This window comes from Oxyura jamaicensis, chromosome 1 (assembly GCF_011077185.1).
Source record: "Oxyura jamaicensis isolate SHBP4307 breed ruddy duck chromosome 1, BPBGC_Ojam_1.0, whole genome shotgun sequence".
Lineage (NCBI taxonomy): Eukaryota > Metazoa > Chordata > Aves > Anseriformes > Anatidae > Oxyura > Oxyura jamaicensis.
Window position 1 is genome coordinate 70,075,503 of NC_048893.1, and position 72,089 is coordinate 70,147,591.

At 41.5% G+C, this 72,089-nt stretch overlaps 2 protein-coding genes across 2 annotated transcripts in view; one reads left to right on the forward strand and one right to left on the reverse strand.

The window, feature by feature from the left end:
• Positions 1–26,403: 26,403 nt before the first annotated feature.
• LOC118155534 (zinc finger CCCH-type antiviral protein 1-like) lies at positions 26,404–55,516 on the forward strand. The gene is given in 15 exon segments (XM_035308859.1): positions 26,404–26,775; positions 29,054–29,186; positions 31,771–32,023; positions 32,103–32,246; positions 32,539–32,547; positions 32,590–32,658; positions 34,787–34,888; positions 37,215–37,338; positions 38,487–38,652; positions 42,310–42,430; positions 42,932–43,028; positions 43,442–43,523; positions 47,318–47,448; positions 52,660–52,811; positions 53,439–55,516. Coding segments are annotated over 15 exon segments (2,157 nt in total). The 5' UTR covers positions 26,404–26,485; the 3' UTR covers positions 53,723–55,516.
• A 3,586-nt stretch (positions 55,517–59,102) lies between these two features.
• The window catches only part of TTC38 (tetratricopeptide repeat domain 38), a 17,513-nt gene continuing 4,526 nt past the window's right edge, over positions 59,103–72,089 (reverse strand). The window contains exons 4-10 of the mRNA XM_035308871.1: positions 69,764–69,823; positions 68,596–68,634; positions 67,647–67,728; positions 65,913–66,078; positions 62,257–62,416; positions 61,888–61,961; positions 59,103–61,065 (exon numbers count right to left, since the gene is read on the reverse strand). Coding sequence (XP_035164762.1) covers positions 60,972–61,065; positions 61,888–61,961; positions 62,257–62,416; positions 65,913–66,078; positions 67,647–67,728; positions 68,596–68,634; positions 69,764–69,823 — 675 coding nt within the window. The 3' untranslated portion in view covers positions 59,103–60,971. The remainder of the gene's footprint in view (positions 61,066–61,887; positions 61,962–62,256; positions 62,417–65,912; positions 66,079–67,646; positions 67,729–68,595; positions 68,635–69,763; positions 69,824–72,089) is intronic.

Here is a 72,089-nt window from a genome sequence, read left to right on the forward strand (position 1 = left end):
ATTCAATGGACCTCTGTTAATAAATTTAATGCTATTAATCAGTCATTTAAATCACAGGCCTGTCTACCTACACTCCATACTCCCTCCCCCATGGATGAGATATTGTTTTTGCTGAGGCAAAGGCAAGGAGACAAATGGGAATAAATATGCAAGCAAGTCACAGGTATGCTGGCTCCAGAGGTGGACCATCCAATCTCTTGAGCCTATGGTTACCCAAGCCATGCTCCTAGCCACCTGACAGGACAAGAGCCAAATCCCTCCACAACAGGTCACTTTGGAGGGGAAGAGGTGTCAAGGAAGGCTTCTCATTTTCCTGTCCACATGTGGGGCTGCAACTGCCCCTTGCACAGCCTCCAGAGCCCACAGACCTTGCATGGCTGGTCAGCAGGTCTGCAGTCACTAGCTCACAACTGGGGAAAAAAAAATAAAAAATAATAATAAAAAAAAGTGGCAGCCCTTGGACCCCAAAGGCTGCAAGAGAGGCTGATAAAACAGGGGCATGATTTTCTCTCTCACCTTATGAGATTTGACAGGTCTCTGTCCTTGAACCTGGTCAGAGCTTTAGATTAATTGTTATTGTCGTTCCAGCAGTAACTTTGCTGTTTACTGAGGCCCTAACTGATTACAACATGATGGATGTACACATACCCTGATTTTGTAGATAATTAAGAGATTGATAAGGCATGTGTATATTTCATGTTCCAGCAATGTTTATGCTGAAACATTCCTATCTGTGGAGGACCTTGTTGGCCTCTTTGCACCATGTGGAAAGCACAAGTCTTTGATCTGAGCTCCAGGAGCTGAAACAATTTAGATGCCTGTGCAGAACATGCACTTATGTGGCACAGTGAGGGTTGACAGATCCCTGAGGTCTGAAAAATCGATTGATTTATTTATTAAAAAAAAAAAAAAAAAAAAAAAAAAAGTCATTATTATATGGATGCAGTGAACCCCAGTGGGTAAAATGCCCAGTTGGGCAATTGTCCTCCAAATGGTGCTGGTTGATTGATTACAAAAAGATGTTAATGGCTCCTCAGCATTTTTAACTAGATGTTTGGTTTCAAATCACAGCTGCCTTTTCTTCAATGTGCCTGGAGGTGTTGGTCAATGCTGGAGATGGTCAGACCATACAGCTGAGAACTACCACATTGTTATCAGAAGTGTGCTGAGAACTACTGTGTGAGAACTACTGCATTGTTACCAGCAGTGTGCCTTCCTTCCTTCCAGAGTCTCAGAGAACACAAAACCTTGGGGTATGGTACCTTGCTGGGGGTTTTTGTGCATGTGAGTTCACCTCTTTGCAACAGCTATTAGAGCTAAACATAAACGAGAATAACAGCAAGGCAGCTGAGCACACACTGTGAAAAAAAAAAAACAGCACGGGAACTGGGTATTATTGTTGCCTTGGAGAAAAGGTTTATATTGTCACTTAATTTGCCACCCTCAGAGACACAAATTCAGAACCTACATAAGCTATAATACAACCAGGTCATGTGATTTGAAAGGTGAATGTGTTTATATGGATCTGACAAGCGTTAATGATGGATTTCTTTAGAAAAAGAAATCCTGGAAGATAAATTGCTCGTTAAACAAGTCCAACAGCATTGTCTTCTAAGGGCATTGGTTTCTGGACCCAGGTGTTGCAAAACAAAGTGTCCTGCTACTTTTATTTAGGAGAAGATCCTTATGAATGTAATAATCTTTTAAGGTCCGATTGTATCAAGTAATGTGTTTCAATCCATGTTTCCTATGTAAGGTCCATAATGAGATTAGTGGAGTGTAAATCTTTATACAATTTAAATAAATAGTCTCTTGAGTGTCTGGCATTAGAAATATATTGTTCTGTATTTCCCTATGGGCACTGATGTTGCATCCTGTAATTGTGAAGTATTTATCTGTGTCATATTACAAGGTATTTGATTTAATTTTAAATGAGAGAGTTTCATCTCTTTTTTCTTTTGACCATCACATAATTTGGTTAATTAAAATTTGTTGGATATTTCTTTCCACTTGCCATAAAAAGGCCAATGTGTATCATTTGGTGTTTCCAAAGCAGCCATATGGACTGTTGTTGGGTCAGTGAGAGAAACAACCCAGTACAGATATCACTGCTGTAATATAAAATTTACCCCATTAACCTAATCCTTCTAGATTTTTATTTATATCATTTTTAATTCACACAATCTAAATGGTTAATTCTCTTATTAATATTCCTAAGTGTTTGTTTTGATACCTGGATGTTTCCTAAACCTATAGACACATTTAGTATTGGTCAGTTCTTAATTAGGGCCAAACAGAATTCAACACAGATAAAAAACATACCATATTCAGATGTCCCATCCTTCTTCAACCTGGGTTTAATTGTGCTGTCAACTTTACTGATGAACACACAGAAAATAAAAGAAAAAAAAAGATAGATAAATAAAAAATCATTGCAATCAATAGAGCTGGCAGGTGCAAATCTGTTGTTCCCCTATGATTTTGTGGCATTGAGGGGGAAGATCTTGCATTAGTAACTGGAAGTTCATCTCATCCTACTGCGGACAGCTGAAATAGGACAGAGGAATAGGTGAACTTCCTTTTTCTCTCCACTGACTACAGAAGGAGTTTAAACAGTTAGTCAATGTCATGCAAACTCATATTCCAAACTGTCCTATTTGTGTTCACAGTGTATTTGCCTTTGCTCTGCATTACTGTGGCAGATAAGATGGACCACACTCTTCCGAGATTAAAAATATATCCAGCAGGGGAAGCAGTGCTGTCTGGCTTCCCCTGAGGTGCAAACAGTTACAGGACCATGACATCTGTTGTAGTAAGGCCAATGGCTTAGCATAGAAGGATTTATATCAGCATAAAACTCCAGTAAATTCCAATGGCTTAATCATCTCCCACCTCTGTTGTGATCATCTCATCCAGCCCCATGCATTTCACAGGATATATGGGGTTCGTTTGTTAACTCCTGCACCAAGCTCCAACAGTTTGAGGCTTAAAAGGACCAAATTCTTCAGAAAATTAATATCCCTTCTAGGTTCAAACCTCACTCCACAACATGAGTTAGCTTATCTACATCGTCAGTGGGAGTTTCCTATAGCTCATTGCCCCTGCATTAGAAACCATAACAGTATAATATCAGTTCCCAGTAATATTCTGTTGGGAAAGAGTTTTTCTAGAATTTGTTGTTAATTTTGTAATTATTCCAATGAAACAAAAGCTGCAAGGAAGTTGTCTCACAATACAGGACATAGCTTTTGCTAAGGCACTGCCATGATGGGTTCAACAGTGTTAACAATCCCTGTGATCATCAATCACAATAATGGCTGATCAATGATAAAGGCTTTGTTCCTCATGTAGACACTTGCTTTAAAGTAGCCAGCTCTATAGCATCACCAGCAAGATTTACTTCATGGCATTGCTTTGCCAAATGAGGGATCTGCAATTAACCCACCATCCCCCGTCTCCCATTCACCCCTGCAAGTGTTCATAACTCACTGGTTCATAACTTACTACCTGTGCAGGAACCAGGAGAAGCAATGAACCAAAGCCTGTGGCCATGGGAGAGGGGAGGAGGAAAGGACATTCCTCCCTGTGTGGCCCAGCCTCCAGTGTATGGCCTGGTGGAGGGGACGGTTCTTCCCCTCCTCCTCACGTCACCAGGTCTGGCATGGGTCCTCACTGCATGGATCAGTACTGAGGTGTTCCTCCTCAGGTCACCTGGTGTAAGGACATGCCACCCAGGATGTGGCCCAGTTGTGCATTATTCATCCTTCTCCATACCCATTCAATGCATCTGCCTCCCCCCCCCCCCCCCCCCCCTTTTATTTTTTCCATTAATTTTTCTTGTTTTGCCTATTAGAATATTTCCAGGTCTCTGTTATTTTTCATTATTTTAATTTATTTTAAAATAAAAGCTGTGCTTCTCAAGTAATTACCAGGCTCCAGGACCCAAGGCTTTAAGAAAAATAAATAACCATGGCCACTGATTGACAACAGATCCACAGCTTCTTTTACATCATAAGAGAAATATAACTAAAGCCTTAGAGGATTTTTTTTGTTTGTTTTGTTTTCTGACTCCTCATCTAAACTTATTTCACGTTCTCTGGCTCAACGCTATGAAGGGGCTGAGCAAGCAAGCACAGTTCCCCTGTGAAAACCCATGGGGCTGTACACCTGGGAGGAGCAGTTGGGGCTGGCACAAGCGGCCATGGAGGCAGACAGTCTGGGCAGTGAACTTACGGGGATGTGCGCCCAAACACAAGCAGATAACCAGGGCTAGAAAGCTTGTCTGCAGGCAGCTCCTCCTCAGCTGGAAAAGGCAGATGCTAAGGAGACTGCTAATTTCCCCTGCCTGGAAACCTGTAATGAGCTCAGAGCAGGAGAACAGCAAAAGGGCACATCTGTTAGTTTCTCCTAAGCTGGAAAGGGCTAAAAGGCAAGAGAGATGTCTAGGGGCTAATTTGCTGACCTGTCTATGGCGCAGGAGAACGTTTCAGCCCAGGAGAAAGACTGGTGTGTTGTGCCTGGGAGCAGGGAAAGCTGGCAAGTGTCACAAGGAGCTCAGGGGTGGTACAGTTTATGGAATGGGAGAAAGGTTTGTCCTCTTCCTTTGTCAGGACTCCAGACATTAATATTATACACATTCAGTGGATTCTACCTGGTCTTTCCTAGTAAGGTTAATTAGCCAGTGCATCTAAATTGTATCTGGTACTCTCAGGTAACACGTATACCAGTAAATTTAGTGTCTCTGAGACAGCTCTTTTGTCCCGTTACAAATGACATGGGGCAGCCAACAGTCCCATGCCTGTCCAAATGATGACCAAATCTGAAGGAAAATTGTGGGAAAGCTAAAAAAAAAATAAAGATAATAAAAAAATTAACATTGATTCCTACTTCATGCCTCAGCCTTATCTGCCCTACACTACATTGGCTTGATGATTTCCCACATGCCTGAAAACCATCAATGCTTTTAAAATCCAGAGTGAATGTTACCATAATCTCATTTTTTTTTTCCTCCTTCCTTTCAGCATTTTGTCTGTTTTAATACACATTCCTACACAAGTTTGCCATCACCCTAATGCAGACACATCGTGGCTGACCAGCTGAGTTGCCCTCTGGGGTCCTGCAGCTATACCATCAAGAACTATACCTGCTATGGAGACCAGGGAGCGCGGGCACCCTGCACACTTCCTCTGACTCAGTCCTGTGTGCAGAGCTTTGTCACTGGACCTACTCTGGGCAGACAGAGCTTCACAATGTGTAAAAGGCCCGTGTCAGTTAAGTGTTGTGGATTTTGACTTATAATCACAACCAATGGCCGAACACAAAAAAAAAAAAAAAAAAAAAAAAAAAAAAAAAAAACACTTTTTGTTGTTGTTGGAATCACCAGAACTAAACCATCCCACTCCTGTTTCTTGCATCTTGCTTCTGATGCCAACACTCATCATCTTTTCACTTGGCAGGGGTTCAGAGCTAGAGCTAGTAGCATCTTGATGCTGGTGAGATCCCACAGTTGCAGTACGTAACCCCCATGAAATTTCCAATTCCTTCCCAAGCCTAAGAGGACAGATCACGTGGAGAAACACATGATAATACATTTCATTTTTAAACATGTTGTTCTTTATTAAACTATTATTTGGAAACACAATATCAGTTAGCTGCTCTTTCCTAAAGACAGAACAATTTCAGAATAATTGGGATGGGATTAAAGTAAATGTAAAGCCTTAATCACTTGTGAATGTTGCACAGCAGTAACAGGCTTTCTTAATAGGGACTTGTGTGCTCTGACAAACAGATGCCTGCAGATCACAGAAAATAATCAAGCCCAAAGTCTAGGAAAACTGGCTCCAGCAATGACCACAGGGATTTTATAATTAAGCACAAACTGTGAATGCATGTTAGTAGTCTCAGTCTGGAAGATAATGTTTCTGTGGTCATTGTAAAACACAGTTTTATGACTGTGAATACAGAGCTGAATGGGCATTTATTATTTACTCTCTTAGGAAGATCAGAAATTAAGTGATAAAATGTTACTTATTGTTTTAAAGTTATGTAACTTTATATCAGATTAATAAAATGTATCCTTACTCCTTACAGCCACAGTCTCTTTTAGATGTTGAGACTGTTACAACAACCCTACTATTCTTTTCACAATTCATTTGCTCTCTTCATTTCATTTATGTCCTTATTCCCAGCAATACTGCAGAAAGTCTCTGAGACAAACTGACAAACTGCCTTTTTTTCCAAAAGCTGGAGCATGGAGTTGTTCATTTGTTAACATTTGTGAAACGGGGAGAACAGCACAGACTAAAGCCAGAAAATTCAGAATTCATGTGCAGAACAAGCCTCCATACAACAAATAAATAAATATATACTAACACCACGCTCCTCTCCTCTCCTTCCTCCCCCCACCCCCCAATAAAATTGTTAAACCTATTCTCAATCTGAGCACCTCATTTGACTGTTTTCCTCTGCTATCATTGCAACACAGAAATTTTGTGTCTTGCTTTAAAAACATTGCACAGGTGGGAAGAAATGCCAACAATGCAATGGTCTTAGACTGGTCTGTTAATCAGGAGGATTGGCTTTCTGGTAGCATGGCACTCATCCTGTTTCTTTCTCCATACTTTTTTTTTTTTTTTTTTTTTTTTTTTTTTTTTGTATGTGAATGATACTAATTCAGCCTGGTAATGCTTTATGTCAAGTTTTACTGTCCCAGATGAACCCCTCCAAAGGAAATGTCACTGGCTTCAACTTAGGCACACAATCTGATTTTGGAAGTCTAAAAGACTAAACACTCTAAAAACTTTAAAGTTACAATTTTTGACTGTTCCATTATTAATACACATACTTCATTTAAGCTGTCTAATTTTGCTACTTTCCCTGCACACACTCTGCAGTTGGTTATATGTACTTGTTAAGAGGGCTGGCTTTTATTTCTCTAAAGGACAATATACCAGAGGGACCACCAATCTCCTACAGCAGACTTTCCTGCTCAGTGTTTTGATGAATTCCACCAATTTCTTGGCATGTCTTTTGTTTATATGTACTTTTTTTTTTAAATGTTCCACTCAATACCTCATAAACATTTCTCAGATTAGTCAGTGGTTATACCCATTTTTTTATTTGGAAGGTAAAGTGACTGTTGAACACTATTTTGGGACCATCCAGCCCCCATGTGTTTTGAGAAAACAAGTATCTCCATATTGCTCTGTGTTACATGGTTGCTATTAGTATAGTCACAATATCACCCTAATGCAGTTAAGGAAAAAATAGTCTTTAGTGTCTTAAGTAGGCTGCTAATTCATCTGGAGCTATACATTCAGTTCATACCTAACTCTGCTGATGAAAGAATAGACAGCAATATATCACACTGCATTCAGTGAGAAAACACAGCATTTAATGATCAAGCATTGCTTGGAATATGCATTTATTTTTAAAACTTGCTTGGTAATAGCAAGACTTCTACATTCCTTCCATCTTTCCTTTAAAACCACAACCTACAGCTTTTTGCTGAACTAGGCTTTCTTCCAGCTACATACGCCTATATGAAATCCCAGGTAGGTTCGTACAAGCCACACACAATGATGTTTCTGGCTGAGGCCTTGAGAACCACGCTCTGAGATGAGCAAGCTGCTCTTCCAGGAGCTGGCCAGTGGGAAAGCAAGTGCATGAAAAGATGTGAGAAACACTCTGTAGTCAATAACTTTGGCTCAGGCAAGGATCTTAGTGAAGCAGTAATTTATTTGCAACTGCAATGGTGGGCATCCCGCATGCAGGAGCTCACCTACTAGTCACACAGTACGGTTTATATACTTTTTTTTCCTCGATGACCAGGATCCTCCCCTGTTTCCCCATTGACTGGGTAATCCAGGTTCACAACCTATCCGATGCTTCACAGACAATACATGGCCTTCAGTTGCCAGCCTGTTAAATTTCAAATTTCTTTAGACTTTTTTACTGAAGTGGTAATGTTTCTTCACTTATCTGACTTGACACCATGGTCTTCACCTAATTGTTCTAAGGAGTCTGGTTGTCTGCATTTTACAAGGTCGCCTGCTAAGTTTTCTTATCACTGCAAGCATATCTCAGTACCACATTCCTTACCTTTAAACAATGTAATTCTGCAAAAACAACATTTTTATTCCCACAGTTTCCCCCTTCTTTATAAATTGTTGATTTTTGCAAAACTTTTCTCTAAGGTGTAATTTGGTAAATATCTTCCTCTTCTTCACTTTCTTTGCTTTCCATCTCCTCTAATATCATCATCTTATCTGAGTAAGGTGGTGGCTCCATGGTCATTTGTTTCAATAGTGCAGTTTCAATTAGCCACTGTACTAGTCCTCTTACACAGGGGATAGTGCAACAACCAATGGCTTTCAAAGCTCCTGCTACTATGATCAAGGATGTAAATATGGACATTACCATCCCTTTCCATTTACCAAACCAAGATTCCAAACATCTTGTGATGGAAAGTGTCTGTCCCTAAGTTTTCTGCCAATTCACTGGCAAGGGTGGTAAGCCCTTGCAATGCTCTAGTTACTATGCCATCCGGGGCAGTATTGTTGGGTATAAAAGTGCAACAATAGTTGCTCAGTATCACACACACACACACCTCCTTTCTCCTTGAGCATCATATCTAATGCTATTCTGCTTACCCAATCCATTTTGCTGGTGACATCTAGTTGTTCAGCAATTCCTCTTATCACATTCCTTGTATAATTTATGAATCTCTGCTGATTATAATAAATATAATTAATCCAATCCACATTCTTATTGTTTGTTACCCACCAGAACAGCGACTCAAACCTGGCAGCAATTTGATTTCTGGCTTTCTGTTCATTGGGAACTCCTCTAGGCACCCCAACAGAATCTATGTGCACTCTATCATCAAATGATACTCCTAAGCTTCTTTTATTCTGGGTATTTGTGTTGTTTCTCTTTCAGATGCCAAGGTGAAGGGTATAGCTTCACCCTGGTGAAGCTATAACAAGTGAACAAGTGCCTCCCCAGTTAGATGGTAGGGTGGACCATAAGATCTTCCCTCCACAGTACCAGAGATCTGCCCTGGGGATCTCAAGAAGTCTTGAGCAGTTTCCCATCAAGTCCTTGATAGCATTCAAGGTCCTCATGCACAAGGCAAATTCTCCCAGATGCCGGGTATCACTCACACCCTGCCATGAGAGGCAAGCTGTATGGTTACCTATAGCTGTAGAGAATTCAGGGGGAATCCTGATATTGCTATCACACAAAGAAGGGAACAGCAAAGAGAGAGACTTATAGGTCTCATTTCCCCAGGCAGTCTTTTCTTGGTACAATGCAATCATACATTGCATCCCCTGAGAATCCTTGGTCCACCCCAATGGGAAGGGCACTATCTGGGCAATCGGTTGTCCTGAGGCAAAAGCATAGCAATTGCTATGGTTGAGACTCTGGACAGTATATTTGATCCATTCTATCCAGTCATTCACATCCCCATACTCTGTTTCAATCTCAAATGTTTGAACTGCCACATTTCAAAGAGGGCCTTTTGTTTTCTCTCCTGTTTTCTCCTCGAGTTTCTCCCTTTCTCTGATGTCAATAGAGGATCGTTTCCATACAGCTATTCTCAATCTGGCTGTTGTTTCTCTCCTAGCTGTTTGTTCTCTCTGCTCAATTGTTATTGGGCATTTAAATCTCCACAAGCTAACACCTCACAAGCATCAAATATAACAGATTGTGGTACATAACCCTCTGTCACATTTACCCATATTTTGATGGAGTATCCCGTCTTACTATTATCTGGTCATGCCTTTTCCAAGTTGCCAATTGACCAAGGCCTTCTCTGAGGCCTACAATCACTAAAAACAAAATTAATAGTTGATTTTCTATTTTCCCCTGTCATTATTTTTAACCCTTAGGTTCCCAAATAATTATCAATACAAAGAATAAGGTATACGTACACTACTACTAGAACCAAAACCCCTTGAGAGCACTTCAATTCCCTATAGGCCAGTCCTTTCTCTCAATCACAAGTCACACTCATTAGTTACCTTTGAAAATAAAAGGTTAGTTTACAATTGTAGGCTTTTATCCTGTTCAGAGTCCATTATGAGGTTTTTCTTTTGATTTTAACTTTAAACAAGTCTTGTGTAAGAACAACTTCCCAGGTAATAGGGTCAATGGGTGCTTTCACTCAGGTATAGTGAGTCCAACCTTTTTCCACAGTTCTTACTGCTGTTTCAGTGGTTAGTAGCAGTTGGAATGGTCTTTCCCATTTAGGCCAGAGTTTTGATTCTTTCCACGTCTGAATCAGGACCCAATTTCCTGGTTGACGGTGGTGCATGGGGAATTCCAAAGGCAGGGTTTGAGCCAACAGCCCACAGGTCCTGAGATGACAAAGAAGAGGACAACCCCAGAATATAGTTCTTAGGAAAACTCATGTTTCAAATCGCGGTATCTCATCCCTTCTGCCCAGATAGGGTAATCTGAACAGCATCTCCTTTCTTGGTGCTGTTTGAACCTGTAGGAGTGCTAAAGGTAAGCATTTTACCCAAGGAAGTTAGGTTTCTAACACTAAATTAGTCAATTGCTTCTTTAATATCTGGTTCATTTTCTCTACCTTACCGGAAGAGAAGGGGTGCCAGGGGGTGTGAAAATCCCATTCAATCTCTAATGCCTGCATTAGCCCTTGCAGTACTTGTGAAGTGAAATGACTTCCTTGATCTGAATCAATGTTTTCAACTATCCCATATCTAGGGACTATTTGCTTCAGTGATACTTTAGGCACTGTGTTCACAGTGGCAGATACAGAAGGGAAAGCTTACACCCATCCAGTCACGAGTTCAGTTAGGACAAACAAGTAGTTAAGTCTCCCTACTTTAGGTAACTCAGTAAAGTCTACCTGTATACTTTGGAAAGGTCGAATCCCTGGCTCCCGTCCCCCTCTGGGTGGGTTAAGGATGACCTTTTTATTTACCTTTTGACATATGGTACATCCTCTGCATATTTGCTTCATTAACGCGTATATTCCTACACAGACATACTTTCTCAGCACAACATCAAACATTGTTTGCACCTCCCAATGACTCTCTTGATGTAAAACAGTTAATATTTGCCTCATTGGTGCTTTATTCAGCATTTCTCTCTCATCAGGGAGTGTCCATTTTCCTTCAGACTTTGTGGCTCCTAATTACTTAATAAAATCTTTCTCTTAAGACTTCTAAGTTCTTTCTTAGTTTTCAACAATTCCGTGAATCCTCTCTGGATTTATTCTTCATTTTCCCTAAGACATTAGATGCCTTATATACTTGATTTATTTTTCTACATGTTGTAATTTATTTTTCAATACTCCCAAGCCCTGTTTTCCCAGAAAGTGGAATAACTTGTCAGTAGCTTCCTTCACAACTGTTTTCTCTTGTCCTGATAAAAGATCATCCACATATTTGTAACAGTAATACCTGCTCGGGAGGTTGGAGTTGCTCCATAATCTGTACTAGAACTTGCCCAGATAAACTGGCGGCCCTGTAAAAACCTGAGGTAAAACTGTCCATCTGTATTGTTGCTTCTGCCTCCATTTCAGGGTCTTTCCAGTCAGAGATGAATACATATTTGCTCTCAGGGCCTGAGAGCACCCCATGAATAACACTTGTTATTCCAGTCTAATAATTTACTATTTGAATGCCCAATTTCATCATCAAATCCCTTCCTGACAAGTTAGTCCCTGCCTTTGGTACATACAATAATTGCCCAATTATCATTTTATCCCCTAGTCTCAGCTTGGTATCCCCCAAAAGTGGCACTGTTATCCCAGATCCTTCTATCCCCATCAGTTTTTAGGGCTTCATTAGTCAATTTACACCTTGATACTTTACAGGCCAGTAATGACCTAGCTGCCCCAGTGTATTGGGTTCAAAGACAAGGTTCCTGGGGGCGGGGAGGGGGGGGAGGGGGGTTGGGCGCTGCAGTGGCCCACTGCTGCCCAGAGCCAAGTGGCCCAAAGGGGCCCACTGCTGCCCAGAGCCAAGCCATGAGCAGCACAGTCCATGCCTCTGTGGGAGCAAGTCCAAGAAAACGAAAATAAAACAAACAAACAAACAAAAATGTGCTGCTCAACAGCAGCTGGGAGAGCGAGGATCAAGAAACCTCCCCGCAGACACCAAGGTCAGCACAGAAGGAGGGGGAGGAGGCGCTCCACGTGCAGGAGCCGAAGCCCCCCTGCAGCCTGTGGAGAGGCCCCTGGTGGAGCAGGCTGTCCTCCCCCCCCCCCTCCCGTCCCTCCCTGATACTTGGGAAACTGACCAAACACCACAGCAAATATACCAAAACTTCTAGACTGTTACTTAGATAATGCCTACATCCTCTTTCCTTGCTCATTCAACTTCAAACAGTTCTGTCAAACACTACATACCACACCTTTAATACCTTCAATAACCCTTTTTAACACTTATTTTTATCTTTCTCCAGCCTGTACTTTCACCAAAGTCTTAGTCAGGGGCCAACTTAATTCCATAACTTTTTCCCTCCAGGATGCTGAAATAGCATCAGTACAACATATTTCATCCCATTTTCCTTCTCTCTTCCTTCTTCCACTCCAGATATCCCTATTTGAAGTGGTCAGCCTGGCCACACTTAAAACATCCCATCAAAACCTGTCCCTGCTAGGATTCAGGCTGCAACACAGGTAGATTTCCTTGCTTGCCATTCCTTCATCTCTCTTCCTCTCCTTTCCATCCTGGCCCTGACTCCCCCTAAATATTTTCTTCCTCTTTCTCCAGCCCTCTGCCTTACTACCTGCTACACTGTCAATACCATTAGTTTTGTGCTCTGCTTTTCCTTCTCATCTCCCCTCCTGACATACACCTTCAGGGCCTCCCTCAGGAGGGCCCCCTGTGACTGTTCACTACATCCTCTCACCCTCTGGAGCCCCCTTCCCATGTATCTGACCAGGCTCCAACCATAAAATGAACTTTCAAGAGCCCCTGGGACACCAGGTCCCCGGGACTCAGCCCCAAGCACTCTTATCATTCTGACCCAAAGTCTCTCCTATGATTTCTGTGTTGCACACTATTATTATTCCAGCCAGGATCGGCAAGCGGGTATTTCTGCCCTGCTGGTATTACCCCTGATCCTGAAGGATGAGCTCTTTCCCATTCTTGTATAGGAGCTCTCCTCCTGAGAAATTCCCATTTCTTCCCCTACAAACAACATACTTAGTATAGACATCATTTCCCCTCAAGAGTATAAGTTAGGTCCTAGGAACTGTTCTAATTGTTCACCCAGCCTGATGGGGTCCTCAGTTAAAGACTTCATCTCCTTCTTAAAACCCTTAACACCTCTCTGCCAGTAAGGAGGGGGGGAGTTCACCTAAGAGGATAAACAGTTAGTGTTAGTACCTTTAGTATCAGGAAAGGCAAAATTCTCAATATCTCTTCTACCTTGTTCTAATTCTTACCAGAGCCTAGAGTACACTCTTCTATAGGGACAGGGTTAATTACAGTCCCTGTCTCCCTTCCTGGAGCAATTGCTGCTGCCACTGGTGCAATATTAGGATTATAGGGAACATAACTTGGCTCCTTCTCTGAAAAAAAAAGAAGAAGAAATCTTATTGTTTACTTATAAATTTAAAGCCTGAATTTTCATCAGACCCTTATTTTGGCCAAAATACTGCTGTTTCCTTAATTGGTTCTTTTGTCCAGACTGATACACAATATTTAACCATTTTCTTCTTTTATCATCTCCTCTAATTTTGGGATTATTTTTCCAATTTCTTATAATTCTTCAGGAAGAACCGTCGGTAGGCACTCCCCCAGGGATAACTCCCTGTCCCCATATTTTCCCATTTCTCCTAGACCTTGTCAGTGTGTTGCTACAGAAATTTCCCTCCTGCAGGGTACTACACACTAACGTTCCCGTTCTGGAAAATGGGGGTGTACTGCCAAGCACTTTACCGTTCAAGGGGTACCGTACACCAAAATTTCCCGAGCCTCTTCCTTTCTCCCTCTTATCTCACGCTTCCTCCGTCTCAGGCCGCGCCCCTCGCGGAGCTACGGAACCCCGGATCAGGACTCCACACTTACTTCGTACAAAAGTACGTCTCAATCACACGTCACACAGTCTCACCCGATCCCCATGGTAATACTTAATATTTCTTACCTTGTCTGTGCACAGAGTTACCGGATCAATTCTTAAACCCAGAGTGCCTACCTTACTCCCTTCCCCAATACTTCATGGATACTGCCTCCTTAATCAGTCTAGGGCCCTCTGTCAGCTCTCCGCAGAACCGCCACCGTCGATGCACAGGACCGCTGAAATCAGCGGGGCATGCCTTCCTGCTGCTGCGGCGGTGGGGGCCCCCAGCAGGTCACTGGATCCCGGACGAGCCCCCAGATTGTGAGAAACACTCTGTAGCCAATAACTTAGGCTCAGGCGAGGATCTCAGTGAAGTAGTAATTTATTCGCGATTGCAGTGGGGGGCATCCCACAAGCAGGAGCTCACCTACTATTTCCACAACATAGTTTATACACTTTTTTTTTTTTCTTTCTTTCTTTTTTTTTTTTTTTTTCCTCGAGGACCGGGACCCTCCCGTTTCCCCATTAACTGGGTAATCCAGGTTCACAACCTATCCGGTGCTTCACAGACAATACATGGCTTTCAGTTGCCGGCCAAAGTCAAATTTCTTTTGATTTTATACTCTTTGAGGTGGAAATGTTTCTTACACAGTGATTTCCGCCTAATTTCTCTAAGGATTCTGGTTGTCTGCAATTTACAAGGTCGTCTGTTAAGCTTTCTTATCACAGCAAGCATATCTCAATACCACATTCCTTCCCTCTAAACAATGTGACTCTGCAAAAACAACATTTTTATTCCCACACAGAGAAGCCCTGTGGTGAAGGTTCTGAGGATCTGGTTCAACTCCAGGCTAGACTTTGAATATGACATTAAGAAAGACACCTTGCCTACCTTAGGCATATCCTTGGCTACTATAAATTGCTGTCAGCTCACAATATCAATGGTGCTGTGTCAATTTACACTAGCTGCTGATCTACTTTTTTTCCCTTTGTGTTCCCTTATGTAAAATGATGGTTTGTTTTCTTTTAGGAGGGTATTGCTTACTTTCTTTGTCCCCAGGCACATTTTGTCTATGAAGACTGTAATCTGCTTAAGGGAAGGAATTCCTCTTACTCTGCATTTGTACAAGACATGGTACAACAGAAACCTGATCTTGCCTGGGGCCTCTAGTTGTTATTTAATAAAAGTTAAACTGTATCTGCCTTTAAAAAATGAGCAGTAATTCTTGTTTAGCTTGTTTATGTAGGGGGCTGTAAGGAAATAAGCCTGGAGTCGTTTCTTCCTCCTACCCAGAAACCTGGAGGATGGCAGAGCACAGGATTTATGGCTGAGCAGCAGTTTCTAGACAACCACATTTCTGTCTGCCACTGCAGATGAGCAGGATGTACCCTTCCTAAGGATATTAAATCATCTCAGAAATAACACACTTGACATCCAGCACACTTTGATGTAGAGGGTTTAAAAATTCACTTTATCAGTGGTGGATCCAAGCCACAGGCAGGTTAAATGACTTACCCCAAATAGTGCTGGTGTTCTCCCTAACGGAGGATGCATCCCAGAGCTCTTTGTCAAATCACTGGGGTTTTTAGTGTCATGCAGTAGGAACCAGTCACATTCCCATGGTTTGGACAAAGAATATTCAGCGTCCCTGTTCAGCTGCACAAATGAATTATTGACCCACGTTTGGGAGGTCTCTCTGTGTCTCTACGAGCCCTGTGCTACTGAGCACAGGTGTTGACATACAGCTAACGGAGCCACAGCGTTACCTAAAATTAGGACTAGCTGCCTGCTGCTGGTGAGCGAGCCAGTGAAAAGAGTTCGGGTCCCACCTAGTGGTCAAAGGCTCACCAGCAGACGTGCCTCTAGGACGGACTGCTTTTATTGCATGCCTCTCTCTCAGGAACAGCGAGGAAGGTGTGACACAACAAATTTTTTACTGTGTCACCACCACAGGGTTGGTCCCTAATTTAGTTTCTGACCAGTCTTTGATCCCCCTCCCTTTCTGGGGCATGACACCCTTCAGATTTTCTCCTACCAGCCACTGCTTTGGTTTTGTTCCTTTCTCAGGGCCAGGAAACACCTACTGAGGAGAGGTGCTCCAGCCTGGTACCGCAGCTATGTGAGATACCGGCCCTACAGCTGGAAGAAGAGATTAGGAAGACCTAAGTGACAAATCTGTATGTTTTGCACTGTCAGCATAAGATTTAGTGGTCTGTTATAAACAATCCAGCCTGTGAATTGCCTTCTTACTCCTAATAGTTTTTTTTCTTCACTCAGTTTTCACCCTTTGTGACTGGTATTTCTGTGGATTTTTTTTTTTTTAAATAATCTCAACGCTTGTTTTGGGTTGGAGCTTAGTTTCATTTTCATTAGCTTAGGTGTTTGTTTGTTTGCTTCTTCTCTTTAAATTCTTGTTGTTTTCATCTACTATTAGCTTACTCCACAGGCCCTAAATCATGATGATCTTTCATCTAGTCAAAAGCGCTGCAAGCAGCTCCTGCAAATTTTCAGCATCCTACTGTCTCGCAGCAAAGGGGATTGCTGAAGAGAGGCTGAGGTTCTCAGGAAGTTCTCTATGCTGCTGTTGCTCTATGATTAACTCCTGTGAATTCAGGCTTATGCTAACAACTGGTAACTATTAGCTTCTAGAGATAACTATTAGTTTGTAGAGATTGCGAGTACAGAAAGTGAACAACTGTGAAAAATAACTATAGCAGAGCATGCTGGACACCGTAATAAGCATCTTTAGCTGATGGCTAGAAGGTTTTGACCTGTGCAGAACCAGAGTGTTAGGAGGAAATTGTAGTCTAGGATAATGCAAACATATGGGACTTGGCTGATGAGAATATTGAAATACAAAGGCCAGTCTGTCTGTCCTTCAGAATCTCAAAGATAGATATATAGATAAGCACAGGTGACAACGTGAGTTGTCTTCTTTCAAGAAAGCAAGAGACCCTGGAAGCCCCCCCAAAAAAGGGTATCTGCAAAAAGGCAGGTCATAGAAAGCTACAAAAAGGCTGGAGGCAATGTAGCACAGTGGGGCCCAGATGTCAATGTGTCATTGGAGAAAGCAATAGTTGACACTAGAAGCATTAATCCTTCTCCCAAAGCACAGAACATGATACTACAGATGGGAACAGCATGTTCTTTCTCATTGTCCTCTTCTGTATGCACTTGTATTCCTGTGACTGAAAGGTCAGAGTCCTTAGTAGACTAGCTGAGGTTTCAAGCTGAAATTTCCAATACAGAGTGGCAGCTGTTAACATTTCTCCTCCCCTTCTTAAAAAATCACAGAATACTTCAGGTTGGGGGAGACCTCCAGAGGACTGTTCAGCCAATCTCCTGGTCACAGCAGAGCTATCTCTGAGGTTAGATGGATTTTGTTCAGGAACTTGCCTGATCAATCTCTAAATGACTACAAAATGGAGATTTGTGGCCAACAGCCACTCTGGGCATCTGTCCCAATGTGTGATCACCCTCACTGGATGAGGGTGTTTTTTCCCTCATATCTAATTAGAATCTCTCTTGTTTGTGGTCTGTTGCCTCTTGTCCTTTCCCTGTGCATTGTAGGAATCTCTTTCTTTCTGTGTAACCATTTTTCTCAACACTTCTGATAGAATACACAGTAAGGTCTCCCCTTGGCCTTTCTCCTCCAGGTTGGACAGACCCAGCTCTCTCAGCCTTTTCTAGTATGTCATGTACTAGAACCTCAGACAGCTTCTGGTGGTCTCCCATTACTTTCATGCCAATGTGTCAATATCCTTCTTGTACTGGCAAGCCTAAAATTGGACACAGAACTCCAAATGTGGTAACATATGTGCCAAGTAGAGGGGGAGGATCACTTCCTTGGCCTTGTGTCACTGAATAAGCCCCAAGGAGAGCAATGTGACTCACTCAATAAACCTCTACAGTGGAAGAAGGCTTGATGGAAATGAGCAAGGGCAATATGTGCATGAAAGTCAGAGAATGCAGGGTGTGACTGACCATGGCTGTTGCAAGGAACCTAACTTTATCTAAACACAAAGGGGACTGTAGCGTGGCCTGTGTTTTAGATAAAAATCAACCAACGGTTGAGTGGTTTGCCTTGTGACATAAATGTTTCTCCCTGAATTCATTAAAAAAGTGTGGTTGGCTCCCTGAGTTTGCTAGGAGAGTGAATATGTGGCTCAGACTAACATGGAGTATAAAAACTAAACAACCAGCAACTGCCTGTCTGGGACCCTCTGAGTGGCAGGCCTACTTTTCAGCATTGCAAGTGCTCCTCTCAGTGTCTGTGAGTTGGTAAGGGCATACTTTTTCCCATCAACCAGGTAATTAACAAAGATGTTAACCATCATGTTAAATGAATTTCCAGGAGTGTTTGTGCTATACTCTTCTTGGAGACTGGAGGTTATTTCCACGTGCATGGTCTTTTCACATTGCTTCATTTAAAGGCTTTCACTATTTCCCTATCACCTCTTTGCTCAGAAGGGTTGAGAAAAATGCCATCCAGAGCTGAAAAATTTCCCTCCCTTTTCTCACTACCACCAACCATGAGAATCCTACCTGAACTGGAAAAAATGCTTTTTGTTTTAACTCTACTAGCACAAAGTCTCCTTTGGCTGACATAAATTTACCTGGAGGATTTGCAGTTGTAAAGTTCACATCAAGATTCTTTTGGGGTGCTCATGGCCCAGCCTTTCAAATAACCTGAAGAAGCTCACCTGTAAGAATAAAAGTATGAATTCATATCATGTGTTTGAATCAAATACAAAAATGATCTAGAGAGCAGGTGCCCAGAATAATTATGCTGAAGAGGAACGTGACCATCACCCAGATTAAACAGTAATCTGGGAATTTCAAGGAGGTTTTTGAAACAAATAAAAAACATTTAAAGAAGAGAAGTATGAAAATTTGTAACCGGAGGGGACAGACCTTGGACCACAAACATCAACACTCAAAAGCTGGTTAGGCACTGACAGAAGTCACCCTGCTGGCACCTCGACTCCTGCTTAGGCCAGACACACTCCTGCACCCAGCTAGCAGAGCCACAGTATGGGTCCAGCCAAAGGGACCCACACCTGGAAGTGTATGGGAACTTGTGGGGTGTTTTCTCCCCACTGTGGGAGCAGTGGGTTGTAGGAGATGGTGCGGGTACCCAAGAGGTTGGAGCAACACATGTGCAAGCAGGGGAACCTTTACTCCCAGAAGGGTGGAGGGAGAACTGTTTTTCCTGTGAGGGGGGGAATTTTGCATATATCTGCATGACTGTGTGTGTACATGCACATGTGCACATAAAATTAGGCCTTTAATGTGCACATAAAATTAGGCCAGTACAAGAAGGGTATTTAGAAATAAGTAGGTAGTTACTGACATTTCCTGTGTGTCTAGTACTGTTTCTTACCTGTTGTTTCACCATTATTGACCCTGAATGTATAGTTCACTGGTGGCTAAATGTGTGCCATTAATAAATGTATAAACCCCTTTGACCCTGATTTTGATTTATATTATCTGAACTGAGCACTTCGTCCCTGAGACAACCCTCACAGCACAGGTTAGCTCAGATGCATTGACCTTCTAGCAATGATCCCAGCCTTCTCTCATAGAAAGCACCCAGAGCTGTCAGGCCATGCATGTCAGTGTGTGGTTTATAAATGTGGCTATGCCCATTGCTGCTGGCCTTCTGTGGCTTCTCTGTCTTGAATGAAAGAGGAAAGTGAAAACCCCAAAACAATAACAGTAGAATAAAAATACAGTCAAGTAGTGATGGCAGGGGCTGGAGAGATGAGGAGGAAACTTCATCCAACAGCTCATTGGACACCGATCAAAATATTTTATTTGACTACATTCACATAAATTGATGTTTCAGTCAGCTCTCTCAAGCTTCTTGTGTAGTCCCTATAGTGTCCGTCTGAAGCACAGACTAAGAAAGATGCTTTACATTAGATGGCATGAATATCTCGTTCAGTATCTGCTTGTTTGAAGAACCAATAGTTGGTAGCTCTGCTCATATCCGGCTCTCCTATAACGAGGATTGGAATAGTACACAGCTCACAAGAAGAACTAATCTAATGAAGAAGGACTACTGTTTATAAGCTGTAGTATTGTCTGTCATTCCATTTCAAATCTGTGGGCAGAACGCCAGGTAAAGCTGTAGAAGGTTATTTGCCTGCATAACTAATATATCCCCTGTGCATCATGAGTACCTCCTGAAATGAAAGCTTCCTTGCAAAACCTAACCTTTAGTTTGGTTTTGCCAACTCTTCTCCAATACATGTATTCCCCAAAGTGGAAGCAATAGAGAAAAGAGAAGTTCTCATCACCAGTGATTGCAAATGAATTCAGATTTTATAAATGGCAATAAGCAGAGAAAAACAAAACAAAACAAAACAAAAAAACACCATCTTTCTGAACTAGGAAAGCTTGTAGAGATCTGCTAGTCCAGAGAAGCTAATGAATAAAAGGACTGGTTGGCATACCAAGTACAACATAAAGGCAGCTATTAAAATTCTCTTCCACAATGAAGCCAACAAAAACAGTGACTGGAAATAGTTCAAAAGCAAGTCAGATTTCTGAACAGATGTCCCTATGTATAGTAGGCTTAAATTTGCACAGTGTTTGCTGATGCAGCAGTTTCAGCTACAGTGACTCTGGATTCTGCATGGGTTGTAGGAATGGTCCTCAAGGCAAATGGACAGTCTCTTACAACTAATTCTGAGTGAGCATAACTCCCCAGACACTAGGGAAAGGCTGGGGTGGTTTACTGCCAGGATTGGCTGGCCTGGTTTCTAATCTGGGACTTCCTGCTAGTACAACCAGAGGGTGGCTGAAAACTATGTCAAAAGTATTTGTGGTGGCTCCTGACTCTGCTAACCTTTCTAAAAAGTGTATGCTTTACATGCCAGTGTGCTTACTTCTGTGGAAAGCTGAGATTGCTGAAAATGGAGTAAGTCCTCTCTTTTATTAACAACAAAAAGTACTGAAAAATAAAGTCAGCTATGACTGCCACAGCATCTGAGAAGTCTGTTACTTTGGGGCCGTATGGTTAAACTTTGCTCTTTTGGTGGATTTTTCATCTGGACTTTATTTTGCATGTAATACCACTTCCTTTTGTTCTCACTAGGGAAGCACTGAACAGCCACAGTTGAAATGATGGCTCCTAGCCCTAGGAGGCTGGCACAGGTACAGTGATGCAGTAGTGGCAGGGCTCTGTCAGGAACAGGAGATGTCCCAGGGCATGGGAGAGAGGGGAGTAGGAAGCTTTTTAGAGAATAATTGGGATCACTCACTGCTCTGATCTGTCATGCTCTGCTCCCTGCTCCTCGCAGAGCAGTCACCCTGACACCTGCTGTGCAGTGCAGCAGAGGGAGCCCCATCACCAGCAACCCCTGCACCCCCCTGGTGCCTACCACCTGCGAGGGCCGGCTGCTCTGGATGGGGAAGGGAGCCAGGCACTGCACGTAGTCCCCAAGGACTTAGACAAGGCACAGCAGGTCTGACAAGAGCAGCCAGGCACAGCCAAAAGTCCCAGACTGCCAGGCAGGGCCATGGTGATGAGACAGGTCCAAAGTCAAGCACAGAAGTCTGCCTGTGGATCTGGGGCAGGGTGTGGGTACGTGGCCAGGCACAGGCAGGGTTGTGATGCAGCTGCAGCCTAGCTCCAGCGAGGGTTGAGGACATAGCTCTCAGCTTAAACGCAGTTCCCAGGAGATGTGGGGGCAGCCCCAGTGAGACATCTGCCAGCTTTGTCTCAGAGAGCTCTGTTCAAGGGCAGTCAGGAGCTTATCAGTGTTGGCCCAGAGTCCAAGCAGCCCAGTTTCACGGGGTGGAGTGAATGCAGTGAGGGCCCTGACAGTTACTTTAAACCCTGCAGTCACAGATGCAGGAAGAACACTGCGTAATGGAGGGTGTGATTAGATCACCGTGGCTAGGGAAGGCTTGAAGATACTTTTGCTTATACCCCGCCTTTTCTCAGTAATGGCTATGCAAATAGAAACTGCTGGTGTTCTAGAGAGGCTGAGCTGAAAGTTCTGCAGAGGTCAGAGTCAATAGTTAAAGATGTCAAGCTGCAGTTAAAGATGTTATGCTGAACTGAGAGCAAAGTATATGGTGGTTTAATGTAAGAAAGGCTATATGGTCCCTACTAACGGAGCAATAAGAACAGTTAACCTTGTCAGGTTTGTACAATAGGTTCTGGAGATGTTTTCACATCAAGTGCTCTTCAGAGGCAATAGCACAATAAGAGTGTATTTTCAAAGGTATCTAAATGTTTGATCTTTGACAACAACGTGTCTCTAGTGATACAATACTGAAGTGCAATGCTCCTAAGTCACTGTATTCCCACAGAAAAAGATTTACAAGTCTGTTGAGAAGGAACTACCCATTAGATTTTGTTTACAAATGCACATGCATGAAAATGCTTAAAGAGAATCTCCTTTCCCCAGGAGAAAGCTCCAACATACATCCTGTCTCTTATATTTACCAGTTCTGACAGATTGGTTAGATCTGCTAAGGGTTTGGTTTTGCAAGGAAGCTTTCATAATGATCAGAAATTGTGTTAAGCTGATTAGCCTTCCTTTTGCTACCAGTGTCTCTACAGAAATGCATCCTGCTGCTCTTCATCTCTATTACTGATTCCAGCTCCATCTGAGTCTTGGCATCCGTATCCACATTCCTACATGCTTGTATTACTCCCAAATAATCTGTCCCTGCTTCCATGTTCCGTGTATTTCCTTTTTGTGTCTCAGCTTAGTCTGGAGCTGTTTTCATCCACATTGGCCTTATGTCATGACTGTTCCACTTTCTGCACACTGTAACAAGCCATTCATGGGCTCTGAGGAAGTTGTGCTTGATGATCAATCAGTTCTCTGGGGCTCCTCCCTGCTGGGTGGTTTCATATATGATCCTGCCAAGCAGGAACCTGAACAGACCAAAATCTGCTTTTCTGAAGCCTCTGCAGTCACCAGAGCTGTGCTACAGCACATTTTAGTGGTTGGATTTGGGTTTGCACAGTCCATTTGCACTGCTCAGTCATTAACCTGAGGGGTCTGGTGTATGGGTCTGTGCTGGTATCAGTGTTGATATCTACATCTCTGTGTCAAGGGCTACATGTGGAACTGGGTGCTGCATTGGGAGGTGTGGGTTTTTGACTGAAAGGGCAGAACCCCCTTGCTGCATACCAAGCAATATGGTTTGGAGAAGGGAAAGGAGGGGAGTGACAGCCCTGCAATCCATCACCAGAGCTTTCACACATCATTGTACTATGAAGTGACATACACAAGGGCACTAGGTTTGTAGCGATGGGAATGTTAATGATATGAGGAAGATATCTGCCCACCTGGGAAGTCCTGTACAGCTGTGTGCATGACCATCTGTAACAGCAGTTGGAGTAAGGCTGTGACCTTGGCACATCGTAAGCCCAGGTGCCAACAGCTGGGAAGACTGAAATCTATGGGCAGCTATGTAGCAGACCAGGTGTCTGAGACCAGCTGCTGGAGGGATCCACCTTGTACATATATCTGTTCCCACTGGTGGACTTCCATTCTGCTCACCAGAGAGGGGAGCAAGTGGAGGCCTATGGTGCTGTTTATGTTCATATGAGTACTTTGAGAGTCTGTCTGTGAACTGCGTGGCCACCCCATATATATATATACGGATGTGGTGTAACCTTGTGCTCTCCATGCACATACTTGCTAGGAACACATTTTCAGCTTCACTGCTGGTTGGACCTGGGGACATGGATCTGCAGCAGCCTCACCTCTCAGGTTGTTGCTTCTAGTATGACATGTTGTCCTTTAAAACAAACAATTCTGCTGGTTGTAACTACCAGACATTACCGTAGAGTCTTTTGGTTCCATGCTTTTTAAATCTCTGCTGGGGAAATTACTTTCCTTAAAAGCAAATTGCACTCTGACTTTTTACTTCATAACAGGAATGTATTCCTAGCAGATTTTGAATTTTTGGAGACTTTTCTTCTCTACAGAAGCAAAAGAGACTCTATGCATAAGGCTGGCTGTGACTCTGTGTTAAAGGTGTACAAGCATACAGATTTTAAACAGAAATATGCATATTGGTATGAGTGCAGCATGAATGGAAAGGTGTGCATGAAGGCACCAGAAGAAACAGCAGAACAAGTGTTAAAAGAATGGCCTGTACTGTCAGTGAATACCAATGATCCCAGGACACTGCTCCCTTTACTGTTCTTCGATAGACAATCCTGTTGAGTTTAACTCTACAGAGTGTGGGCTCCTTGCAAGCCTCTGCTCTTCTTCTCATTTATTAGAATGTAAAGGGCCTTTCCTGAAACCCAAACCCTCTTTCCTCCTCTGTTCATAGGTCCCATCTGCTGTCTTCCCTTAACTATGGCAAAGGGATCAATGGCTACAAAGATTAAGAAGTAATCTAGGACAGTACCCAAAAAGAAAATGGAAGGCACATCCCAATCCCAAGTTAGCAGGACCAAGCAATTACTATGGCATCATCCTTTTGCTTCACAGTCTGGCTACGTCTGCCTCCATACACTTCAGGCAACTCTCTTGATCATTTTCTATTTCTTTATTTTGAGTTCCCAAGGCTATAGTCTACCTTCCTGCTGTAGTAACAGGAAAATAAATAGTATTTGTGATGTGCTGTAGAAGTCTTCTGCAGACAAGTTGTCTATGCTACGGAGCACGGCCTTTGTGGCTTGAGAGAAACAAGTTATTTCTCAGTTTTACTGCCTTAAACTATATCTCTGGTTATCAACACAGGCTGTTGTTTTAATTGTTCTGATGCTTGGACACACCCATTTCCACTCATACTTCCCTCATACCAGCCAATTTTCCTGTTGCAAGTCTCTGAAAGCTGACTCAGTTTACTGAGGAATCAGAGGAATACCAGAGCCAGAGCAAACAAGGAGACATTTTGGCTGGAAGTAGTGGACGGCAGAGAGCAGGAGGTACAGGGATTACATTTTCAGCAGAAGCAAGAGGTTAAATCTACTCAGCCATTTTTTCAATAGTTTCTAACTTTCAGCAAATGTCTTTGTATTTATAGCTAGAAACACTCACTGCCCTGAGAGAACTGATCTGGGGCACCTCGATATAGCAATTCCTTCTGCCTCACCCAGCTGTGATACTTTATATAAACAGGTTCTGTTTGAAGAAGTTGGTGAGGAAGTAAGCTACTCTGGGCATTTGTGTTTGCAAAATATTATACCAACAAGCAGAACACATCCAGAAAAGTTTATTTGCTTTTATTGAGGACTGACCACAGACCCTCCTTAAGTGTATTTCAGAGCAATAGAACATGCTTGCCAAGGCTGTATTTGCAGCTTCTTTCTTCTTGCAGTCCTTCACTTTCGTTTCCCTGTTTCATGCTGGTACACTGTTCCAAAGCAGTAACCAGGAAACTCCTCTGCCCACATAATTCACATTTCTGAGTGGATTAATGTGAAAATGCATGTTTTCACTGGAATTGGCTGAAAAACAGAAGTAAACATAAGCAAATGACTGAAAGGTTTGCCTGTTTCATTATTATTTTCTACTGCTTGACATTGGCAATAGATTGCTGGCTCACTGCTTATTTTCTACTTTATCAGTCAGATTTAAACCTACATCAAGTATAGATCTGAGTTATATCATCCCTGACAACCTGTTGACAACCTGAGAATGCACATATATATGCATGTCTGGGACACAAGCCAGCCCAGAACTACCAATGCACATTTCTGAAACTAGAGCTGATATGGTACACTCTTCTTTCTACCCCTCCTTTTATATTCTTTCGTTTAAATAACTTCATTTGTTCCAATATCAGAGCAAGAGGGTGAGTATGGGGAAACATGCTTGATGGAAAGATCCTTCCACAACTTTCCAAAACCACAGAGTCCACATCTCGGTCCGGATCTTCGGGGAGGTTCTGTGACGTGACCAGCAATTGCTCACGCAGTGGCCGTGTGTACCAGGCAACACTAGCTGGCGTCCACTTCTCTGTCAGGGGTAATTAACTTCCTGGGGGGGGGGGGGTGTGGTGTGCTCCTGCCTGCTTCTTCGGCTTGCATTGCCAGAGAGTTTGAAAGTTAAAGCTGAACTCTGGTGGATCTGGTGCTTAGCCACCCCTCCCCCTCCCCCCCCCATCTTTCTGATTCAGTTGCGTCTCCTTTTTCCCAGTCTGACTGCAGCATTTTATCAGGAACCGCTTCTAGGCTCCGCACCCTCTGCCAGGACACAACCGTGGCACTGGCAAGCAGCTCCCTGCCAGCACAGAAGACAGAAAACCAACAGCAACATGACACGGACACTGGAATTACATCAGGCTGTTACATTTCTCTTTTATTAAAGTTAAAAATAAATAAATAAATAAATAAATGCAAAAAGCAGGCGGGCCCTCTGCCGCTCCGCCCCACGCCTTCAGTTTCGATTCCTGAAGGCAAGAGGCTGCCTCGTCACCTGCCTCCTTGTCTCCTGAAGCAGAGAGGCAACGATGAGTGACCCGGTGGTGTGCAGCTTCCTCACCAAGACCCTGTGTGCCCAGGGCGGCCGGCTGAGGCTCACGGAGCTCCGGGAGCACATTGACCTGTCGGAGCAGCAGTTGATGGAGACGCTACAGGCAGCGGGACCCCGGCGGTTCCTGCTGACTGGAGATGATGGCCTACCCGCCGAGGTGCTGGCTGTGTCGGACGTGCGGGTCTGTGTCCTCAAGGAGTGCCAGGGCTGCGACCACCTGCACCTCTGCAAGCTGCACCTCGGGGGCAAGTGCAACCTGGGCCCCAGGTGGGCACCTTTGGCCGGGGGGCGGCTGTGGGGCAGAGGGGCACCTCTGTCTGCTCTGTGGGTGTGTGGGTGTGTGAAATGTTGTGCCAAGGATGAGGCAAAAAGCAAAGCGGCCCCGAAAGACAGGTGCTGCTGGGGATGGGGCTTCATTTCCTGTCTGCAGCACCCCCTTTTCTGTCCTACCTGGGGGATGCAAAGGGCAGGCCGAGCAGCCTTTCAGAGGACTTGTTTTCTTTCTTTTTCCTTCCCCGAGGCTAGCCAAATCTGGTATCTATTAGCTAAGTAAATAAACAAACAAAAAAGTCAGGAAAATGAAACACAAATGCAGAAATGAAAGTGGAAAGTGGTTCAATGAGGACAAACTCGAAAGAAAATTTTCCTGTCAGAGGCTTCTGTTGCAGCTCTTGGTCCTGGGGTGTTATCACACCAGACTTCTGCCTCCACAAAGCTGCTCCTCACACGCTCAGATGGGAAGGAGATGGAAGGGGAAGGCCTGGTGTGTCTTCAGATGGTATAAGTGAAATACTATGATGCTAAAACTCTGTTACTCTTTGTTGCTTTGCTGACTTGGTAAGATAAGGCTACGTAGGATTTGCAGTTAGAAATATCTTGAGGTGCACATAGGCACCCCCACTAGAATAACAGAAATATGCAATGATTTCCTTTGTCATGCTGGAGCATTCCTGGGCAGCCTCCTGCCCTCTCAGCAGTGCTAAGTGTTTAAAATTGCCTTTGTGTGTATTAATAACTAATGCAAGGAAGAATATACCCTTCAGGTGTATTTAGGGGAAAAAGGGATGTTGATTAAAATGAGGAGACAGAAAGAGTGCTACATGTTCCATGTGGATCAAGACAGGTTAATTTTTAATTGATGAGATAAAATCAAGACTTGCTTCCAGATCTTGCATCCTTTTTTGTTGGAAAGGAAAACATCTGTGCAAGTTACTGGGGTCTTCCTGTTCAGTGAAATCATGACTTTTAGTCAAACTAAGTAAGTTTTTAACTTGTGTCTGACCAGTAGCTTTTAATTGCCTTTTTTTTTTTTTTTTTTTTTTTTTTTTTCCAAATGTATTGCTAAACTACAGTTGATGAGTCATCATAGGATTTCTGGACTGTTTCAACCTTTGACTTAGAAATGAATACTCAGGTAATATAGATTATTGTGTGGCTGTTGGTGGCATCAAGTGGCTGCGGAAACTAATATCCTTACAAGATTGTCTCTGAGGACTGGCAATGGCATATTCCTGCCCCTCAGACCTTGCATTCTTATTTATTTGGTTACAAAGCAAAGTGTCCTACAGTTGGGTGGTGAAATGTCTACATAAAATTGTGTAATGTAATTCAGCATGTCAGGTAAAATGTTATCACAATCTTCAGTAGTTAACTAGTAGCTAAAAGGAAAAACAGAACAGAGGTTTGAGTCTGACAGGGTAACAGGTACTTGTTGGTTGAATACGTCTAGCCTTAAAGCTGTATCAAATTATGTTTTTGAAGGGCAGGCTTTCAGGAAACTATTTTACTGCATTAAATTAACTTATTGCGTAGATATACTTTATTTCTCCTCATACCATTGATTTTGAAATCTATTTACAAATAAATGCAAAAAATTAGAATCTCACTTTCTTTGTAACTCATACTCACTGAACACGTTTATCTTGAGTTAGTAAGTGGTGCCAGCATTTCATTAGTGTCCTTTAAGCATTCCATTATCCAAAACAACATGTTCATGAACTTCCATGGATGTTGTGGTTTGTAGTTGTTATTTTAAAACTTCCCACCCAGCAGAGATAACATTGTGTTGTGTTCAGCTTCATTACCTCTTTGTCTGGGGCTCTCAGACTGTTGCATCTTTCTTTACATGCCATCCCTAGGACAACATTTTACATGCATGAAATCGAGCTCATTGCAACTTCCATCACTGCTGATGTATATCCTCAAAAATTAGCATTCCCTCCAGCTGTTCAGGTTGTGTGACTTGACTTGCCTCTTACTGGAGAGGAAGAAAGTGTGGGGCAGACAGACTCGGCTTTGTGTCTGTGTTTTCTTACAAGTGATCTGGCCACATTTATGTTAAAAATGGGGATAATAACAGTACTGTATTTCAGAGTGATTATTCTGCTTGCTTCATACTCTTACTAATTTATTATCTGCATGTTCACAGAGGCTTTTGCCAAAGTGCCTTTCTCTCCATGTTTTTTATCAAAGTGTATGTTATCTAAGGCTCTTTAAACTTGACTGAAAAAGTGAACATCTGTTATTTCTGTGTATCTTCTTTCAGAGCTTGTAGGTACTCTCATGACATCAGCAGCACTGAGAACAAAAAAGTCCTAAAGACCCATGAGTTGTCTGGCCTCAGTGAGGATGAGCTGCGAGTCCTGCTTCTCCAAAATGACCCTTTCTTCCTTCCTGATGTGAGTTGTTCTGATTTCTTAAGCTTTTGTTTATTAGGAATAGGAAAGGTTAAGAAAAAAGGTGGGGGTCTGATCTCAATTTAAAGTTCTTAAGCTACATAGTACCAGAAATAATAAGATTAGTCTGAATGAACTATGAATGGGAATGGCTGTCTGTGAAAGCACCAGAAGAAATGCTAATGAGCAAGGGCTGTAGAAATGCCATGTACTGATAACTAAAAAAACATGACAGCAATAAAACTGTTAAACATAGAGGAACATCTTGCTTGCTTCAATAGCAGAAGGCCTGCACTTGGTTTAGGCCTTGTCACATATGACTTGTCAGCAGAATAGCTACCCGCTGATAGCAGGAAACGTACAGCAAGCTTCCATCTGGCCTGTTCTGCATGCCATTCCTCTTCCTGTTAGCCCAACAGGATGCCCATAAAAATACTCAAAACAAGCAAACAAAAGATGTCAGTAACTTCATCAGAGATTTACAGATGGTGAAGTAAGCAAGATGGAGGTGAAAGATCACAGTCACAATACATGCATACAGGGTATAAGAGCCTAGCAAAAAAACCATGTTTGTTGGCTCTTAGCCAAGAGATAATGGAAACTGGGAAGCAAGCACCCCTTTCCTTGTCCAGCCTACACAGGCCTGCATGTTTTGATGCTCATGGGCATAGAAGAGTGAGAAATATATGTGAGAAAATGACCAACTGACTGCAGTCAGTTTCATGTAAAATCTGCCCCTTCCAAAGTGCATGAGGCTTATGTACATTACTTTCCTGCAAAGCAACCTGTGTTCAGTTTGTATGTAATTGGTTTTGTTAAATTTGACCGAACAATGCCATCTCTGGTTTTGTGTGCATGTGCATATGGGTAGTGCAATTTTCAAAGCACTGTCTCAAAGCCAAGAGTATCCTATTCTGACTACAGCTGTTCCTGGTTAAGAAATTACTGGAGTACTGCCTGCTGCTCTCGTCTTTTGGAAGTTATAGTCACCGCAGATCTGTTGGCATAACAGTTCTATTGTTTTCTTATTCCCTGCTCTGACGGTGATGGACTTTGACAAAATAGAACATTTTTTTGTGTTTTAAAATATGTCATGCTGGCAGATTCAAGGAGCATAATGGTGATGAGCAAGAAGGATTAATAATCTTCATCCAGCTCAGCTGCATCTACAACCTAAATGTTTCTTTTTTAGTTATTCCCAGTAATGAGCAGATAGTATCAGCCATCATTGATTGGTATTACTCTTACACTCTTATCTGTAGATCTGTTCAGCCCCCACTTCTGGAGCACATCATTAATTGCCCCTAGTAGAACACTGTAACTCCTGTTACTGAGTAAAATAGCTCGATCAGTTGAAAACATTGACTTAGGCCATTCTAAAATCTGAGAGCTGAGGCAGGGGTATGAAAGCCTGCTTCACTTTTCTTACTTAGAAAAGCTAACTGCATGTGTGCCTGCTGACAAATGAAAACCCTCAAGCAAAAAGAATCTTCTGCGTTCTGTGGGCTGAACTTGGGAGCAGGGTAAGAAAAAGCAACAGTACCCAAGAATCAGGATTTTCTTATACTTTCCCTTGCCTTCTCTTTGGCTCTCCAGTTTCTTTTTGCTGGCAAATGCAAGGGGCAGTGTGATTTCTTGCTGCAGCTAAATAGTGTGTTCTCAGTTTAATTGAGGCACAGCTTTGTTCTGGTTTTGTGGTTTATTATGATGCTTGTTACAAGAAGACATATGTGTCCCTTCTGATGCTGTGGGAACACGTGACAATACAGCATCAGACAGACATCTATGGTGGGGCCATGGCATGCTGTGCAGAATCCCCATCTGTGGTGAGGTTCAACACCCTTGCTGTTCTTCACATCTTTATAGTATTTTTAAAAAACAAAACAAAAACAAACAAACAAACAAAAAACAAAAAAACACTAAAACTATTGGTCTTTTATCCATACAAAACTGAATGTTTTGTATAGTACACCAAGGTTCACCGAGAACATTATGCATTTATCCATCTCCATAGGAGCATGCTCTTATAAACAGTACATACAGGTTGTATTGTTTAAGGCCGTCCATGTTTATGTTCACAGAATGCACTCCTGTTGCTTGGCTGTCACTAGTGGTAACCTACGAGCCTCTTCAGCCAAGGCCTACAGGTCTAAGCTGATGAAGGTACTCGAGCATCTTTCCTATGAGGAGAGGCTGAGAGAGGTAGGACTCTTCAGCCTGGAGAAGAGGAGGCTCAGGGGGATCTGAGCCATGTGTACACATGTCTATAAATACCTGAAGGGAGAGTGCAAAGAGGACAGAGCCAGGCCCTTCTCAGTGTTGCCCAGTGCCTGGGGACAAGAGGCAGTGGGCACAATTGGCAGACAGGAGGATCCCTCTGAACATCAGGAACCCTTCTGTGCTGTGTGGGAGACTGCACAGCCTCTCTGGGCAACCTATGTCAGTGAACATCACTCACACAGTACAGAAGTGCTTCTTATCAATTTTTCTGCCATGGAAGCTGAATGCTGGTAGATAACAAAGAAAAAAATTACTGACTCTACTGTGCTTTTCCATTTTGTGTCATATCTGTTCTCCCTGTTTATAGGTCTGCCAATTTTACAACAGAAGGGATGGTGTCTGCAACCAGAAAAACAACTGCAGCAGGCTTCATATTTGCCGACACTATCTCCAAGGGAAATGTAAATTTTTTGTATGCAAGAGGTCCCATAAGCTCTTGGATGAACACCCACTGAGAGTGTTGGAAACTGCAGGCATTGATGTGAAGATAGTTTCAAACTTCCAAATTATATATGATCACAAGCATGTGGAGTTCAACAAGGAACAGAACAAGGAGAAAAGTAAGTTGTAAGGAAAAATGGGTTTAAATAAGATTTTGAGATTGACAGATGTAGAAACTGTTCTTACCTTACCTCACAGCTAAACCCCGTTGTCACTTCCGGGTTTACAAATACAAGGCAGCAGAAACTTCGAGGAAAAAACAGGCAGATACAAAGAGCGAAGAACAGAAGACAGCTTTAGAAACAACAGTGAGCTCCGGGGTGCATGTACTACCTTCAAAAGGTAAATCTAAATAAATACCAATGTTTTTTTCCTATTACCCCTCTTACAACATGGACATTTTTTTTCCCCTTCTGCTGTTGATCTGCATTTGGGAATGGAGTAAGTCATGGCCAAGTCATGTGGGAGGGAGAGCTGCCTTCCTATTGTGTGCAGTATGGCTATTGAGTGGCTGATGATAGTTGTGACTAGCTGGAATTTTTAACTGTTACTGCTGATCTGTCAGCAGTGGAGTGCCCTGTAAAATGATCTGTGCTGAATGTAATCCTCAACACACAGATTGAGATGTTGCCAGCTAGCTGAGGTTCTGTTACAGCACTGCTATTTATTCAGTCTTCTCATGCAGATCCCAGTAGCAATGAACCTTCTCAGAGCCAACACCAGTTGCCAGCAGGTGCCAGAGGTGAAGATGAAGGTATGGATTGTTTCTGCTCTCCAGTCCTGAGATCAGGGGTTCTCACTGTGATTTGGTTTCATACAGTGCTACAGCTCCCAGTGGTAGTGGGAGAGCAGCTTACGGACTTACCCTACCATATTTTGGATGTGCACAAGTCGATGGGGCCGGATGGGATCCACCCAAGGGTACTGAAAGAACTGGCAGAGGTGCTAGCCAAGCCGCTTACCATCATTTATCAACAGTCCTGGCTATCGGGGGAGGTCCCACTTGACTGGCGGCTAGCAAATGTGACGCCCATCTACAAGAAGGGCCGGAGGACTGACCCGGGAAACTACAGGCCTGTCAGTTTGACCTCAGTGCCAGGGAAGCTCATGGAGCACATTATCTCGAGAGTCATCACGCAGCACTTGCAGGGCAAGCAGGTGATCAGGCCCAGTCAGCATGGGTTTATGAAGGGCAGGTCCTGCTTGACGAACCTGATCTCCTTCTATGACAAAGTGACGCGCTGGGTGGATGAGGGAAAGGCTGTAGATGTGGTCTACCTTGACTTCAGCAAGGCTTTTGACACCGTTTCCCACAGCATTCTCCTCAAGAAACTGGCTGCTCTTGGCTTGGACTGGCGCACGCTTCGTTGGGTTAGAAACTGGCTGGATAGCCGGGCCCAAAGAGTTGTGGTAAATGGAGTCAAATCCAGTTGGAGGCCGGTCACTAGTGGCGTTCCCCAGGGCTCGGTGCTGGGGCCGGTCCTCTTCAATATCTTCATTGATGATCTGGATGAGGGCATTGAGTGCACCCTCAGTAAGTTTGCAGATGACACCAAGTTAGGTACGTGTGTCGATCTGCTCGAGGGTAGGAAGGCTCTGCAGGAGGATCTGGAGAGGCTGGACCGATGGGCCGAGGTCAACTGCATGAAGTTCAACAAGGCCAAGTGCCAGGTCCTGCACCTGGGGCGCAATAACCCCAAGCAGAGCTACAGGCTGGGAGATGAGTGGTTGGAGAGCTGCCAGGCAGAGAAGGACCTGGGAGTATTGGTTGATAGTCGGCTGAATATGAGCCAGCAGTGTGCTCAGGTGGCCAAGAAGGCCAACAGCATCCTGGCCTGTATAAGAAACAGTGTGGCCAGCAGGGCCAGGGAGGTGATCGTCCCCCTGTACTCGGCTCTGGTGAGGCCGCACCTCGAGTACTGTGTTCAGTTTTGGGCCCCTCACTACAAGAAGGACATGGAGGTGCTCGAGCGAGTCCAGAGAAGGGCAACAAAGCTGGTGGGGGGCCTGGAGAACAAGTCTTACGAGGAGCGGCTGAGGGAGCTGGGCTTGTTCAGCCTGGAGAAAAGGAGGCTCAGGGGTGACCTTATCGCTCTCTACAGGTACCTCAAGGGAGGCTGTAGCGAGGTGGGGGTTGGTCTGTTCTCCCACGTGCCTGGTGACAGGACGAGGGGGAATGGGCTAAAGTTGCGCCAGGGGAGTTTTAGGTTGGATGTTACGAAGAACTTCTTTACCGAAAGGGTTGTTAGACACTGGAACGGGCTGCCCAGGGAAGTGGTGGAGTCCCCATCCCTGGAGGTCTTTAAAAGACGTTTAGATGTAGAGCTTAGGGATATGGTTTAGTGGGGACTGATAGTGTTAGGTCAGAGGTTGGACTTGATGATCTTGAGGTCTCTTCCAACCTAGAAAATTCTGTGATTCTGTGATTCATATGCAGAAAGTGTCAGACAGCCTGCAGAGGAGTGTTGAGATTTCTGCCTGAGCATTGTGCAGCATAGCCATGTGTGTGTCCGGTCTGGGGAGCAATCAGGAACAGTTCTGGGCCCATTGCTTCCTTCCTGGGAGGGAGAGAGAGTTGTGTGTCTGTGATCTTTTCCTTGTCCCCAAGGAATGGATACAGCTTTAGCAGTAGAGAGGTTATACTGATACAAGTTCTGGTGTGTAAATAGGAACTCTTGCATCTCCTGCCGTCCTGAGCAGAAGGGCCTTGGCTTCAAAGGCCTAATTCAGCATACAGGGACAGTCAGATCCTGAAGTGCTTGGCTTGGCTATTACAGTCAACTCCTTGTTATGTGTGGGATGAAATGCCAAATGCAGTATCTTTCTTGTGGGGTTGCGTTTTCACAGGGTAAATAAAGGACCGATGTGTTCCTTCTTGTTAGGTAAAAAAGACGATTTCTCTGCGAACACTTTGAAGGACAAGAAGGAAGATAACAGTGATGAGATCTGTTTGTTCTATGTATGGAAGTACTGCAAACATAACGGTAAGCCTTACAAAAAGTAACAGCATTTTGGAGAGCAGTGTCTGAAGAGGCACTGTCCACTCTATGGCTCAGACTAGTGGAGGCATATGGCGTGTCAGCACTGCAGCATTGTCCATGACCAATTATACATTCTCACTGTTTCACTTTGTTTCCAAGTCAGTAATGAACTCTGTCAGAATTGCAGACATAATCAGAGGAAATTCAAGTGGATACACATAAACTCTCCCTCCTTTTGATGACATGTTTGTGGTCTATTTCAGTCATGTTGATGAGGTCAGGCCTTGGGCATGATTTTGAAAAACCATTTAACTGTTAAATGTTATACTTTCTGTAGCTATTAGATCAATTTAACAACTGGCCTTATGCTGTCCTGACTGATGGTTGATATTATGTCATCCTTTATTCCTGTTTTGTCTTATGTACATCTGATAATAGGCATATTCTTGTCCCATTAAGTCCTTTAAAAAGTGATCTGTTACAATGACTTAAGAAAACACAGTTGTACTATGTAAGCTAACTGTGATTCTTGCTGTGGCCAGTAATAGGGATCTGGGGAAAATATAAGTATAAGCAATTGTATTCAGAGACAATTGCTGAATTGTCTCAGAACAGTCTCCTAAGCCCTAGGTGATTTAGGCTTCCTTGGAAAAGAGGGATGTAGCATTAAATTTTTATTCTGGTCAACTTGTCTGGTCACTTTCTAAATTCCTACTCCCTTTCTGACTTCCTGATCTTGGCAAAAGACCATTTAACTAAGTCAGACTGTGTTCACTTTTTGCTTAGGATGTGCGTAGTTAATTGCTTGAAGATCATTTGGTCTCAGATGTTTGTGTGTGTTTAGCATTTCTGTAGTAAGTTTGTATTCTTGTAAAGATGCAGTTCTCCCCTCAGAAGCTCCTTTTCTGAATCAAATGAGTACATTACTCTTTCCCACTTTAGGGCTTGATAATGCCTCTTCTTCACCATTACTTGGAAGAGAGGCAGTGCTTTAAAAATAAATGATACCTTTTATGGGTATTGTATGAACCATAGAAATGAAATCTAGCCCAGAGAGACCAAGTTTTTTGTTTGTTTGTTTTGTTGTTCTACAGCATTTCAAGTTAATTTAAAGATGGTGCTTTCAAGACAGGGTATGTTCCACCCCTATCAACAGAAAGAAGGAACCAAAGAAAAAAGAAGTGAATTATTCTGTTTTCATAACCAGGGCTAGGTGTCATATATTCTGTGGTCAGAAACGTCAAGGGAAAGGAATGATAAAATTTTTTGGCTCTGTCTCTGCAGTGGATACCCCAGCCTGGTATCGTGTTTCTCAGACTCTCTCTGCTTCTTTAAAACCAGGCTTAAGGGTGAAGGTTATGAACTTTTTGACTTGCATGGTGTGAATGGTGTGCCCAGGCTCAAAGCAACTATACTGTGACCACCAAACAGCTAAACCCCAGCACTGGAGAGTTAGTGTGTTTAGCCATATGGTGTTTGGTTCAAAAGTTGTGAATAAGAGGTTTGGTTCATACTCAGATTTGGAGTGCACATCAGCTACCCTAACAGGGAGGCACGGAGGTCAGACTGTGCCTATATACAGCAGCATGCATTCATGCAGAGACATTACAGTCTGAACTCAAATGCACAGACCTTTTCTGAGTAACACAGGTCCCACATACAAGGCAGTTGAAGTTGTTACTTCCCATGTTCTGAGAAGCAAAGCAACAGTTCCAATGGTGCTTGTTAGTAGGACTACTAACTGTCTTGTTAGTAGGACTGTGTGCTACATGTTCCAGGATGAATGTAGAGTCTCCCTTGCAGGATATCCTGTGGAGTATTGCAGACCTTTATGCTGCCTCATTTGTTGGGCTGGGCCTAAAGAAAACACTTTAACAGTCCCTCTTGTTAACCAGCTCAGAAGCTCTAAGGGACTGAGGGAAAGACAAGCAACTATTTTGGAGTGCCAGTAAACGTGTCCCTTTACAGCTGAGAAACATGGTGATGTGACACATAAACACTAACTTCTTATTTGTGGCGCTGCTTTCCCAGCTGCCAAAGTCATGTCCCAGCGAAGAGACATTTTGTTTTGTTTTGTTTTGTTTTGACTACACTTAGCAGGATGAGAGACCTTGTGTTGCTTTCCTAGATAATACTAATGACACACACAACTACTGTTTCAACACATTTCTAATTTCAGTGGTCTGTCCTTATTGCTCATACCAAAGCCCAGGAGGTAAAGCCAAAGAATGCAAAAAGTGTTACTTTTTTTTTTTTTTTTTTTTTTTTTCTTGTCTTGTTTTACTCTCTGTGATTGCAGAACTCTTGACTAAGTCTGATGTCATTACAGACAAATGCAGATCGATTCATTACCATTTGCCATATCGATGGCAAGTATTTAATGGGTTCACCTGGAATGACCTTTCCATGATGGAGGAAATTGAAAAGGCCTATTGTGACCCAAAAATGAATAGGTATGCTGATAGCTGGACTGGTTGCTTTAAGTGTTGTGGTTGAGCCTATGAAGGAAAACTCTTGATTTCTTCTTAGAGTTGTCTGACTTCCATAACTTCTGATTAGTGAGCTTCTCAGAATCTGGGAGGAATGTACAAAGGTGAGGGCTTTTTTTTTTTTTTTTTTTTTCCTTTCTAAAGAGAAAAGTAAAAGTGACTGCATGGAAAATCTCCCCGTTTCCATCTACTAAAGAATAACATGTCAGTATCTTGATTTAAAACTCTCCGCAGAGTAATAAGAGTAAAGTGGAATTCAGTGCTTAGAGTATTAGTATTTCAGGTAATAAATCATAACTTATTTTTACTAACTAAGTAAGGTCTCTTAACAGCAGTTCAGAGCTAGTCTGTATTATGAAATGCCCTCTCCCTTTCCTTCTCTTTTTCCCTCTCACTTTCCCAATGTATGCTAGGGTCATTAATTTTTCCTTTAACTCCTTTCTGAAATCCACACTGTAAGTCAGCTGGATTGGTAGGGGACCCCAAGTTTGCCCTTGATAAATTGACATTGTAATTTTGGCTCTTGCCTTTTAAGCCAGAAAATTGTTTTGATTTGCTGCTTGACTAGGTTGCCAGGTGGTGCAAATCAAAAGCAAGATTCCCAAGATGAGGGTCCCTCAAGTTAATTTTTCAAGACTACAAAGAGCCAGGGAATGGGATTTGTAAAACTCATAGTTGTGATTGTGTTCTTTGTAATCACAGAAAAAGAACAAAAAGAACAAAGCTGATAAGCTGCAGGTGTTTTTGGCAAAGTCAGTAAAGTGTTTACCAGCTTTCATTTTTCTACTGAGAAAAATTGCCATGTGCATTTATTTACTGCAGAAATCTTTGCCTGTTATGTGTGTAACCCCAGGCTGTCTGTGAAGCTGGCAGCATGTAATGTGACTAGTGACAGATGATATTTGCTCTCTTACAGGCCATAGCTCACTTCTGAATGTTGGAAACAGTTTTCAGAGCTGCCTTGCATACTGTGGAAAATACTCTTATTTCAGGCCTAATTAAGTTCAGACAGTCACATTATATTAAAGAAGATTGTACCAGATTAAACAGGGGATTAGATTATTAAAATCTGTACTGTTTACTGTAATAAACCTCTGAATTTGTCCTTACAGTATAGCAGATAAGAACATTAATTTCCAGACAATGACCTGCTCCTCTTCGTTGCTTCGACGCCTCTCTACACCATCATCTGTCACACAACCCATGTTTGTATTGACTACAAAGTGGATTTGGTATTGGCAGAATGACCAAGGCCAGTGGATTGAATATGGAGAACAGGCAAGTCAACATCCTGTACCTCTTCCTCATCCTGTGCTATGAATCACTCCTGAAGGAATGTGTGGAGCTTCTTCCCTCCACTTCCCTTTACACAAGCGAGGTTAATTAAGTAAATACTTGTGCTTGAATTTTAGTGTCAAATAAGGCAGGGAAGCTACAGATGTTCCTAACAGTTGTGGTAAAATGGTGACAAGCTGGAGGGGAAGGAACATGCCTCTTCTTACAGTGAGATTTAGTACATGCAATTGTCTTTCCTTGTACCTGGATGATTTGTCAAATCTGCTTTCTTGACAAAGATCTTGATGGTGAATGCAAGAAGACAAAATACCTTTTTTTTTTTTTTTTTTTCAGTTTGACTGTTTTTGATGATGCTTGCTGGTTTCTGTCATCAGATTCCCTTTTGGAGTTGTCCATGTCTTCTACATACTATCCCTGAGATATGTACCTTTAAAAATTATTCAGGAAGTACTCTTGCCTGTTTTAAGCATTTGCCTTTTGTCTCAGAGATGTAAGGATTGCTGTCTCAGGTCAAACATCTGTGATGGTTTTGCTCGGGTGGGCGACCGAGCTCCACCACAACCGCTCTCTCACTCCCCCTCCTCAAAGAGGAACAGGGAGAAAATACGATGAAAGGGGCTTAAGGGTTGAGATAAGGACAAGGAGATCGTGCAGTAATTATTGTGATGGGCAAAACAGACTCAGCATAGGGAGATAGTAAGATTTATTGCGTATTACTAATGAGCTAGAGAAGTGAGAAACAAAGGAAAGAAACCAAAAGCACCTTCCCCCCCCATCCACCCTCTTCCACCTCCTCCCCCCGAGCAGCGCAGGGGAACGGGGGAATGGGGGTTATGGTCAGTCTGTAGAAATTCTTCTCTGCCGCTCCTTCCCGATCACTCTCGTCCCCTGTGCTATGGGGTCCCTCCCACGGGATGCAGTCCTTGCTGAACTCATCCAGCGTGGGCTTCCCACAGGCAGCAGCTCTTCAAGAACTGCTCCAGATATGGGTCTGTACCATGGGGTCCATCCCTTGGGAGCAAACTGCTCCAACCTGGATCCCCCACGGGCAGCAGCTCCTGCCAAGTCACCTGCTCCTGCGTGGTCTCCTCTCCATGGGCTGCAGGTCCAGCCCAGAATCTGCTCCGGCAGGGGTCTTCCACAGGTCGCAGTCTCTGTCGGTGCAGGTCCACCTGCTCCACCGTGGTCTCCTCCACAGGCTGCAGCGTGGAACCCTGCTCCACCGTGGTACTCCATGGGCTGCAGGGGGAGATCCTGCTTCACCATGGTCCTCACCACAGCCCGCAGGGGACTTCTGCTCCAGCGCCTGGAGCACCTCTCCCCCTCCTTCTTCACTGACCTTGGCACCTGCAAGGCTGTTCCTCACTCCTCTCACTCTCCCAGCTGCTGTGTGGCACAGCATTTTTTTTTTCCTGTCTTAAATATGCTCTCACAGAAGCGCAAACAACATCACTTATTGGCTCAGCTCTGGTCAGCAGTGGGGCCCTTACCAAACATGGGGCAGCTTCTAGATCCTTCTCACAGAAGCCACCCCTATGGCCCCCTGCTACCAAAACCTTGCCACATAAACCCACTACAACATCACCTTTTTCCTTGGGTGGCCAAATCTTTAATGGGAGAGTGATCTATCTGAAAAATTGCCATCTGATGCTATGGGGACAGACATGTTCTTTAGGGATCATGGGCAGAATGAAGATGCTACTAATTTGTAGTTATAACTGAAGTTTTATTATTCCATAGAATTTTGTAATTAATGTAGCACCAGGTTTTATGATCTGCATAGCACAGTATATATATAATATATATATATATATATAATCAGCATATCTTATGGCTAATTAGTGTTTGTTCTAAGCATCTGAACCCTCTGCAGGCTGGGTCTGTCACAAATTAATTTGGTCAACTTAAGAACTTAACAGGAATTAGGTTTTATTAACATTTTATGGTAAACCACAGAATTCGTTTGTGTGATATTTAGGGATTTAGTTAAAGATTTGAGAATGGCAAGATTCACATGAGACTTACTGCAAGGTATAGGAGTTTCTTAAACTTAGTTGCATGCTTTAAGGACTTTTTCCTTTTTGGTGCATTACTTACCCTTTTGTTTCATCGGTGTATTCAGCAGATGATCTTTGAATCTCAACAAGCCTGATCTTTGGTGGCCTTTCCTCTTTTTTCTTTCCTCTTTCCTCTTTTTTTTCAGCATATGCAGTAGAATATCTTAGAATCTTGAGGAGTCTGCCCTGAGAGGCATGCCAGCTCAGGGGGAGTTTTGGCTCATAGCCCACTGTGATCCTGAAGAGCTCAAGGGGCTCTTTGCTTATGACCAGTATTTACAGGAACCCACAAGACAATTGACTCTTAGTACTTTTACGTCCTGGCTACGAGATAGACAAGGAAAATATGGTATTTTCCACCAACCATGCCATTCTGGTATCTTCCAGAATGTCCATTTCTGCTACTTCATAGACTCAGCTATGATCCAGGCCATAAGGGTTTGAAACATGATCAAGGAGTTCCTGTTTGTATTCACCTGTTACACCTGTTGCCCATTGACAATAGAGGAATGATGAGTTAGAAAGATTACTTAATCTTGAACCACAGCTGAGTTTGGGGGAAGAGCTACTCCACCAAAGAGTCAAATCCTAACACTTGGCATGCGATGTAACAACTACAATCTACACTTGGAGTACTTGGATTATGAGTCACTCAGTCCTTGAAGGAAGCATACCATGGTGGAGGCATACCTGGCTCTGCTGGGGGGTCATGGGTTTTGGCATCCAGCAGCAGCTCCAGTCCATGTTCCACTTAGGACCTGTAGCTGCTTGGCTTTACAGGCAGTGCTTCATGTGCTCTTACACTTCCCTGGGCTGTAGCAGGGTCACCACATCCTGTTTGGCCAAGTGCCTGGCACCTTGGAGACTGGTGGGGAGGGAAATAGTTGGCCTGATACCCAGAGCCTTCAAGCCTGGCACCCCATGACCTTCAAGGCTAGTGAGGAGGGAGAAAAGGGGGGCTGATAGCTCACTTACAGATAATGGCTGCTTACTCTACAAAATGGCATTAGTTATGATAATCATATTACCAAGGGTCAGGAGTAGGGGGCACTGGTCATAGAAATGCAGGAAAATAAATAAATAAGGCATCTGTCCTTTTTCTCAGAAGATCAGTTTTCCCTACCTGGTTCACAGTGTAGCTGCACAAACAGTTTTCTTGGCTGGATGCAGAGTTGATCCAGGGACAGGGAAAGGTAGGCAGGGGAAGATGATAAATATAGTGGCTCTGGTAAAATTGGGCCTTGATTTCAATCAGCAGCTTAGATAGAAAGTGTCTCCATCAGCATACTCCAATGTTTTACATTGGTTTGTACACTAGAGAACTATAGTGGTTACAGAGATTTACATGGGATACTTGTATGTCCAGTACTATGTATCTCCACATATTTAGAAATGTTTGGTAATCACAGTAGGCCACAACAGTTCTGGCTGGATCCCTGTTCATCCTTCTCATTGCTTCCTCTTTCCTTCTACCCAAACTAGTTATCTAAGGTTTAGTCTTGACTGTGTTTAATCATTACTCTTCTCTCTCTCTTGTGTTTTTGTTTGCCTGTTTTTTTTTTTTTTTTTTTTTTTCCTAAAGGGAGAAGGTGATGTTGTGAACTCGCCATCTTCTGACATACTTGAGAATTTGTATCTGTCAGATCCAGATGCCACCATACCTTTCCAGGCTGGCTTGTATGGTTACCAGCTCAATTTTAAAGGTACTCATTTTAAAGGTTCTCATTTACAGTTATGCAGGGTTTTACAGCTATTAATTTGCAAACTATCCCAGCTTTTCAAGCCTATGCCTTACTTTACTAATGTTACCAGATTTACTCACTGGAAATGAGGTGGTGACGGAAGTGAGGAAATTCCTTACAAAAGTACCCTTCCCCCTTACTCCTTGACACTCCATACTCACATAGGAGAAGTCTTCACATAAAGTCATGGTAAACCAGAAGTGAGATAATCTCCCTTTCTGTGCTGCTGGAGCAACTTTTGAAGAGCACGAATGATGTATAGGAGCAAGTAAGATAGGCACAGGATGAATAAGAGTTACAGGGAAGGACAAGAAGCTTACATAGGCTTTGTGCAACCATTCTTCAGCAGATAGCATTGACCATGAATACGCCATTTTTCATTAATGAACAATTATAATTAATTAATGACCCTATCTGCTAGACTTATTCATTACATTTTTTCCTTTCTCTTTTTCCCTCTAGAAATGACCCAGACAAACATTTCTTCTAAAACTCGAAGACGGGTCTGTAGACGACCAAAGTTTGTGTCTTATGAAGAAGTGCAGAAGATAAAGCAAAGGTAAATGATGCTCTTAAGCTGTTTCATATTTGAGAAATATTTATAAGGCAAAATTGCTGCCAGCATTGATAGTACTTGTGCAAAGAATTCAGTTGTTGCTAGAAGAAAACATATCGACTTGCTATATGATGAGCTGCCTGCTCAGGGCATTGCCTCGTTTCTGGGATACATGTTACTCCAGGTACCACATCCACAGGACTGGTGATGGACAATCATGTCTTAAATTGGCACATGAAAGATGACTGTGACAACTGAATGTCAGCTTACAGAATGAGTCTGTTTCCCAATTTCTCTGTGGTTTATTTTGTTTATTTTTAAATGTAGGAATTACCCAAAGGGGGTTGCTGCCAATTTGAATAGTCAGAGCAGGACTAGAAATGATAACACTTTCACACTTTCTTTCCCTTTGCTAGCAGTCAGAGGGATTCTTCTATTCCAAATCAAGCCTGTCCTCCCCACTGGGATCCATTTGCCTTGCCTGACTTAAAATACAAGGTATTTTATTTTTTAGTTTTTTTGTTTTACTTATTCATTCTAATGATACTAAAAGTAGTCTTTGTTTTAATTATTCATTCTAATGATATTAAAAAGTAGTCTTTCTGGAAGAGAAACATAGACTGTTGAAGTCCTACAGCATGTTAAAAAAATGCTTCTTGGTGTTACTTTTGTCCTTTTATATACTGTTTTTAACCCTGATTAAGGAACAGTGCACCATGTTGAGCACAAGAGGTTTTACTTGTTGACTGTTACAAAATCTTGTGTGATATTGATCAAATTGTATTGGCACAGACATACTGATAGCTAAGGGCAGGACAGAAGTAATATATTTTCAAACTGAGAATTCCTTCTGGCTATTTTCAATTGACATAGACCTCCATTGCTATTCTCAATCCTTGTACTTGATTTTCCCTAGTGTTAATACATTGGGAAAGGCCTGAGAACCAGAATTATCATGTCTCTTAGCTTCCATGGGCTGGTTTCTGTTACTCTGCTTTGTCCTGAATGCTTAATTTTACGCTGACTACCTTCTGTCGGATTGTGCCTTACTGAATGTAATACTAGTATCTGGCTGTGTGTGTGTATAGCAAATTCATCTAAATACAGTTCTGCTAAAAAAAAAACAATAGGTAAAGTTTAAGTCAATTGCTTGGTACATTAGCTCCCTTCACATAGTTGTTTTTCACAATTAGTAGAAAAACAAACAGGCAAACAACAACAACAACAAAAACATTTTTTTTTTCAGACTGTAAAAGTTTCAGGTGTCTAGCACCTGATGGTTGAACTAGTAAGAGTTTGTGTGGGAACCCAGCAGCCAGACCTTTTGAAGAATTGGACCTGTGATTCTCTGAGCTCTGTCACAGTAACAAAGACAGCTCATTGGCTCTTCCCTTGGCTTTTTAGCAGCTTATCTGAGTAAGGCTTGATTTTTAATGTAGGCTTGATTTTTTTCAAAAGAATGACAGGAAGATAGGTAGCTCAGTTCCTTGTAGGTCTATGAGTTGTATGCACTTAGTGCTTCCCTTATTTACTCTGAAAATTTCAGTGTGAATTTTAGTTGAGTCCATTCATTTTGATGTTTCTGGAGTGACTGAAGCGACTGAAGTGAGAGGCTTTGGAATGTGACATGCAGATTCATGGTGTCTCTGGTGGAACTTGTGCGGATGTGTGAAATTAAAGATCATCTTGTTTCCTAGAGGTCAGTTTGCTTGTTGAGTTGGGACCTAAGAAAACTGTCTCTTAATTTACAAACTGAATGCCTTTCATATGAAAGGAAAAGTTAATTCTGTATCTAAAAAATGACAGAGCCCACAGTACTTTTTGGTACTAAAAATGAAAACCTGGGCTAGATTAAATAATTCTGTGGGGCCCTAAGCATGTTTTTTGCAGTAGGTAATACTGGGACTGGCTGGGATTCTGCATGCATGTGGTGACCATCGTAACATCTGACAATTACGACCTGATGAATTCCCTTCTCTTCAGATACTGATAAATAATCCTGGCAAACTTTGCTGCACTGGAAGTGACCCGTTATAAAAAGGAACACCTATGAGATAGGGAGAGAGTCTTTCTTGCTTAAAAAGAGCAGCTCTGTTTTGGTAAAATTGCTTGTTTTTTTGAGTGTTGCAGTGTCTTAATCTGTAAACCATTTAGTCATAGTGCTGTATAAAGTAGAGTATATGAAAAGCATGTTAGATGTTGGTAACAAACACCAACTGGAAAATTGGTGTGAATCTCTTTGCAGTCTATGTTTAACAGAAAAAGTGAAGTTGGTAGCTGATAAACCTTTTAAAGGTGAACAAGGAATTGATATTTTCTCTTGGATTTAATGGTGGGTTTTAAATTGTATCTTTAATGTAGGACTGAGAAATGTGTGTGATGAAGGTGGTATGTTTTTGTGTCAGAGGATTAGTCTTCATGTGGCAGCTATGTTTCAGAATCCTGACAATGTGTGCTGAAGACTGTTGTGCTGATGACTGCTGTGCTGTATCAAGGATGGGAGCTGATGTGTCATAATGGGATAGCAAATGGTTCTCCTTGCTAGGATTTTTCTTTTTAAGTCTGAAGACGAAAAGAGCTAAAGAAGTTTTGTTATTACTAAGCACCAACCTGCAACAGCAAGGTAGTGTTACCCTTTGTTAGTAGGGGCTGCGCCTTCGGGGAAATAAAGACTATCCCAAAAGAGAGTTAATGCAAAGTAGAACTGTCTTTGTTGATTGGAAGCCATCACATCATAAAATAATTGAAGTACCCATCTTACAGCTTTAGGCATTGTACCATGTAGCTGACATTCTGTTGTACCTAGAAAGTTTACACTTCCTTAGCAAAAGACTGAACATACCAGAAGCGTATTTTACAGTCCAAGTAAGAATCATTTATGTACCAGTAAAAGATGTAGTACTAAAATATATTGACATAATTTTCATCTTGTAGGTGACAGTGAGCTGCAGTGTTGTAAAGCATGCAGATAATAAATACTAGCTGGTCCAAATTGTTTTGTGTTGCATTGTGAAGAGGCTTTGCAAAATATTCTTGTATTAGGGCATGGGAAATGTTCTTCAACTGTGTAAAAACGTTTTAATAAATACAAAGAAGTAATTCTTCCTTGTGCAGCTGACTTTATTCTTGATCCTTATAAGACTCATAAAATAAGCCTCTTCTTCAGTAAGTATTTAATGCATGGATTAGACATGATATCTAGAAAAACACTCATTTACATGTACCTGCAAAATTTAATCCCTGTTTTATCTCCTCTACAAACTTATCCTTCTAAAATGTGCAGCTTTCAACTGATAGGCTGAAGTACTGATTTCATATTACCTCCCTGAATGACCACAGTGTTCCTTATTAAAACACACCTTTGATACGTGGGCAGCTGGGTCTCTCACTTTAAGTCCTCAGTTGATTTTGGCAGCAGTAAGGTGAAATGCGTTATTGCATGAGTAAAGTAAAAAGTATTACTACATGACATTGGTCTGCCGGCATTAGGCATTTTCATTCTAGTTTACAGAATATAAGTGCCAATTCTAGAAGATTAAAGAAAATTGGGAAAATTATTCACAATGTAAACAGAAGAGCTCAAATAGTGTTTACATTGTTTTACATTAACTTTTCTCTGGGAAAAAATGTGCATTTCTTCATGGATTTTTAAACACAAAGTGTGGATTAATAGACTTTGTTTTCTTTAGGAAAGGAAGAAATGTATTTGTGTATGTGGGTATTTAGTGTAACATTCCTATTAGAATCTTAATTGCTCTCATGTTTAGAAATGTAGGTTTTTTTGTTTGTTTGTTTGTTTTCCTTAAATCCATATTTAAATGCAACTCTCCCAGTTTTAGCTTTGGAAAGGTAAGGAGGTCTGATGCTTAGAGACTGCATGTGTGTAACAAATGATAATTGTTACCTAATACTTTTGTTCTTAATCAACTTTGTTCATAAAACTAATATTATCTGAAATTATCAGTCAAGTTTGCTTTTTGAGATTACTCTTTCATTGGGATTTATAGCTACCCGTGTCAACTCTTACTTGGAGATAATAAAAATTTAATTGACCTCTTCACTTTCAGTGTCCTTCCTGAAGAGAGGCGAGGTGTTCTTCCAGAGAAGGAGTGACATACTGATTTATATATTTATTGTTTGTCCTAATTATTCACAACAATTTAAATCATTAAATCAACTTCCTTACATATCGTTTGAGGGCCATTCTGAATGTTTGTCTGCCATAATCAGGCTTCTCTGTGTTATGAGCTAACTGAAGCCTCATGCCTTCTGCTTTGGTTTATATTTTATAGGCAGTGGAGATCAGTAACATATCCTCTGAATACAAAGAAATAAAGAAGCAGTTTGAGCAGACTATGAAAACCTACAACATCGTTAGAGTACAAAGGATTCAGAATCCATCACTCTGGAAAGTATTTCAGTGGTTAGTATTTGTTCTATCATCCTTAAGGGTAGGGGGTCTGCAAGAACTGGTGTCCTAAATCTACTTCCTAGGAAGTGAAAGAGGTTGCCACCGGTGCTTTAACTTGACTGGTATTTCCTTCTTAGGGACAGATTGAGGAGTGAAATTAAGTGACTAAGTCCTATCAGTCTAAGATGGACCAGAGAAAGCCATATGCCCAGGGAGAGCTTCCCTTTGCATGACTCCTTTGAAGGTGAAGGAGGGGGTGACAGAAATACAAGAATGACACAGAACTGTGATGAGGATATCAACAGTGGCATGGAATAGTATATTGTCAGAGGGGTTGAACAGAAACTGCCTGTTGCACATGCTTTTTGTCTGTTAGAAATGTTTATCCATTATAGTATACAAACTACTTGTTAAAAACACTTTTTTGTGCCCAAGAGGCAGTGGGAACACAGTGTAAGACAGAGGATTCCCTCTGAGTATCAGGAACCCCTCTGTGCTCTGTGGATGAAGGAGCACTGGCAGAGGTTGCCCAGAGAAGTTGTGGAGTCTCCTCAGACACAGACACAGAATCATCTAGGTTGGAAGATGTTGGAAAGGGAAACGGTCCCGAGTAACGATGCAACCTCGATCCAAGTATAATCGTCCTCCTTTTCATCTTTTGAATCCCCTGTTATAGTCCTTTCCCACATGGTATTCCCGAACTCCCACCATTCCGTAACAGGGAACAGCAAGGCAGTCTCTCTAAAATGTCCCCATCGTTGTCCTAACTTGATCAATTTGATCAGTTTCTTTTCTGTTGTCTCGATACCTCTCTTAGAGAGTATTTCAGCGAGCAACAATGCAGCAGCCTCCACTTCCATGGCTGCGCTTCCTCTGAGAGGTAGGGAGCGACCCTGACCTGTATCTGCCAAGCAGCACTCCTCTCAGCCGTTAATCTTCCCAGTCCCCTCCTCTAGCTGCTTACCGCAGTCTTGGGAGAACACAGTCGAGCTAGACTGTCTGGCGAGAAACCATCCTCTGCTACCAGATGTTGGAAAGGGAAACAGTCCCGAGTAGCGATGCAACCTCGATGCGAGTATAATCGTCCTCCTCTATTGCATGTTCTCACAGAGTATATATAGGCAACTAACTACAGCACACGCCGATAACAACTTACCATTGGTCTAGCTTCTCTGTACACTTGTCTCTAGCTTGTTTCCTCATTATCTCTAATACAAGGACGTGGGAAACAGTGCATAGCCACCTGCAAATTCCTTTCCCACAGGAAGAGACCTCCAAGATCACCGAGTCCAACCACTGACCTAATGCTAACAAGTCCTCCACTAAACTACATCACTAAGCCGTACATCTAAATGTCTTCTAAAGACCTCCAGGGATGGTGACTCAACCACTTCCCTGGGCAGCCCATTCCAATGCCTAACAACCCTTTTGGTAAAGAAGTTCTTCCTAACATCCAACCTAAAACTCCCCTGGTGCAATTTTAGCCCATTCCCCCTCATCATGACACCAGGCACGTGGGAGAATAGACCAACCCCCACCTCGCTACAGCCTCCTTTCAGGTACCTGTAGAGTACAATAAGGTCGCCCCTGAGCCTCCTCTTTTCCAGGCTGAACACTCCCAGCTCCCTCAGCCGCTCCTTGTAACACTTGTCCTCCAGACCCCTCACCAGGTTCATTGCCCTTCTCTGGACTTGCTCAAGCACCTCGATGTCCTTCTTGTAGCGAGGGGCCCAAAACTGAACACAGTACTCAAGGTGTGGCCTCACCAGAGCTGAGTACAGGGGGGACAATCACTTCCCTGGACCTGCTGGCCACACTGTTCCTTATACAAGTCAGGATGTTGTTGGCCTTCTTGGCCGCCTGAGCACACTGCTGGCTCATATTCAGCTGACTGTCAACCAATACTCCCAGGTACTTCTCTGATAGGCAGCTTTCTAACCACACATCTCCCAGCCTGTAGCTCTATTTGGGGTTGTTGTGCCCCACGTGCAGGACATGGTACTTGGCCTTATTGAACTTCATGCAGTTGGCCTTGGCCCATCGGTCCAGCCTATCCAGATCCTCCTGCAGAGCCTTCCTACCCTCAAGCATATATACAAACACACCTAACTTGGTGTTATCTACAAACCTACTGAGGGTGCACTTGATCCCCTCATACGGATCATCAAAAAAGATATTGAAGAGAACTGGCCCTAGTACTGAGCCCTGGTGGACTGGCCGCCAACTGGATTTGACTCCATTCATCACGACTCTTTGGGCCCAGCTACCCAGTCAGTTTCTAACCCAGCAAAGCATATGCCAGTCCAAGCCATGAGCAGCCAGTTTCTTCAGGAGAATGCTGTGGGGAACGGTGTCAAAAGCCTTACTGAAGTCAAGGTAGACCACATCCACAGCCTTTTCCCTCATCTACTAAGTGCGTCACTTTGTCATCAAGGAGATCATGTTCGTTAAGCAGGACATGCCTTTCATAAACCCATGCTGACTGGGCCTGATTGCCTAGTTGCCCTGCAAGTGCCACGTGATGACGCTCAAGATAATCTGCTCCATGAGCTTCCCTGGCACTGAAGGCAAACTAACAGTTTCCTGGGTCTACCCTCCAGCCCTTCTTGTAAATGGGTGTCACACTTGCTAGCCGCCAGTCAATGGGGACCTCCCCTGATAGCCAGGACTGCTGATAAATCATGGAAAGCAGCTTGGTCAGCTCTTCTGCCAGCTCTCTCAGTACCCTCAGGTGGATCCCATCCGGCCCCATCGACTTGCATACATCTAAGTGCTGTAACAGGTCGCCAACCATTTTCTCGTGGATTGTGAGGGCCACATTCTGCTCCCCATCCCCTTCCACCAGCTCAGGGTACTGGGTATCCAGAGAACAACTGGTCTTGCTGCTAAAGACTGAGGCAAAGAAGACATTAAGCACCTCAGCCTTTTCCTCATCTCTTGTCACTAAGTCTCCCCCCACATCGAGTAAAGGATGGAGATTCTCCTTAGTCCTCCTTTTCATGTTTATGTATTTATAAAATCATTTCCTGTTATCCTTAACAGCAGTAGCCAGACTGAGCTCCAGATGAGCTTTGGCCTTTCTAATTTTGTCCCTGCACAGCCTTACAACATCCTTATAGTCCTCCTGAGTGGCCCGCCCTCTTTTCCAAAGGTCATAAACCCTCTTTTTTTTTCCTAAGGTGTAGCCAAAGGTCTCTGTTCAGCCAGGCCGGTCTTCTGCGCCAGCTTGTCTTTGGGCATGTGGGGACAGACCACTCCTGAGCCATTACGATTTCCTTCTTGAAGAGTGCCCAGCCTTCCTGGACTCCTCTGCCCTTCAGGACTGCTTCCAAGGCACTCTGCCAACCAGTGACCAGAACAGCTCAAAGTCTCCCCTCCGGAAGTCCAAGACAGCAGTTTTACTGGTCCCCCTCCTGACTTCACCAAGAATAGAGAACTCTACCATTTTGTTGTCACTCTGCCCAAGATAGCTCCCAATCACCACATCTCCCTCCAGTTCTTCTCTGTGAACAGAAGGTCCAGCGGGGCACCTCCCTGGTAGGCTCACTAGCCAGCTGTGTCAGGAAACTATCTTCCAGATCCTCCTTGCAGATCTTCAAAAACCACCAGGACATGGTCCTAGGCAATCTGCTCTGGGTGGCCCTGCTGGAACAGGGGTTGGGCCAGATGGCATCCAGAGGGCCCTTCCCACCTCAACTCTTCTGTGTGATTCTGTGTGAAAAAAGAAGTGGGCAAGGGTAAGGGTGCTTAGGCCCCATTTTTTCCAGTCAGATTTTTTAAGGCTTCTTCAAGAGTTTGAGTACTTCTTAATGAAGTCAGTGTTCACTGAGAATGGTGCATCCTTATGCTTTAAGATAATGATCTCTGTTTTCCAAAGCTCTTCTCTGGTTTTCAACAACTGCATCAGTGATTGCAAAGTCTTGGTACTTGTGCCAAGACACATACCTGCAGATTGGAGCTGGCAGCAGGGACAGTGACCACGTTCAAGTGCATTTAGTAGCAGATTAAGTTGTTGCATAGAACAGTTGTCTAGTTAAAAACAAAAGCACGGATACATAATGTAAGTATTCTAGGACCATTTCATTACCATTTTCAGTGGTAATGAAGAAGAAAAATACTTCTCAAGTAAGTACTTTGACCTGTGAAGTAATTAAACCCAGGAAGTTATTGGTTAGTAATTCAATAAAACACTTCTATTTAGCAAAACTTAGGCACCTGAAAACATGTAATTTTGTTTACTTTTTATCCTCCTCCAATGAGACATTTAAACTAACCAGGCAGAGTTTGACACAGTTATGAAGTTCTTGATCAACGAATTGTATTCCATTGTTCTTATAACTTCACTAAGGCAGTTTTCAAGTTTGAAGTATTCTCCCCTCTACCTTGGTCTGTTAACTTTGTAGCCGATAACTTCCTGAAGAACGTTACTTCATTGTCCACTTCATCAGCTTCTGAAAATCTGTGGAAGGTCACGATGCTGTGTAGTAGTGATGGGAGATACTAGTTAAGTCACCCATTGTGATTCCTCTTTTGGTACTGCTCATAGCTCACCATCTGATGCTGGCCTTAAATTAATAAGGTCTTCAGTGGTGAAGGAAGGGTCAGTTTATCTCTTTCTGGTTCTTGTCTCCTCAGCAGAATTGCAGGGGCAGGAGCTCAGGGTGGTGGAGGGTTATGATGGAAGAGGTGATACAGGAAATGTCAGGTGCGTGCAGAAAGGTTGTCTCAGCATAGCCCTGTCCTCCTGCAGGATGACTGGCCCCATGTGCATGGCAGTTTCAGTCTACTGGAGGAGCAAAGAACAAGCTGCCTCTAGACTTTATTTACTGCTGGAGCATGGAGGCTCTGGGGTTAGTACAACCTCTGCTCTGCAGTGTTTGGGTGTGTATGTGGAAAGGGACAGGAGACATTGAAGCAGAACCAGTATGACCCTGCACAGGAGCAAAAGCTGTGGGGACTGTAGTAGTGTCAATGCTTGCTTAATTCTGTCAATGAATTGATCTAGAATTGCTGGGCACTGGTATCTGTAGATCATTCATCTTGCAATTTTTCATCATACTGCTAGTCTGTCTCATCTTCCAAGCTGAGAGGGGAGAAAGCAGACAGGAAATCTCATCCAGCTCATATTTACATGTACATCATGTACTTTTAATTATTTTTCTAAACCCTTTCTCAGTTTTCTTCCATGGCTCACGCTCTCCCATACTGCCTTTTTTCTGTTAGGAAAAAGGAGCAAATGAAGAAGGAAGCTGGAAAGAAGGAAGTAAACGAAAGGCTTCTGTTCCATGGAACCAAGGGTGCCCGCCTGGAAGACATCTGCATAAACAACTTTGACTGGAGAACTTGTGGAAGCAATGGAGCCAACTATGGAAAGGGTATGCAGGAAATGACTGAGTGTCAGACCTTAGAACCCCCTGATTTTGAAGTCTTTAAAGATGAAGACCCCCACCCCCCCCCCACGCCGACGAGAAAAAAAGGAAAAAAGAGGAATTGGTGTTAGCATCTTCCTTCTCTCTGGGGAGGACAAGAATTTGCTTTGTGCAGGGGTATGATTTATCACAAGGTGTTGAGGGGAATTTGAAAAAGCCCCTGTAGCTGGAGGTGGGATCTTCTAAACATTCAAGGTCATGATTTGGACTTGCCAGAGAAATAGCTGCTACACATGGCAGGGAACAAGAAGGTGCGCATTCCCTCAGTATGATCATGGAGGGTCTTTGTGTTTTCTTGTCTATCCCTCTAATAACAACACACTTTCCTGTAGAGTTTTTATGCTGTGTTTGGTTTTTCTTTATAATTATTCCTATAATAGCAAATTCCAAATAGAAGTTCTGAGGTGAAACCCTTTCTCTTGTAAAATAAGTAAATGTACAGTATTGTGTAAACTGAGTAAGAGGAGACCTGAAAGTTGGGTCAAATGCCTCCTGAAAAAGGAAGTGATGCTCTATTTTCACTGTCGTTTTATACACATCCCTTATAACCATGTTTTTTTTACCTTTTTCTAGGAAGTTACTTTGCTAGAGATGCTTCATATTCCCATGAATACTGTCAGTCTGCAGTGAAACCAAACATCATGTTCATGGCTCGTGTATTGGTTGGAGATTATGTTCGAGGCAGGGCAGACTACGTTCGTCCCCCAACAAGGTCTGCTGACGGACTTTGGTTTTATGACAGTTGTGTGGACAACGAGTTAAATCCCTCCATTTTTGTTATCTTTGAAAAAAATCAAATTTACCCAGAATATCTGATAGAATATAAGGAGGCAGAAAAAAAATGTATTATATCTTGAAGTGATCAGAGCTGTTTGTATCCCTCATGTTATCTTCCAAATTGCAGGTGTTCTCATATTTCTTTTTAATACAACATTTTTGAGTGTTAATCCAAAGAATTTTTGTGTTGAGGAGGGCTGGCAAAGCAGATGTTATATCTGTTGAGACTAATTTCCTTGTCTTCTCCCCCTTCTCTCCCAAATGAAGCATAGACATTTGGATAACCATATCAGAAAAATCAGAATCATGGGACAGGAAATTGAATGCTACAACTTATGCGGATAAATAATTGTAAACACATTTTCTTGGAAATAGAGTAGAGAGGATTTCTCTTTATAAACAGGTTTGGTTAAGACAGCATGGTAGTTTTTAAGCTCTCTGTTTTTTGGCAGTTCTCAAGATTCTAACAGCATTTTGCAATGCTGAAGGCTTTGTAGAGACTTGAAAATTCTTTTCCGTGCAGAATATGACTGCACTTGATCCTCTTGTCTATCACGAATCTAAACAAGTCAGTGTATATAAGAATGACTTGACTTAGTTTTCAAAGTGCTGTTTGTTAATACCAGTACTAGATTCAAGTTCAAAATGGTAAAACAAAGAACGAAAAGTTTAGTTTAATTTCATGTCATAAATTCTCAATTGGAGAAGTTTCATCTGTACAACAGCAGCTGCTGTTTTGATCAGGAAATTGCCGGATCAAATTCTTTTGGCAGATTTGCAGTAACTTGCTCTGTGACCTATACAGAAATACATCTGAAGTAAAACTATGAAAGTCACAATCTGTGAATAAGCTAAACTAAAATTTGGTGGTTTGGCTACAGCTAATGGTTGTACGTACATAAAGGCTGTGTGACAGGCAGCTAGGCTTCCAAGTGAATGTGGCCATGTACTTTCTCACTGTGAACACTTGCTTAGCAAATGCTGTAGAACCAGAGAAACATCTTAAGAAATGTTGATCTTTTCAGTCCTACTTGTATATGTTAATTTTCATTTTTCCCAAAATAAAAAATAATTGGAAGAGACCAGTTATTTTATCTTGAGGCCACCAGTGGTAGAACTATTGGCCTAAGGTATTTCATATATGTGTTTTGTTGCACACAGTGCATTCATTTGAGAATTCACTGTCAAGTGTAGTTCCTCTTAGTACTTCAAGCACAGTGATCCTGGATACTGATTTGTTTGGTCTATTTTTTGGTAATTTTTCTTTTGTCTTTGTCAGTGTGGTACAACCATACTAACAGTAGTTAAACTCTTTTAATTAAGTTAGATGTTTTTTCTCATCCCAAAAGGATAATGTCATATAGAGATTCTACTGAATTTTACTAATGAATTCCTAAGTAAATTGAAGACCTTCTGTAGAAAGATATCTTATTCTGGCAGTGTAGCTATTGAGAGAGAAACTGTTGCTGAGGCTAAAGAAAGACTAATGGTTCATTTAAGATAAGCTTTACAATAACATGAATAGCTTCCTAGTAATTTGCATCTTGAACACAAGTCTGTCAATCCTGTGTACTACTCAAATTCTCAAAGTTACCCAGAGAATGGGAAAATATATAAAACTAGTATATCTTATTAGAATGACTGTTTTAGAACTAAATGAAAACATACCAATAATGCACTAAATGGGAAGGTTTTACCTATATTCAAAGTCTCTCACTTTTGGTTTGCCTGTAGAGTTCCTAAATCACTGGGTTTTGGCATGTTTGCAAATAGAATGTGTTTTCAGTCACTTTTCACCTTGTTAGTGTACAGTTTGTCTCTATGTGTAAAAGGATGGCAAAATTCAACACACCTAGTAAACTATCTACTTAATACATATGCTTACTGTCTTCCTTTCATCTGTGTTTCTAAACTGGGCAACTGTGTGGATGTAGTTTTGCATTTTAGTGTAGATGCTCAGCACCAAGAAGCCACTTGCTCACTCTCCCCAGGTGGGATGGGGAAAGAGAATTGGAAAGGTAGAAGTTCAAGAACTCATGGGCTGAGATAAGGACAATTTACTAGGTAAAGCAAAAGCTGCACGTGAAGCAAAGCAAAATAAGGAATTCATTCTCTACTTCCACCAGCTAGCAAAAGTTCAGCCATTTCCAGGGAAGCAGGGCTCATCACACAGAGCAGTTCCTTGGGAAGAGAAACACCATCACCCCAAACATCCCCCCTTCCTCCTTGTCTATCCCAGTTTTAGTTGCTACGCATGATGCCATATGTTACGGAATATCTTTTTGTTCAGTGTGGGTCACCTCTCCTGGCTGTGCCCCCTCCCAGCTCCTGATGCACACCCAGACTCCTTGCTGGCAGGGCAGCATGAAAAGTAGAAAAGTCCTTGGCTCTTTAAAAACACTTAAAAACATTGGTGTGTTATCACCACTATTTCCATTAAAAATCCTAAACATAGCATCATGCAAGTTTCTGCAAAGAAAATTAACTCTATCCCAGACAAAATCACAGTAACTGAGTATATTTATGTAAATTAACTTTGTATCTAAGATGTCCTTGATATTAAGTACTATGGTAGTTTGGTTAGACTCCATGTAATTAACAGCTGCTATGAGCAGCTGTTTAAAGTCAAAACAAAACAAAACAAACAAACAAACAAAAAACAACCAATAAGGCAAAATAGTAGCAGAAGTGTTTTTAAAATGTGGGAAAAATGTTCAGGTATTGACTTATTCTAAGGATGTATTGGAATACCTAGATGAGAAACTTTCAAAGAATTGAACTAAACACTTGCAAGACACTGTGCTGCACTTCCCTCCCTCTCCGCACGACCCTCCATAATCTGCAAGACAGGCAAGTATATGGAGAATGAAGTGAAATGCTGACAAAGTCAGTCCAAACTACAAAATCTAGAAGGACAAGGGAAGAAACTGGAACTCCAGTGCTGTGTTTCACATTGTCAAAATTGCACTTCCATAGTGTGGCACGAAATGGGAAATGTGCTGTGTAGGGCTAAAATTCTCTGGTGCACAGGATGCTGGCTATTTAATGGAGGGTGGGGGAGCAGACTGTAGATGGGAGCTGCTCGGAGGAAAGAGGACAAAAACTTCTGTGTGGGTAACTGAGCTGAAGAGAGAAGAAAGCTACAAGAACAGGCACCCAGTAATCCTTTGACCTTTGAGCTTGTTAAAAGACCTAGTGTGGAAGAAGACAGGAAAAATGCTTCATGAAACATCTGGGTAGCCACAGTGCTGAATTATGTTTCCAGTTGTTGCTGCACCAAGCAAGCTTCAAGGTAAGACCAAATCAAAATGTATTCATTATAAAGTACTTAATTTTGGAAATGATTATTTTCATTACTAATGACTCTGAACAGAAGCCATGTTTGCTTATTTCTGGCAATCCTAGCATTGCCTATTAAGCCTGCCACTTGTGGGCTGTGTTCTTCGTAGCATCCTAGAATGGCTTTGGTTGGAAGGGACCTTAAAGACCAAGCAGTTCCAACCTCCTACCATTGGTAGGGACACCTCCCACCAGATCAGGTTGCCCAAAGCCCCATCCAACTTGGCCTCGAACACCTCCAGGGATGGGGCATCCACAGCTTCTCTGGGCAACCTGTGCCAGTGCCTCACCACCTTCCGAGTAAAGAATGTCCTCCTTATATCTAATCTAAACCTCCCCTCTTTTAGTTTAAAACCATTACTCCTTGTCCTATCACTCCACTCCCCGATAAAGAGTCCCTCTCCAGTTTTCCTGTAGGCCCCCTTTAGGTGTGGAAGGCATCTATAAGGTCTTTTAGGAGTCAGCACAATCCCTAGTTAAGTTCTTCCTCTGGTTCTCCTATTGTTCGATATGTATTTTGCTATTCATTTTCTATAATGGTAATTGAAAATGGTTCAGCACAGCATGGTGAAGCAAGACAGATTGAACAGAAAGACTGGTTGGATCATTTATGGAGCAGATTATCTTGGGTGTCATCATGCGGCAGCTGCAGGGCAAGCAGGCGATCAGGCCTAGTCAGCATGGGTTTATGAAGGGCAGGTCCTGCTTGACGAACCTGATCTCCTTCTATGACAAGGTGACATGCTTAGTGGATGAGGGAAAGGCTGTGGACGTGGTCTACCTTGACTTGAGTAAGGCATTTGACACCGTTCCCCACAGCATTCTCCTGAAGAAACTGGCTGCTCATGGCTTGGACTGGCATATGCTTTGCTGGGTTAGAAACTGACTGGGTAGCTGGGCCCAAAGAGTCGTGATGAATGGAGTCAAATCCAGTTGGCGGCCAGTCCACCAGGGCTCAGTACTAGGGCCAGTTCTCTTCAATATCTTTTTTGATGATCCGTATGAGGGGATCAAGTGCACCCTCAGTAGGTTTGTAGACGACACCAAGTTAGGTGCGTGTGTCGATCTGCTCGAGGGTAGGAAGGCTCTGCAGGAGGATCTGGAGAGGCTGGACCGATGGGCCAAGGCCAACAGTATGAAGTTCAACATGGCCAAGTGCCGGGTCCTGCACCTGGGGCACAACAACCCCAAGCAGAGCTACAGGCTGGGAGATGTGTGGTTAGAAAGCTGCCTATCAGAGAAGTACGTGGGAGTTTTGGTTGACAGCTGAATATGAGCCAGCAGTGTGCTCAGGCGGCCAAGAAGGCCAGCAGCATCCTGGCTTGCATAAGAAACAGCGTGGCCAGCAGGTCCAGGGAAGTGATTGTCCCCCTGTACTCGGCTCTGGTGAGGCCGCACCTCGAGTACTGTGTTCAGTTTTGGGCCCCTCGCTACAAGAAGGACATCGAGGTGCTCGAGCGAGTCCAGAGAAGGGCTACGAAGCTGGTGAAGGGTCTGGAGAACAAGTCTTTCAAGGAGCGGCTGAGGGAGCTGGGACTGTTTAGCCTGGAGAAGAGGAGGCTCAGGGGCGACCTTATTGCACTCTACAGGTACCTTAAAGAAGGCTGTAGCGAGGTGGGGGTTGGTCTATTCTCCCATGTGCCTGGTGACAGGACGAGGGGGAATGGGCTAAAGTTGCGCCAGGGGAGGTTTAGGTTGGATATTAGGAAGAACTTCTTTACTGAAAGGGTTGTTAGTCACTGGAATGGGCTGCCCAGGGAAGTGGTTGAGTCACCATCCCTGGAAGTCTTTAAAAGATGTTTAGATGTAGAGCTTAGGGATATGGTTTAGTGGAGGACTTGTTAGCGTTAGGTCAGAGGTTGGACTCGGTGATCTTGGAGGTCTCTTCCAACCTAGACTATTCTGTGATTCTGTGATTTCAAAGAAGAAGGGGATGTAAAGGCTGAAAAACAGAAATGCTCACTTATAGCAAGATGTGTAGAACTAGCTGAATGAAAGAACTTCTAGTCACATTCATGGAAGAAAAGAGAATGCATCCTACTATAGGTTTACAAACTCGAGTCAAACAACTCATTTAAAAGTTTCATTCATACATGCAAAGACATATACTTGCTGCTCAACTGAGGACATCTTTGAATTTATTAATATAAAGCAGACAGAATTCTAAATCACATTATATCAGAAGTACTAAAAATATAACTCTTAGATTTATGTAGCAATGCATCACTTACACTACACACTTCATAAACAGCCAGCAGATTTCTCAGACTTCTGTTGCATAGTAAGATTTGGTGCATCCCTTGAGTTAAAATGTATCTGTTTAAAGTCATTGCTTGACATGCAGTGATTAAAAATTAACAGAAACAAAACAAAACAAAACACTAACTTTATCACTGAGTAAGCCAATCACAGTCATGGCTGGACAGATAAGGTACTAACATATCTGAAGAGCAGTGAACTATGACTGTCCACAGGATTAAAAAGGCTGCAAGAAAGGACTGAAATACCCTTATATGGTTTCACAAATGATCATTTCTTAAAAACTAAACTATTACTTCCTCAAGTGATGGCTGGGGGAAGAAGGCAGGCAGCAAGGCACTTGCGTATCTTAAGCCTCTATTATGTAGGAACTCCAGGGCAAGCGTAGGGCCAGCTATGCAAGTGCTTTATGTCAGAAGGATTGTGTGTGAAAGGGGGCTACTGTGGGACATGTCGAAGAGCCCAAGCTGGATAGGAAGGAGGGGCAGACATCCTGGAGTGCTTGTAGATACCAAAGCCAGAGTTTGGGCAATTAAAGGGTGTGGCATTTCTACTCAGGAACAAGAACAGAAAGCATTAGACTTGGTTTGAAATACTATCTTCTCTCCATTAGGGGTTTCTGGATTACTATTGCAAGACAAGCTTTTAACTCTACTACACTGCAGGAATTGAGAGGCACAAGAACTTCATGGAGCTTTATGTCTCTTATCATGCCTTATTTGCAGCACCAAAATTCATCACATCACTTATGCCAGGACAGAGCTTTGTGACAGTTCCCATTAGGTCTCTTTCTGGGGGAGTTCCTTTGCAGTCTTCACCTGCACTGAGATGCCCCATTGTTCCTATAAACCTCATGAACATTGGCTTTAAACCTTACATTGCTAAACAAAGTGTCTCATGCTGTTGAGATGACAGTAAGGCCTGAGTTATCAGAAACCAAGCACAAAGATTCCAGCCCAAATTACCATTCAGAGACAGCACTGTTTTAGCTGAAATCCAGGCTTTTTCATTTTTTCCTGAAAGATTTAAAGGTGCCAAGCAATCACCCACATTAAAATAGTCCTAACCAGCAGTCAGCCATTGTTCCTCTTGTCTGGCTCTTTCACATTGTAATTTCAAGAAGTTCTGGGACTCTATCTTGAAATCTAACATTCTGTAAGAGACAGTATAAAAAAAAAGCACCTGGAAAAGGATCCTGAATGCAGACAGATCTGTAATGCCAGGGTAACTCATGCCTTAATGGACTGGAAGCTTGATATGGAATTCCATTTATGCCTGTATTGGCTCTGGCCCTATACTAGCCCATCTGTGATGTTGAGAAGGTCTATCTGAATTACCTGAAAAGTTTTCTCACTATTTAACATATTAATGAAATAATAAACCAGGCCAATAAATGACTGAAATCCAGGCACTGTTCCTCCACTGAATATTATCAGGGATGAGGGAACTTTCAAGGAAATATACCAGAGAAGTAGTGTCTCAGGATGCTACAGATAGCTGTGTATTATCAGCAGGTATTCTTATTTCCTTGTTGAATCATCCAAGATAGAACATGAAATGCAACAGATTTCTATCTTTTCAGGAAATTGTCATCAGATCTCTAGCTCCTAGGGTACTCTTACTTACTGTGATTCCCTAGCATGGGCTACAGCATAGCACTCTTCCACTCCCTGCACCCAGACTTTGATTGCTAAGCATATTGCTATCTCATCTCAAGCACAAAGGACAGGTTTAAGCCATTGAATGAACTGCTGCTGCTTTCCTCATAAGTCGCTCTGTCATTGGTGAATTTGGTCTCATCACATCACGTTCTCTCAGGAGGCATCTGAGAAAGGAGAATAGGTAGCAGATAAATGGGATGAAGGTCGTGAGTACAACATTTTTTCCTGTAAGATCATCTGCAGTGTCCTTATAAGAGATAAAAAAGAATACCTAAAGACCTGCTCTTGAGGTGCAGATTTCCTTTATTGGAAACATTTAGCCTTGGCAGTAAGCTTAGGCAGAACAGCATGCTTCTTAGCACTGACAAGAGACTGAAAATGAGCACTCAGGGTGCACAAAAGAATCATTTTGATTTTTGGTCTGTTTATTTGGTAATATTTATGTTTCAAAGAGACTTCAGGAGGGGAACAGGCAAGGCTTTACATTGTCCTGAAGATCCATTCTTTTAAGTGCACAGGCAGGTCCAATTGATGACTTTCAACAGAACTACATACAGGTCAATGAGCAACATCTGTGATTTCTACCAAGCAAGACGCTTCTAATTTGTACTGAGACAAGCTCACATCAGACTCTGTTAATCATATTTCCCAGTAAAACTGATGTTATTATTAGGATGGACTTGACTTTCAGAAGTTTGCTGAAGTTTAGAGTCCATTAAGTACACAGACCAGCAGGCAAGAGGCCACTGTTTAAGACAGAGCCCTCTGAAAATCAACTGCCCTTAAACAAATATAGATAAATCATCCAGACTGCAAGAATGCACATTTGGAACTGAAAGCAATTGCACTTTTTATCTTTATAAATGTAGCAACATTTAACTATGAATGCTTGTGTGTAATTTCAGCACTAATTGAGTATACTTGCTACTCTTCTTGATTTTTTGAAAACTACTATTTCCATTAAAAAAATCAGGAAAAACACTCACTTAGCAAGGTTTTGTTTGGCTTTTGATTTACAATTTAAAGCAGCATGAATCAATAACTGGTTGAAAACATCTCTCTGAAAACAGAAAAGAAGTTAGCAAAAATACAAATTAATAAGTAATTTAGACTTACATGAACATCATTACAATGGTTACAATGTTTTGTTTACCAAAAGTCCCTGAGGAAAACATTGTCTTGTTGACATGTTTAAATAGCTAACACTGCTAGTAAGTGTATGTAAACAGGATTCAGTCACAAGCACAATTTTTCATTTTTTAAGAATGAAGAGTTATTAATAATGTAAGCATCAAAGGGAGGCTACTGGAAGAGGATTAAGTTGCATCAAAACATCTTTTATAGACCTCCTTTACCTGAGCATTACTGCCTCCTAGTTGGATTAGCTGGTAACGGATTGGGTACAGCAGATCTACTGCTTTGTCATAATTTCCATTTTCAAACTCCATAAAAGCCTGGCACAGTGGTAACCCCAAACCAGGAGCCAGGGAAAGTTCATGGTCTTCACAAGGTGCTCTGTAGAATGAGAAAGTGGTGAACTTGCGTAAATCAAATGATAAGCATACATATTTCAGTGCCAGTCTGTCAATGCCTGCAGACAGAATTATTCTTTTTACCCTGCAAAGCCTGATATTTCAGGTACTGTACTAGGATAATATGCACTAGGATAGTATTTTTTTCGTGTGGTTATGTTACCTTCACCTCTGTTACTCATTAATCAGTTTTCATACTTCTGCACATATTTGCAAGTCACAAGCCCTATGCTTCCTGCCTTAGCAATAAATAGTTTGGGCTAAGAAAAAGCCAGAAAATTCTACACTAGTTTCTCTTCTGATCTTCTCACCAGAACATCCTATTACTAGTTCTTTGACTGTCCTGATCATTGCCAAAACTGGCAATCAGTCTTTTGCAAGAGCTCCAAATAATTATCTTTCAAAACAACTTGCCATGCAGCACAGTGCCTCACCATCCTTGTAATATATACACTGCATTCCTAGTGACTGCTCTCAAAATCTGCTCTCTTATTTTAACCACAATAGACTGTTTTGGATGCAAAAACAGCATGGGATTTTAGATAGCACTTTTCTTTTTTTTTTTTTTTTTTTGTTTTGTTTTCTTTTAAATGCTTGTAACCTAACCCATCTAAGAGTGAAAGAGGCAGAGCATGACAATAAGCCTGTAGAAGAAGTATACATTTTAGCAGACATCCTTCCCAATATTAAAAAATTTAAAAATATAAGTAGCTAAACCGTAGCCATTTGGTCTATAGGTAATACCTGCAATGGGACAATATGGAATTGTTTTTCCACTGCTACAGAAGAAACTGTCAGTGATCACACCTTGACACTTGGAGGCAGTGCCATTTAGGTGCCAAAAGCTTGGTTGGCAGTACCATAAGGGGAAGAGAGCTTTTTGACCCCAGCAATACAAATTCATTTCTGAGAACACAGAGTACAAGTCAATGCTATGAATTCCATTGGTTGCTTAGAATAGATTTTTCTGTAAATTTTCAAATTAAGTCTTTAACATTGAGGAACCAGCCTAGTAACTTTAGTCACTGGTTTCTGTTTCTTGCAACGACAGCTGAAAGCCACGCTATTGCCTTAAACTTACCTAGACAAAAATCTGATCATACAAAAGGTACATATTGCTGTAAACAGAAAGCTATGCAACACCTCAGTAAATGCCCCATTGCTACAATTAACTCCTTAGATAAATAAATAAATAAATAAAATGTGTGTTTCTGTATGCTTTTTCTATAAACAATCAAAATGTCTTTAACGATCTACCTTTCAAAGCACTAAGCTTTGCCCTAAATATTCTCTTTGAGTCACTATTATAAATTTTCCTTACTGTTCTCTAGGTCAATGCTGATTTTTATGTATACAATGTTGCCCTATGTATTTATCATTCCTTAAAATACATCCTCCTCTGGAAAGTTAAAAGTGTACAACAGATGTGTATTTTAAAGAAATGGTCTGAGATAGCTGAAAATGATGAAACAATCCTTCATTTAAATGATTCTTCCATCTCTCAGAGAAAATGCACAGGCACTAAAGACTGGTTTTTACTTCCTCTTGCAATTGATCTGAAGTACTGATTAATGAAGAACAATATAAACTCCTGCATTAACTAACATTTCATCCATGAAAATAAACATGGGATACCAACCACCACAGAGCGCCATGGAATTCTTTTTTAAAAAAAGAAAAAGGTAATTCCTGTCAACTTCAAAGCCCAAAATGAATTTTGTCTGGGACAGTTTTATGACTGCTTTTAAACAAATAAATAAATAAAAAAGCGACAGGTAAAACACATCTTAGATATCATTTATATGCATGAATACAATATATTCATGATGCACAAATTAATCCACTAAGCCAAACCATTAAATAATTTCTTCATCTCAGAGTCAGTTTTCTGAAACAACAAAATTAAGCTTCATAATGCTTCAAATTACAGCTAAAAATGTGCGGCTCTACTACTACCAAAGGCTGAACACAGGCAAAAGGAAACACTAGGTGGAGAGATAAGTAGTGTGTGTTCATTACAGCTTTCCTGAAGTGGTGTGTGCAGTTTTACACACTTTACATATACTTACACATCAATATACTTATATGAAAGATATTCACTGTCTCCTACTTCAGTCAAATCAGACATGCTTAGGCTTGATTTGAGATCCTTTTTTTTATAACTACTCTTAAAATTACATTTATTTTTGGTTGAGTGGTATTATAGTCAGAAACAAATAGTGAGAATTTCAGATTCTTTTTCCTTCTTTTCTAATGGAAGGGAAGCAATAGATGCTGAAGCAGAGGAAAAACAAGTTATATGGGGGAAGAATATGGAACTGAATAAAAATTTTAACTGGCAATTTAACTGGCCATGATTGCCATACCAGCAATCATGGGCTTGGAGCAGGATAAGCTGAAATTCCTAAGATGTTATAACCAGAAAGCAGGAGTGGAAAGGTGGTAGTGTATCTCAAGGCAGTGAAGCTGGGCAAACAAGGATGTTATTTGACTGCAATTTGTGACTTTACCAGCCTACGAAGCCCATAGCTTAGCTTTGTGTTCTCAGATACAATCTCTCCAGATTTCAACAGTTTTCTATTCACTTTCAGTTTTTCAGCATTCATACATTCAAAACCATTACTGACACTTATGGGAGAGCAACATTAAGAGCAACTAGATATAAATTTGTATTGGTTAAGTATTAATCTTTTTTCTCCCTGATGTTTGCTGCAGAATCTAATCAGGTGGTCTATTGTTTACAACTTTGTAAATTACTAAAATTTGTGCTTAAAACTATACCATTTAAACCAGTAAGTTGTTCTTAGGATCTATCACCTTCATTTACATGATCTATAGATCAACCCCTTCAAAAGAATTACAATCATTTACAGTTATTCAATACACGAGAACATAGAGAAAAAACAGTTTAGTTGAAATACTTCAATATTCAAATTTAGCACATAATTCAAAGCAAAATACTCTCTAGAACTGCTTTAGCAATATTTTAAAATTGCTTTCCTGCAGAGATACTTCACAATGCACCAAACAGTAGCTGTTAGAATATCGCTACCAGCTAACGGTCCATGATTAAAGAACTTCTTAAAACAGAGCAGAAATAACCACCACAGAGAGCTAACATATATTGTGCAATGTCCTCATTACTACATGGGTGAAATACTTTATTTATTGTATGCAGCATAGCTTAGTATGAACTCATCAAAAGAAAATACAAAGCAAATGTTCACTTAGTGCTCATGACTTCAAATGTAAGCGATTCTTGCTTAACAAGAACAGAAGCCCCTCTAGACAGTACTCATAAAAATAATTACAGGGATTTTCTAATTGTACATTAGCTGATTCAAACTAGACTTGTCCCACTAACACTCTAACGCAGAGAAGAGTATGTTGTAACACTTCTGCAAGCCAGAGGCGTTACCACCCTGAAGTTCAGAGGACAAAATATTTTTTCAGTATAACATTTTAATTCATTTACTTACTTGGCAAGTTCTTGAAGAGTTGTTAAAAGCTCATCAGTAGTTTTGTGGTCTTTTGCTCCAAGGGAGGACATCAAGATGTGTACATCGTTAAACAGAAGAATGTGATCTTTGGTGTGTTTCTTTGTAATCTTGAGAACATTGTCCCACCTGTCTCCAAGCTTTACACCTATGAATGAAAGGTATTTTTTCAATAAAAATACATGCAAAAGCATCACTTTGTAATCAGCATCACACAGCACAGATGATGCACAACATTGCGTGTGATGCACAACACTGCTACTAAACTCAAGAAAACAGACCCAAGTGTGGCAAAATTACATTATAGAGTAATGCTTAGTTGCAGTCTGTCATGTCTGGGCAAAGGGTTTATTGACTGTCAGTAATTTATTGCCAGTATTCTAGACTGCATTAAGCGAGGTTCTGGCTTTAATACAAGATTGCTCGTGTCTTTTTGGAGATGATGTTCATAGTGAATTGCCTGTAGCAATCAAATTATACAGACAGATAAGATGGATCCCATACAAACCCAATGCACCATTAGTGATTCAGTAAAATACTATGAAATCCTGCACCCTCCATCACCACCCTTCAGGAACTCCAGTGTGCAAACTCTAGCTTTAAAAAGTTGAGAAGAAATGACACAGAGTTATGAGAGTACACAAAAGCCAGAGGCTAATAGATGTGTACTAGCTATATCAATCAATATCAGAATATAAAGTATTTAATTTGAAGTTTACTTTAAGGAAGCTCTATAGTGTTTTACAGGCTAATGTACTCAATTACTCAGCCTCAGATCTCCGGGGACAATGTAAGCCAAATTTTCCAGAAAATAAATATGTGACCTCTGCTAGCTTGAGCTGAATGAAATACTGTGCTGGCATGGAAAAAAAAAAAAAACTATCTTGGAAAGAAAAAAGGTTATGCACATGATGTGGATTAACCCTGATAGGCATCCAAGCACCACCCAGCAGCTCGCTCACTTGCCTCCCCCTCAGTGGGATGGGAAGAAGAATCAGACAGGCAGAAGTGAGAAAACTTGTGGGATGAGAAAGACAGGTTAATAGGTAAAACAAAAGCTGTACACACAAGCAAAGCAAAATAAGGAATTAATTCACTACTTTTAATCAGCAGACAGATGTTTACCCATTTAAGGAAAGCTAGGCCTCGTTATGTTTAACAGTTACTTGGGAAGACAAATACCGTAACTCCAAACATCCCCTCTTCCTTCTTCCTTCCCGAGCTTTTATTGCTCAGCATAACACCCTAGGGTATGGGATATTCTTTTGGTCTATTACGGTCAGCTGTCCTGGCTACATTCCCTCCCAAATTCTTGTGCAACCTCAAGCCTACTTGCTGGTAGAGCAATATGAGAAACAGAAAAGGCCTTCATACTGTGCGAGCACTGTTCAGCAGTAGTTGAAATATCTGTGAGCTATCAACACTGCTTTGATCACAGATCCAAAACATAGAACCGTAAGAGTTACTATAAAGAAAATTAACTCTATCCCAACTAAAGCAGAACAGCAAAATATTATAAATTTCACACCGAGGCTTTTCTCAATAACATAATTTTAAGATTTCCTCTGTAACACTGACCAAGCTTGTTCTGTAAGTATCTTTAAAAACTTCTCCAACATGCCAGGGTGTGTATTGTAGGGTGAGGGTAGGGAGGGGAAGACAAAAGAAAACTGTTCCTCTTACAGATTAAGAAAGAACAACAGTTGGATATCCTACCTTCCAGACGAAGCCTGTACAGCATTGAACAGTTATCTACTATATCCAGCATGCTTCCACTTGACAGGCACTGGGGAGCAATCTGTAATCACAGGTATTCATAAGCTGCCCAACTGATGTGCTAGCAGGAACTTACTCAGATAATCAAACTTATATTCAAAGTACAGAATTAATTTTATCCTTTTATTCATCCAAAAATACCTGTCTGACAATAGCCCTAGTTGCATCTTTTCTTAATGTGGTAATTTGCAGTGACAAACACACATATTGATTCATTTGTGCTGTTTTACATGTTACGGAGTTAAACTCAGTAAGGTCATCAAGGTGTTTTTTGTTTGTTTGCTTGCTTGCTTCCAGTATAGTGCCATACACAGTACTTCATTTTGCCAGATTTAGTAGACCAGCTTTCTTAATGACAACATTATTTTTACAAACCTTATAAAGATATGTTATCCTACTGAATTTGATAGCACTTATTTACTAAGATTGTTTTGAAATCTATGCAGTAAAGAACCATAACATATTAAGTAGAAATAAAAAGACATGTTTTTGTTGACTTAATAGCAAACATGCAAAAATCACTTCTTTATAAAGGTAACTTGACTTTACAAGAAAATTATTTCACATCATTCTAAAAGTTTTTTTTTTTTTTTTCTTTCCCCAGGGGCATTTAGACCTATACTTCATGAATGAGAGATGTGGACACCTGGAAAACAGTACCAACAGTGCCATTACAGCTCCTTCAAACAAAAGTGTAAGAAAAGCTTGAACTGTACAGTATTTGAGTATTTGGGGCATTTCACCAGTAGACAATCAGCTTTCCAGTCAATGGATATAAATAATATATATGTATGGCAATCGCAATAGGTTTCAACTTCATGCAGAAGGAATAAAGTATGTATTGTGGTCTTAAGTATGTTCTCCAGTAAAGATTAAGGCCCCTACTCACATGATTGTCATAAATTGTCAAAGCAGCCTCATATTCCCCCTGTAAAAGCAAACAAGGACAAGGATTAACATTCAGTTAGAGAAAACAAGAGTGATGGGTAGTAACCAAACATATAAATACAATTAATAGGTGCCATATTACTTCACTGCCTCATGACTTGTTTTTTTTTAAAAAAAGTCAATGAATTACTTGATGCCTGAAAAGAAAGAACAGAGCCGAAGAGAAACCAGGCTTTACTAGGTAAAATAACCAGTATGCTTAGGTTTCATTTAATAATGAGAACTAATCCTGCCGTAGGTTACACATGAGGGAGAAAGACAATGTGTTACCTCTCTTTCTAATCTTCCTTTCAGATTTCTTTGCAAAAATTACCGCATCATAAAGTTATGCAAAGAGGTAGGAATAAAACTAATGTTAAGCAGGCTATACAAAAGCAGTATAATAGTGTTAATAGTGCTGAACATTAGCAATTTATCTTGTTTTCTGAACAATGTACGGCACCTTTTCCATGATGTTTTCCATGATTTGTCTCCCGAATGTATTGAGACCCACAAGTACAAAGAATTATCAAGTCCAAGGATATTCTGCACTGCAGCCTGATAGGTTGGGTAAGTTGCAACTTAAAGGGTTTCAATAAAGTTGATTTCTCTTTAAGAACAAGAATTAGTAAAATTAATAATGAATATAACATTAAATATTAGTAACATTGACTAATAACATTAGCTACCAAATTTAGAGCTGCCTTACTGCTTCTTTTCTAGAGTCAGCAAATTTTGAGGTCAACAACTTAGTACTGAATTTGAAGAGAATTTTATTTTTAGACAAAGTTTTTATCTAAAAATAAGAGATCCAGGTTCATCTTTCTATAAAATAATTGTGCCAAATGTAATTAGTGACATTATTTTATCTTTGAATATGCAATAATCTTGCAGCAATTTTTCAACCTTCCAACGAAGATCTTTGTTCAACATAATTACAAAAAAAAATATTATCAAAATAATTGTGCTAGCGAACTATCTTGTAAAAATGTCATTGTGCTATTTTACAAAAAGAAAAACAACCCTCTAAACAGCTGAAAAAAAGTATAAATGCTAGGACTGCCTTTTAAATAGCATTAGATGAATTATCTATCTGGACCATAAAACATCTGTATGAAAATGTCTCATACCTTTTCAATGAAATATAAAGCCCAGTGCCAGTAATTATGACAAGCAAGCATATCACTGTTCTGGAAAAAATAAAATAAAATAAAAATGTTATATACAAAATAACTTTCCATTTAGATATATCTAGACAGATTTCTGTTTTCTTCTTCATCAAAAGTGAGTACTTAAGTGACAGAAGAGACAAGACTTTTAAAACAGCTTGCCTACTTTAAATTTCTCATTATGCATATGCTCCTTGAAATTCTGAGTGACATCTCAAAACCAAAATTTTTCCCAAGTCATTTTCCAAAGAAGAATTGCACTTGGATGTCTCAGAAGAATTTACTTCTTTCTCTTAGGAAAAAAAAACATCTATAACAAGAGTAAGATTTGTCTAATCTAAAATGTGTCTTACTTAAAGTAACATGGCTAGGTAGTGGAGAGAGATAGCCACCTTAGGAGGGCCATTCACCCCACCCATCTAGATACCCATTTCAGACAGAGTAATCACTCCTTAAAATTATGTCTTCCTACTGAAGATACACTAGATACCAAATACACAGGCAGTTCATCGGATAACTAAATATCATAACTGAACATCATAAATATTCACTGAACTGTACCAATTTTGCACTCTATTTCTCAACTGGTACCAGAATTTTAAATATTCTTTCCTAGCCTACACTTCAAAACAATGTAATTTGTGAGTGCACTGACAATAGACAAACAGGAATATAATTCCATAATCCTTTGGTGAAAATTAAGATACCAGAAAAGTGGTTCTCTCTATTCCCATTCTCTCTCAGCACCGTAGTTAAATTTAATCTTCTCACAGGTGGAAAAATCTTCATTGTAATGATGAAAACTGCTTCACTTTCAGGAAGTACAAAAGTTCCCAGTGAACTTTATGGTGATAAGATAAATCTTCTAGTAATCTTTACTTGTTTAATATTATACTACAAAACCAGTATGAGCAACTATAGTAGTTAAGTGGTTGGTATAAACCTGGTAATATCATGTTTACTACCATACCACCATACCAAATGCCATATAAACAAGAACATGGGATTACTTCACTGAATAAAACAAAACCTTCCTCCTGCTGCTGATTTTGAGTTCTGAATGAGATTAAATTACTAAGGCAGAAGTGGACTTGCAGACTGCTAAAATAAATAAAAGCAGACTATGAGAACTCTTTGCAATAGCTCTGTAGAAAAAAACTTTCTAATTTAATAACCAACAGTACTGGCACAGAGGCCCCCTCTGGTAACAAAATATGCTCCTTTTGATTTTGTGCTGAAACATACATAAAAAAAAAAAAGGTATATTTTTTTTGTGTGGAGAGGAACAATAAAAAATAAACTACGATGTAAAGAAAATCTTACAAATTCTTCATGACTCTTACTGGAAAGAAAGATGAATTAAAAGCACTGAAAGGAGTCTGAATACAATGGCACTAGAGATAAAAGATCCTGGTCATTTAAAGAAGTACTAATTGTCAATTCACCAGGCCAAACAAAATCCCTTAGAAAGCTGCTTTTTTTCCACATTATTACATTTTAACTGGGTTCATGATGAAAAGATGGGTTCATGAAGGCTAAGATGAAAAATATTGCATAAAAGAAGTGATTATATACATTATCATTATGACAATGTCAGCAGTTATGCCTTAACTGTACTGGAGTGGACATGAGGGTATTCTAGACAATTCCACTTACAGATCTGGCACTTTGTTTTATTTGGATAAAGGGTATAAATCTCAGAGGCATGGAACTATTTTAAGAAACGAGTTCAAACAGGTTCCAAAAGTCAGGGACTGGTTTCAGATATGGTTCTTGGTAGTTTTGAAGGCGTCACCCAAACTGTCAAGCCCATTATCACTGTTTCATTAACTAATATGTCAAAAGACAGAATGCTTTCTAAGACATCAAAGATATGAACCTGAAGAGAGGGTTGACTGCATATCCAAGCTTGATATCTGAATGATTTAACTTAAAAAAAAAAAAAAAGAAAAAAAAAGAAAAGAAAAACCATCCTTCTAGCTTCACTATCCAGCCCTGTTCTTTGGGTGACATGGAACAGTGAGTTGAGTTGACTCTAAAACAAACTCTTGGGGGTTCTATCAACTTCAAACTCCACAACCTTATGCTCTGAATATTATTATCTGCTCTTCATTAAGAAAAGACATGCTGTTCAAAACAAATATTAAGCTCCACTTACAGCAAAGGACTACATGACAAATAAGTTGGATATATGAAGTAACTTGAGTAGACTAGAAAAGAGACAAAAGCATAATTTATCTTTTCTTTACAGCTGACCTAGCATCCTTCCCTATCTAGAAGCAAATAA